Source organism: Hoplias malabaricus, chromosome 3 (genome assembly GCF_029633855.1).
Source record: "Hoplias malabaricus isolate fHopMal1 chromosome 3, fHopMal1.hap1, whole genome shotgun sequence".
NCBI lineage: Eukaryota > Metazoa > Chordata > Actinopteri > Characiformes > Erythrinidae > Hoplias > Hoplias malabaricus.
This window is the reverse complement of record NC_089802.1, coordinates 9,209,522-9,281,610: the sequence shown is the minus strand read 5'-3', so window position 1 is coordinate 9,281,610 and position 72,089 is coordinate 9,209,522. Positions and strand designations below refer to the sequence as shown.

General features: G+C 39.7%; 5 protein-coding genes across 6 annotated transcripts in view; 2 read left to right on the top strand and 3 right to left on the bottom strand.

The window, feature by feature from the left end:
* The window catches only part of socs5a (suppressor of cytokine signaling 5a), an 18,886-nt gene extending 6,219 nt beyond the window's left edge, over positions 1-12,667 (bottom strand). Inside the window, exons 1-2 of the mRNA XM_066663507.1 lie at positions 12,271-12,667; positions 1-608 (exon numbers count right to left, since the gene is read on the bottom strand). The exon at positions 1-608 is cut by the window's left edge and continues 6,219 nt beyond it. Coding sequence (XP_066519604.1) covers positions 1-589 — 589 coding nt within the window. The 5' untranslated portion in view covers positions 590-608; positions 12,271-12,667. The remainder of the gene's footprint in view (positions 609-12,270) is intronic.
* A 17,009-nt stretch (positions 12,668-29,676) lies between these two features.
* gch2 (GTP cyclohydrolase 2) lies at positions 29,677-34,197 on the top strand. The gene is made up of 6 exons (XM_066665935.1): positions 29,677-30,053; positions 30,681-30,790; positions 31,091-31,146; positions 32,172-32,203; positions 32,340-32,424; positions 32,745-34,197. Exons 1-6 carry the CDS (start codon positions 29,747-29,749, stop codon positions 32,869-32,871), a joined length of 717 nt encoding a protein of 238 aa, XP_066522032.1. The 5' UTR covers positions 29,677-29,746; the 3' UTR covers positions 32,872-34,197.
* Positions 34,198-34,302: 105 nt separating this feature from the next.
* cript (cysteine-rich PDZ-binding protein) lies at positions 34,303-38,800 on the bottom strand. The gene is made up of 5 exons (XM_066665684.1): positions 38,680-38,800; positions 37,599-37,664; positions 37,397-37,451; positions 37,189-37,292; positions 34,303-35,144 (listed from the first exon to the last, which is right to left on the bottom strand). The coding sequence occupies exons 1-5, from the start codon at positions 38,693-38,695 to the stop codon at positions 35,080-35,082; spliced, it is 306 nt and encodes a 101-aa protein (XP_066521781.1). The 5' UTR covers positions 38,696-38,800; the 3' UTR covers positions 34,303-35,079.
* A 354-nt stretch (positions 38,801-39,154) lies between these two features.
* Positions 39,155-45,641, top strand: pigf (phosphatidylinositol glycan anchor biosynthesis, class F). Of its 2 annotated transcripts, none has more exons than XM_066662913.1 (6): positions 39,155-39,350; positions 40,145-40,385; positions 40,476-40,567; positions 40,842-40,958; positions 42,292-42,400; positions 45,503-45,641. In XM_066662913.1, the coding sequence occupies exons 2-6, from the start codon at positions 40,158-40,160 to the stop codon at positions 45,614-45,616; spliced, it is 660 nt and encodes a 219-aa protein (XP_066519010.1). In that variant the 5' UTR covers positions 39,155-39,350; positions 40,145-40,157; the 3' UTR covers positions 45,617-45,641. The 2 variants fall into 2 exon arrangements, with proteins under 2 accessions (XP_066519010.1, XP_066519011.1); XM_066662914.1 differs by having other exon boundaries at positions 39,155-39,384.
* Positions 45,642-46,044: 403 nt separating this feature from the next.
* rhoq (ras homolog family member Q) lies at positions 46,045-65,076 on the bottom strand. Its single transcript, XM_066662915.1, has 5 exons — positions 64,650-65,076; positions 64,204-64,262; positions 50,119-50,283; positions 46,836-46,931; positions 46,045-46,530 (listed from the first exon to the last, which is right to left on the bottom strand). Exons 1-5 carry the CDS (start codon positions 64,789-64,791, stop codon positions 46,375-46,377), a joined length of 618 nt encoding a protein of 205 aa, XP_066519012.1. The 5' UTR covers positions 64,792-65,076; the 3' UTR covers positions 46,045-46,374.
* Positions 65,077-72,089: the final 7,013 nt, after the last annotated feature.

The following is a 72,089-nucleotide window of genomic DNA, read 5'->3' as shown; positions in this document are numbered from 1 at the left end:
TTTGGATCTTGCGCTTGGGTGGCCGCGAGTTGGTGCCACGTGAAGAGGAGCGTAAGGGGAGACACAGGCCCACCGTATCATGGAATTGCTGTCGCAGGGAACGTGGTGCCCCTGGCTCCACTTCCTCCCTGCTGCTGCTACCGCCTGCACCATGCCTGCGACGTGAGCGGCCACTATGGCGCTCATTGGTTTCTAAGGAACTCTGAGCTTTTGTGGAGCATGAGTGCCTCTTCTTGCCACTCCAAGGAGCATGGCGAGAATAAGAGTCTCTACGGGAGCCCATAGGGGCACGCCCATCTTCAGTGTCTTGCTCTACTGTTATCTCCAATATTTGGGGCATATCTGCCACACAGTTACGCCCCCGGCGTGCAACACTGCTATTGATCCTCCGGGATACCAGGGGGATGGACTGGCTGCGAGAAGGGCTGGCAGGTTCTGGAGCACTCTCTTGCTGAGCCTGGTCCACACTTTGACAAATTACATCTAGCTGTGTCTGTGATTGAGCTTCCCCACGGGACGCTCCGTCTGGGTGGAGCAGAGACTGACATCCCCTCTTCAGGTTGTTCCACACCTTGCCTACCTTCTCCATGTGGTGGAGGCACCTGAACCTGAAACAGAAACAGAAAAGTGCAGATCATTTTTTGTGTGTTCAGACTACAATCAGAAACAGCTGCATCTGCAATTCAAGCTCCAAGAGGAACCGAGTGTTTTGCATGCATCGGGTATTGTATAAGATCAGGACTGTTAAATGTCTGAGTGATTAAAGTGTTGCCAGGCAGACTCGCACAGACTCAAGGCCAGTGCTAAAAATTAACTCTTGGATATGTTCCCAGTCGACCTGATGCCATGGACTGAGTTACAATGCCAGTCCAGGCCCGACTGACTCAGGCCAGTTGCAGCACAGATCTAAACTAAGCTAATTGTGAGAAATTCTACATAAAAATGTAACTAAAAATGCATTTTATTTTTGCAAATGCACGTACCATAAACAAGCTTTCTCATAATAATGTTAATTTTCAACGAGCACAAACTACAGTAATGAGATGTTCGTTTAAGTCTATTTCAGATCTGTTAGTGGCAATGTGTGTCAGGTAATGTCTCTTACATTCTAAATTCACAAACCATCTGTCGCTCCTCACAAGGAGGATAGTCATTATATGAGTCAGCAAAAAATAAACCTGCCCTCACCACTGAGTGAACTCCCATAAGGTGAAGCCTGAGCTCTCCCCCACCGTTCTAACGACGGTCAGTGCCTTTAATGAGCAACTGTACCCTGGCTGACCTTTCTCTTTCCAAAGGATGAACTTTTATCTAGTTCAGACATTAAGCAACAACGTAAACTCAAATAATGTATTTTCACAAGATAAACAATTATCTTTAATAATAATAATGTAAACAACATAATAACAGTGTTCATTTTGCACCATCTACATCAGTGGAGGTGTGTGTATGTAAGCAGTATAGTGGTCTCTATATTCATTTATAATTGTCGGTGTCAGTAGACACGAGAATTTTCTCCTCTTTGCACATAGGCATGAATGTTTTCAAAAGCTCCTGAGTCAGTGAACTTTGTAGCCTCCTTAAAACTGAAGAAACTCCTCTCACATGCAACCTGAGAGCATGAAAGTCTCAACAGTAATGTATATGCCAGCCCATTTACATGGTAAGTGTGTGTGAGGAGGTTAAACTGTGAGAGAAATACGTGAACACAGTCCGGTTTTCAGCTCCCTGTCCTTTCTCCAGTGCAACATCTGGATGGATGCTTAACTGTTCTCCATTTTGGCATGAACCAGTTAAACTTTTAACTTTTTCTACATTTTATTACTGACTCAGGCTAAAGTCAGAAAAACACCTTGTATTTAATTGGTTCGACAAAAACTATTTGACATTCTGCCTTCTGCAGCTCCAGCGGTATCGTGTGTGTGTTCTGTGAGGAGCACAGCACAGAGAACCAAATCCATGTTCTTGGATTTCATGTACTGAATGTAAGCAGAGGTCAGAGAAAGAAGTAAGCAATTTGTATTTAACTACAAAAATAGCAAAGGAGACCCCAAAATGAGATAAACAAGCCAAGATCAACAATGACCAGCTTATACTTGTGGTCTGCATTTCATCATGTAGAGTGACAAGTCTCTCTCGTCAGTCAGCACACTGCAAGGTTTACACGCCACGTTTCAGTCGCATGGAACCACAAGTGAGCAGGTTCTAAAAGAAAAAGTACCTGGATCCAGACACCCAATTTGCAAAAGCAAAAATGCAGTGTATGGTCGAGAAGAAAAGTGTAGGTACCATGCTATGGAAATGCACTATTAATTATTTCAGTTGTTAAACTGCAATTTAACAGTAAATCAAACAATATTTTATTATACAGGTGCTGGTCATACAATTAGAATATCAGGAAAAATTTATTTCAGTAATTCCATTCAAAAAGTGAAACGTGTATATTATGCTCATTCATTACACACAGACTGATATATTTCAAGTGTTTGTTTCTTTTAATTTGATGATTATAACTGACAACTAATGACAACCCCAAATTCAGTGTCTCAGAAAATTAGAATATTGTGAAAAGGTTCAATATTGAAGACACCTGGTGCCACAATAATCAGCTAATTAACTTAAAACACCTGCAAAGGCGTTAAATGGTCTCTCAGTCTAGTTCTGCAGGCTACACAATCATGGGGAACACTGCTGACTTAACAGTTGTCCTGAAGACGACCAGTGACACCTTTCACAACAAGGGGAGGGCACAAAAGGTCATTTCTAAAGAGGCTGGCTGTTCACAGAGCTCTGTGTCCAAGCACAGTAATAGAGAGGTGAAGGGAAGGGAAAGATGTGGTAGAAAAAAAGTGTACAAGCAATAGGGATAACTGCACCCTGGAGAGGATTGTGAAACAAAACCCATTTAAAAATGTGGTGGAGATTCAAAGACTGGACTGCAGCTGGAGTCAGTACTTCAAGAACCATCACACACAGACGTATATCAATAATATACATAGATAATATTTATCTAAGATATTAAAGCACAATTTAAGGTGGAACGAAACATCAGACTAAGAAGCTGGGGAATAAGGAGCTTATTCAGATTTGTTACCGGCTCGCTGCAGCTTTGTCCTGATGGAGCGGACGTAAAGTGCTGGGAGACTACAGTGTAGCTGTGGAACTAGCTTTTTTACTGCAATTGGTGCTGAATGTTGTCTAAAAGAGCTCTCTATAAAGGGCTTTGTCATTAAAGTCTATGTTTTAAACTGAATATTGTATAACGTGAGTGTTCAGTGATAGTTCTCATTGTCAACAGTGAGGAAGGTCCTCCGCCTTCATTGCTATGCTGTCAGTCATTATACCACGCCCCTCTCCACTGATGTCCTGCCTCCCATGCTAGATCGGGTCCAAAAATCTGAAACTGAAAAACAAGGATCCGAAAGTGGAAAGAGGAGGAAAAAGGATCTGAAAGCGAAAATAAGATGTGTGACCGAAAAAACGATATGAAACTTTAAAAAAAAAAAAAAAAAAAAAAGTCTGAAAAAATCTGAACCTGAAAACATAAAATCTGCAACTGAAAAATATAAGACTTCAAATATCAAAATATACAGTAAAATAAAAAATGGAAAAATTTAAATAGTTGAATCAAAATTCTATTTAAACTGAAAAAAATCATCCTACACGTATTTTAATTTTGAATACATTGTTGTATTTTTGGGCGGCACGGTGGTGCAGCATGTAGTGTCGCAGTCACACAGCTCCAGTGGGTTCGATTGGTTCGATTCCCACTCCGGGTGACTGTCTGTGAGGAGTTGGTGTGTTCTCCCAGTGTCTGCGTGGGTTTCCTCTGGGTGCTCCGGTTTCCTCCCACAGTCCAAAAACACACGTTGGTAGGTGGATTAGCGACTCAAAAGTGTGTGAGTGAATGTGTGTCTGTGTTGCCCTGTGAAGGACTAGCGCCCCCACCAGGGTGTATTCCCGCCTTGCGCCCAATGATTCCAGGTAGGCTCTGGACCCACCGCGACCCAGAACTGGATAAGCAGTTACAGATAATGAATGAATGAATGTTTTATTTTTTACAGTTACAGTTTTTACAGTTCAATCTCAAGATTTTAACTTTCAGTTTCTGATTTATTTTTCAAATGAACAAACCTTTTGACCCCAATATAGCTCCATAAAATCTTATCATAAAGTCCAATTTCTATGTGGACTTTGCATGATTTCAATTTATTTTATTTTCGGATGAATAGTTGAATATGTATCATGATGACACATTTGTCCATTTTGCCCAGGCCTAAGTTACATATCCCAAAACAAACAAATTTTAAAAATAAAGATAATGATCACAGGCAAACAAACCAACTATACCGTTCGTAAGTGTAAGACTTGAGGTTTTGTATTAAATAGAAGGGAAATCAAAGTAAGGGCTGGCTCTTGCTGTTCTGATTGGAACTGTCGATTCTATTGGTCAGCTGAGTAAACTTCCTCACAGTTCATTAACATAAATATGCTGGAATGCCAGGGCAGTTCATGGGAACTGAATATTTTGTACCAATTGTAGTGGGGTAATATTAGAAAAAAAGAAAGAAAGAAAATTATAGGCCACTGCAAGTATCATTTTCATTGAGATTTTCTCCCCTCCAACAACAGGAAAAACAAAGGACTGCTATATATATCAAAGCTCAGATATTGTTGCACAGTTATTATGACAACCTGCTTGAAGGCCAATGAGCTTGAGCTTTCTCCTAACTCAATAATCTTACACCCCTCTGCACTAAACCTGCACAGCTGAACAATGTTGGAGAGAGTGCATGTGCACATAATGGAGACATCTGTCACTGGGTTCAGTCATGTGTGAGCCTCTCGTATATCATACATTGTCAAATTTGAGCACAAACTGGTTTTTGCTTATATTGTATATTTTGCACCACAATCCACAACAAAACCTGTATATTTTAATATATAAAAAATTAAACACCAAGAAATGCTATAAAGGACTATGTATAGACTTTCATGTTTTGCTAAAAATGGTACATTAGCCCAGTGCTCCTCAAACATTCCCTACCTCAGACGAAGGGGAAATTCCACACCCTATCTGTCCCATATCTCCCCCCCAAAAAACTGTAATAAAATACACATGCAAGTTTACAATTTTCCAATTTATTGAAGTAATATCAACTTCTATATCTAAATCAGTAGCTTAATATTATAACAGTCCCCTCCAGGGTGTATTCCCGCCTTGCGCCCGATGATTCCAGGTAGGCTCTGGACCCCCCGCGACCCTAAATTGGATAAGCGGTTACAGATAATGGATGGAATATTATAACACCAGACACAACGTTAACATTAATGTTAAAAAATACAGAAAATTGGCCTAATTAAACTGTGCTTCAGTTTTTCACTTTTTAATCTTTGCAAAAATGAGCAAAGGCAGGTGCAAGGGTGCAGGAGTGAGTTTGATATTGGTGGGGGACATGTTTACTGACTGAAAACCCATCCCATACCCAAAATATAATGTAGCTCTAAGCTGATTCCTATGTAGATAAGGCATTAAAATACTGCATTTATAATGTGGAACCCCAAGACACTATGGAACTTATACCACACTACAGTAAGCACTGCTAAGGGTGGTGTATATATATATACCCGCAATACCTAGCTTTGAAAAACTCTGCATTAGCCTTTTATCCAGAGTTAATGTAAGTTGAACCTTAGAAGTGCAGCATGTGTTTCCACAAGTTTGCCACTCAAGTAATTCAGTTTTCTGCACTGAAATAAATAGTGGACTGCAGGGAAACCATGATAGTAGGCTACTACTATCATGAACTACTATCTACCCTATGAAATCTGTTTTTAATTCAATTCTATATTTAATTATTTTTCCCCCATTCAAATTACTATTATATATTTGTAATAACTAAATTATAGCAACGTGGAACATTTGTGTTTATTCACATTGTTGCTATAATTCAGCAACAGCAAAATAAATGTATATGTATTTAAGGAATAATTTGTCCAGTATGTGCTAGCAAAACAATTCTCCGTGACTGACAAACATTCTTAGACCTCAGTAAAGGCTTAAAGGCTAAGCACCAGCTATATTAAAGTGTCAAACAAATAAATACAGTGGATTTTGAGTGTCTAACTTGTGTTTATTGATAGTCAGAAAACATGTTATTTCTTACTAATTCAAGGAATAAGGTTTAAAAGACCGTTGGTCCCCCCGTAGATGATGGACAACAACTCTAGAAGTTGCACTTAATTTAATGCCAAATGACGAAAAGGTGTGTTGTTTTTGTCTGTAATAATTCAATGTACAGTGGGACATCTGTGCACAAATGACCCAAAGATCCCAGAATATCCAAAAAATGGACAAAATTTGTCAACTTTAAAAGGGCACTTTGGAAAGGACCCTCCGCTCACTCCGTTATCTGTAGCTCATTTCACTGGCGCTTTTCTAACAATATGGGCATGTAAGGACACCAACGAAAGGTGTTCAAGAGCCTCTGTAACATGGAGGTAAACAGGGTAAGGACACTCACTTCGCCTGTTTTAGTTGGTGTTAGTTAACGTTAGCTTGACTTGCTAAACTCGGTGGCTCAGTTTATACTCGGCTACGTAGCTGCATTACGGAGGTTTATAGTGTCGGATGAATTCGAGTTCGACTTCGATCACATTTACAAGAATAACGGTACCTCTAAATTTGAGTTTAGCTTATTGCTAGGCTATTGTCATGAATAATGTTGGTTATTTAGCTAGCTAGATACTGTCCTAACAGTCAGTCATAACGGTGTTTTACCGCGGCTTTGTTCAGCTTTTGTCCACCAGTGACGTCACGGTTGCGTTCAAGAATTTCCATAGCAAGCTCTGGCTTTTCCGTCAATTTAATAAAATTGTCAGTTATAAAGCAAATTAAGCTGCTATTTTCATTTTAATTCATACTTATATATGTCAGTAACTAAAATAATGTGAAATATTCATGGAGGTCCATTAAGTGGTGCTTAGCCTTTAATATCAGCCTACCAACTGCTGACCCAACTCTGGCCATTGTTGGATCCAGAGGCCTACAGCCAACCATGGCCTCCCCATCAGAATGGAAAATCAAAAGATTTGGGTAGGACTTTTGTTTTTTTCAATTTGTGTAGCAAATACCCATATTTTTTCCCCACATATTTGTCTTCTCGATGCCACAAATATGAACAATCACACAAACCTAGGGTTATACAAATTTATTTGGGAAATGGGGAATTTGGAATGGTTTACTGAATCTTGACATTGTTCTTGAATATTAAAACACTATTGTAGACTAACATAGCTCATTTGAAATGATTGTTATACCTTAGAAATCATGTATTATTCATGACATAATTTAAGATCAGGATAGTAATGCTTAAATAAATTAATATATAACTTCAGTAGAAATCTGTGTTTAGTCTGAAAGTGTGTATCATTACACCTACTAAATATATGACATTTTCTCACACCCTACATGTGATACAGAGGAGGCTTTTGATTGGTTGTACAGTAAGCTTCTGTGGCTAGGAAACAGGACCTCGCCTCTAAAGCAAACAAAACAAAACATTTGGCCCAAAAAGTGGTGTAAGACATCACACCGCTGAAGGCTGCCCCTCTGCTCTAAACTCTGAGGAATTTTACATGTTGAAGGGTTCAGTCTGCATGTATGCATTTAGCGGCTCACTCGTGGGTCACTGTTCTAAATACTCATCCGTGCTCTCTCTCTCTCTACAAATTAAAATCTCCTGACCCGAGTTTTGGCATTACTCTTCATTTGTTGCCATCTTGATATTGTAAATAAAACCTTTTGGCGATAGTAAATCATATACTTCAACATACATCGCAAATTCATTAATTCAGACCGAGCATTACATGAAACGGGAATGGGGACCACCAATTAATGAAGAGCTTGGGTTAGACTCTTTTTGTGGCTGAAAGTTTGTCCTGAGCCTTTCATCTCTGTCCCACTTAAGCGATGACATTTGTGTTTCTGCTTCCCCTCAGGGACAGCACAGCCAACCCTGTCCTTCTGATATTCACTGTCTTTCTAACTCTGAAGAGAATTTAGGGCAGTAAAGCATAGCCTACATTCATTAGTAATAACATCCTTGTATCTGAGGTTAGGGGGCAGTACACCTCCCAATGAATGAATGATACAACATGTCATCTGTATACCAAACATTGTGTCTTATGTGATCTTTTTAATGTGAAGATGCTCACCAAAGCAACACTCTTCAGTGCAAGCAAGTAGTTTTTAGTTTCCTCTTCCTAGTTTGGTTGGTTGGACTTCTATATCTAGTGTCAGTGTACAGTCATCAAATATTTCAGTGAAGTGTGTACACTATTGCAGCTTTATCTTTATATTGTGTGAGAGAATTAACAACAAAGAAGTTTTCCTGTATTCCAGCACCAATAATATAGAAGGTCTAGTGATATGACAGCAAGCCCCTTGTCCACCATCGTCTGGACACATTCAGACAGCCTCTGGATGAATCCTGGCTCCTGGCACTAGATCACAAAACACCAGGCCATTAAATACAAGGCTATTCTCTGCTCAGCTTGGGTTTCTGCTCCCGAGAACGTTAACGAGCCTTGTGCAGAGCTGCCACTTCCTGGTAGTCCAGAACCTGGCCCCTCTCTCCCTCCTCTCCACCTGATACTGCAGCCAAACTTTACACCAGACACTATCACAGCGGAGGAAGCACTTCAGCTTACACCACAGTCCATTCTTTCATGTAAAATCATCAATTCATATGGTCCACTATTACCTAGGGGAAAGATTTCTGTGGGTCATGATTCATTTGACATCATACTAAAGCAACATCAAAGCGCATTCTTTGCTTCTTGCAAAATAACCCCAAATACAATGGTGATGTTGAAATCTTGGCTTAGTCACCTAAGGTTCAACACTAGCAACTATATGACAGAATTTGGAACAATTAGTTTTGCCAGACCGCTGTTGGCTGCTATCAAAACAAAGGGAAAAAATTGGTGAATTGAGTGTGGTGTGGAACCATGAAACCAAAGACAAGCTATTAAAACACACTTACTTGCTTCCTTATTCTGCATCAATGATATTAAACCACATTGTGCCTAATCCACAACCTACCATAATGTGATTTAAACTTGCTTACAAGACTCCAGCTAAAAAATGAATTGATAATATGCAGCCCGAGGGCTCACTAACATGCACTTCATACACCAGTTGAGGAGCTAAAACAATGCTTGCCCGATATGCTGCCATTGAGCCACATGGAACTTTGCCTCTAAGCATATTAATTTGGCATCAACATGATAATTCACTGGTAAAAGATTTCACCAAAGGAAATTCTACTACTTTTTCCACTTAATTAAATCGAATCATAATTTTGATGAGCTTCATGCGTGAACACAAACCCTTGTAACTTTATCTCAATCATGCCCTAGTAGACACCTACTAGAAGCTTGGCCTGCCTCTGCGTTTAGGTTGCTTCCATGTGGCAGATAGGGGCAGAATCACAGTACTACAGCTTGATAGTGTTGTTTTAAAGGAACAGTACATGAACACACAGTGGGGACATAAGAGAATAATAAATAATAAAAATATATATATAGACAAGATTATGTAGAAGTACTGAATGTCAGTTTCGATAATTTTTTGAATAATTGACCAGCCCTAGGCCATTTTCACAGACATAGAACAAAATTTGATACAGCACACACACGTCATAAATACCTTCCACGTTTTTAAATACCGGGGTATACGGTATTATCATTACACCGCACAACCCTAATGACACTTATTCCTCTCTAAAATGCCCCATAACAAAAACAAGCAGAACATTTCAAACTGCTCGAATACATTTGGCACAGAAACTCTCCCACTGTGCACTACCTGTTAAAGAACCACTCTGGAACATCCCTGGACCTGATACTCTAGTGTCTCTGGAGTTCATATGTGAAAACACTTGTGAAGAATCCTGCACGTTTGAACATGTGATAATGACATAAAACACATAGGGGATGGTTTCACAGAAAGGGATTTAACCTAGCCCTGAACTAGACAGTATTTCATATGGTGATATTTACATTGAAAAAGCATATAGTCCAGGATTAGACTTAATCTTCACCTAAGAAATAATACATTTTAGCAGTAAGGAGGATGAAAGATGCACCTACACGTCCCGTGAGGTACTCTCTATTAAAGCCTCAAACTGGCTAAAATACCTGTGTAGACCTTAAGTGCAGCAATGGAAACTGGCTTATGAGAACAAGGATATGATACACCATCTCTATTATCCTCCACTAAATGGCAATGGCAATATTTTAATTGCCACAGCAGCAATGTACTTAACTGGATGTTATTTCTAAACCACTCTAAAATGCCAAATGTGATGCAATAGTTCAAAATGTCAAAATTCAAACGTCTAGAGCATTGCCCCACAAAATTTAGAATCTAGAATTGCTCTGAAACAAAAATGTGATATACAAATGTATCAGAGCCTGAAAATAAAATGTAAGAGAATGATCCACAAACATATAGAGGAGTATGAGGCACAATCATGTGGTTATTAAATCCACATGTAACTTTTGAATGCAGAAGACGGTGAACTGCTGCCATTTGAAATATCAACCTTGCACTTAAATTGATCACTTTATGCATTGTGAAACCCCAGCATATTTGCAAGAACCTCCATGAATGCTCTAGGGACACATGCCACTGAACTGAACTTCAGATGTGAAAAATGTGTTTCTTTAAAAATGGGTTCTGAGAAATAGACTCAGTTTTCTAAGTGGGAGGGCTTTTGTAGGTCAAGATTCTGCAGAAATTATTCAGGGAATTTGATAACTTGTACATGAAGTCCTGTCCTTTATACCCTCATGTAATTACTATTGGGTATGTTGATAACGTGTTTCCTTCATTATATCATACACAGCTTATACACGTAAATCAAAGTCTCTTTCAGTTTTATGCATTCATTTAAAGAAATATGGGTCTTCTAATTAAGATGGTTTACATTTATCTTTCCAGATATTTATATAATAGTCTGAGTGTCAGTGGGCAAGAACTAATATCCTAAATCTGGCCTTCGTCTGCACATACACTATAGTCAGCTTCTATTTCTCATTTCTACAATCAGTGCTAAAAACAACCTGCATTCCACCGTTCAATTATAACAGCAAAAAACTGAATTCTTAGTGATGGTCTGCTGGGGCCCTTGACACAAGAATGGAAATCCTGGGAAGTGACAGCCAAGTCAGAGTCCAAGATACAGGCCTTGAATATAGCAGTCCTACCGCAGCCATCACTATGACTCTTCCCAATTCTGCATGCTTTGACTTATTTGGGAGGATATACTCACTCATACTGCTTCTAATTGGGGGTGTATACATCTCTAGGTCAATGCTTAACATATTTTATGAGCAGCAAAATGTGACTATTGGACTACACCTTCAGTTTGGGCAGTATATTCAAAAATGTAGCTCCTACCTAGGACCCTTGATGAATTCTATTAATATAGCTGCACTAAATTCATAGGCAGAGCATTGTTGTTGGGTTCTTTTAGAATAAACATATTGAAGCTTGAATTAACACCTTGACACAATTTACAGGGACTCCAATAAAGAACTTTAGAATAAAACCGATGCCGTTACAATTTTCTAACAACTGACTGAACCTTTAAATTTCACTTGTACATTCAGTGACGTATGTAGGATTTAGAGAAAGTGGAAAAAAAATGTATTCTTAAACAATAAATCAAAAACATTAAATTGTTGATCCCACAGTCAGGTCGTAATTTCCTAAAATGTTTGATCTGACATATTAGGCCTAAAGTTCAGCTCCTGAAGTCTTTACTAAAAGGACAGTTAGTCACTACTGGGATATCTATCTAGATACCACAACAAAAGAAGTCGTAATAGGAGTACGCTGCTAGTTTAATCAACCAAATCAACAAATCAGGTAGTACTAGAATAATTAAACATTTGAATTATTTTAAAAGAACACAAATTACAGACGTGGCTGGTTTGTCTTCACAGACAAAACGGCCTTCCCCAAAGGCTCGGCCCTGAGGGTTTATCAGTCGGGTAAAACGGTTATAACGGTTATAAGGTAAAACAGCAGTAGTTGCCAGGCTGCCTATATCCATGTCTACTTTATGTGAGCCGGCTCCCCACCTGAGTAACAAGGGCCCAGTCTGAACTAACGTTAACCACAAAGGCCTAACGAAAAACCCCGCTGGAATACGATGAGAATAACGGCACAGGAACACCGCCCGAGAAAACCGAACTTACCGAGTCTTCCGTGGCGTTCTTGCACTATTTTCTCGAAGGTTTTCTTTTGTTTGCCACCAAAGCGCGATCGTAAAAAGTGGGATCCATTTTGCAGTGTGGAGAGAACTGAGCGAATAAAAGCTCACACCGAGCAGACACGTCTCAGCGGCGGGGGCTCGAGGAGAACGGGAACCTCCACCGAGCCGCCGATATTTTATCAGTCTTTATTTGTGTTTAAAACGGAGAAAAACTGCTACGGTCCCATTCCCTTCTTCCCGTTGTCGTTCCAGATATGGTTGCCCAGTGTAGCAAAGAAAGGTGGGGGGGAGAAGGCGGAGGGGGAGGGATGGCAGGCGGTTCCTGAGTGACATAGACGGACTCCAATCACACACAGATCCCGAGTCTGTTCTATCGACGGCGGATACGGATGAGGAAAGACCTCGGCACAGGCTGTGACCACGTTATTTACTTTCTTTCCACCCGTTTACCCGCAAATCCCACCCGTATTCAAGCAAGACCCCAGCCTCCTGCACTAGGATTGGCTAATGTCATTTGGCTTGCTAAGGCCAGAAAAAATGATCGCATATTCAAGTAGCAACCTTAAGCACATACATTCAGCAATGCACTAAAAAATAAAACAAATAAAAAATAAACATCACATACACATAAATCACAGAAAATCAATTTATGGCATTTTCTGATGACTGAAAAAGTGTACAGACATGTTTAAACTCAAACAAATGTAAAAGCTAATGTTCTACTTTTGTATTGAAACAAGCTAAATGCACTGTTCTCCTACATTAGGGTGACCAGGCGTCTTCTTTTACCCGGACATGTCCTCTTTTTAGAGGCGGAATTTCAGAAACGTCCGGGATTTTGTTTTTCTAGAGCTTACATAGAATTTCGAGAGGCGTTTCGTTCACAAACTAGTCCCGCCCTCCCCTACTCCGATTGGTTCGCTTGAGTGAGAAGGGGGCGTGGTGAAGTAGCCTAAAATCTTCTGATTGGACGGTCTGGCTGTAGAGCTACCGTTATTGGTCGATAACCTTCTCTGTAAACATTTAATTGGTCAGCCTGCACGTCAGTAGTCGCCCCCGACTGTAGGAGTAAAAGTAGACAGACGAACAGCTCTCATTGCCACTCATAGTCCATACCAATCACACATTCATTACCTCTAACCGCTTATCCAACATACCAACTCCTCACAGACAGTCACCCGGAGCGGAAATCGAACCCACAACCTCCAAGTCCCTGGAGCTGCGTGACATTACCTGCTGCGCCACCGTGCCGCCCCCTCCTTATCACATTCCATTAATAACACTAGTCCACAAGGTGTTAGTATGGCATTGTTTCTCTTTCTTTTATCCATAAACTTAATTGTATTTTTGTTAAAGTGACCATTTTGCCAAGTATCATAAGAAGCCATCTTTATTTTTAATGATTCTAATCTAGTTCGTCTTCATTTTTTTTTTATCAGGGCTATTTTGACAGTGTAGGGGTAACATTTATTTTAAACTTTATTAAACATATTAAATTTTTTTATTAAAATGTGATGTTTTATTAGTTTTTTTATTATTAATGTTGGAAATTAAACAATGGATTTTATTTTTGCAGAAAGTCTGTGATGGTGGGGAAACGCAGTTTTAAGCTCCGCGGTTTTAATGTGGAATAGTTTGTTTGAGGGGAAAAAATGACAGTTGTTTGTTTGAACATGGATGAGAGCAAGGAGACGGCGGACCACTGTTGTTCCACTGAGGGCAAAGTTGGAGGTCCACTAGTGTTTCACACATCGTTTTCTGGGCGAACAGCTGTGAATTAAACAGAATTTTATACAAAATGCCACATTTTAGCACTTTTCCATTCACAGTCCAATTTACATTTTTTTTCCTTCATTAGTTTCTTTTGTTATTGTTTATAAATAAGATTAGTAAACCATTTTAATCCAGCACAGTGTCAACATTTTTAGCATAAATCATTTTATATCAGGCTTATACTCATTATTATATCTCTTATAGTTGTTGGTAATATTTGTATTAGTTTGTTTTCCAGAATAAAAGTCTCTGTGAATGTAAAATCTGTTTGAGGAGATTATAAATGAGTTATATCCTGTACAGGACAGTAATCTGAGTGGTCCGATGGAGGACCAGCAGTGGTCTACAGTCAGTGGTGTGCCAGCATATTTATGCCAGTGGACCGATATATGCTCGCTGTCTGGGAATATGAATTAACATTTAGCTAGCTAGTCTTGCTATGAGAGTTTGCATGTAAATGATAATAAAATGCATTATTGAAGTAATTATCACATCCTTGTTTTAAACTAGCCACTTCCAGTGTGTGTCCCTGCCTTGTGCCCAGTGATTCCGGGTAGGCTCTGGCCCCATCTCGACCCTGAATTGCATAAGTGGTTACAGACAATGAATGAATGTTCTAGGCCAGTGGTTCTCAACCTGTGGTGTGCGTACCACTCGCAGCAAGTGGTGGTACAACATGGTGACCTCGTAAAAATGACTAGTTGATTAAAAAAAAATTAAGAACTGAAAATCTGAAACATGGTTGTGTGTAAAACACAGGTGCTGGTCATAAAATTAGAACATCATGAAAAAGTTGATTTATTTCAGTAATTCCATTCAAAAAGCAAAACGTGTATATAATAGTCATTACACATTCAATACACAAAGACTGATATATTTCAAATTTGAAGATTATAACTGACAACAAATGAAAACCTCAAATTCAGTATCTCACAAAAAAAGGATTTTTATAAATGCTGCACAACTGAAAAGTAGGAACATGAAAAGTATGAGGTGTGGCATGGTGTCAGTTGGTCTGTGGCACTGCTCAGGTGTTATATGAGAGCCCAGGCTGCTCTGATAGTGGCCTTCAGCTCTTCTGCATTGTTGGGTCTGGCGTATTGCATCTTCCTCTCCACAGTACCCCATAGATTTTCTATGGGGTTAAGGTCAGGTGAGTATGCTGGCCAATTAAGAACAGGGATACCATGATCCTTAAACCAGCTACTGGTAGTTTTGGCACAGTGTGCAGGTGCCAAGTCCTGTTGGAAAATGAAATCTGCATCTCCATAAAGTCGGTCAGCAGCAGGAAGCATGAAGTGCTCTAAAACTTGTAGACGGCTACATTGACCTTGGACCTCAGAAAACACAGTGGACCAACACCAGCAGATGACATGGCAACCCAAACCACCACTAACTGTGGAAACTTTACACTGGACCTCAAGCAACGTGGATTCTATGTTGCCGTTCCTCTCTTCCTTCAGATTATGGGACCTTGATTTCCAAAGAAAATACAAAATTCACTTTCATGAGAGAACATAACGCTTCTGGCACTGTCTCTTGTTCAAGAGTGGCTTGACACAAGGAATGCGACAGCTGAAACCCATGTCTTCCATACGTCTGTGCGTGGTGGTTCTTGCAGCAATGACTGCAGTGTTTGTGAATCTCCACCACATTTTTGAATGTGTTTAGTTTCACAATCCTCTCCAGGGTGCGGTTATCCCTATTGCTTGTACACTTTTTTCTACCACATCCTTTCCATCCCTTCGCCTCTCTATTAATGTGCTTGGACACAGAGCTCTGTGAACAGCCAGCCTCTTTAGCAATGACCTTTTGTGTCTTGCCCTGCTTGTGAAAGGTGTCAATGGTTGTCTTCAGGACAACTGTCAAGTCAGCAGTCTTCCCCATGATTGTGTAGCCTACAGAACTAGACTGAGAGACCATTTAAAGGTCTTTGCAGGCCTTGGTGAAGTTGTATAATTAGTGTTTATTGTTAGTGTTATAAGTTGAACCAGAAAATTATGTTGCACTGTAATTTTTTTTACATGTTTACTGTATGATGTTTCGATATGAATATAAATAATATAATAAGTGTGTGTGTGTTCATTTATTTTTTTACTCAGGGTACCAGTCCAGATACGTCTTTCATGAGGAGAAAAAATGAACATTATTGAATTGATGGAGAATGAACAACACCACAGATATACTTAATATTCTTTGCGAGCAAGGCTATTGTCATCGAGGGAGTGGTGGTAATGGACAGTCTTTGAATTCACCACAGCCTTCACGATGCATTTTGGACTGCTGTATGCACTGAACTTGAAATATCCATAGTGGCCATTCATTCATTCATTATCTGTAACCGCTTATCCAGTTCAGGGTGGCAGACGGTCGGAGCCGGGATCATTGGAAGCAAGGCAGGAACACACCCTGGAGGGGTCGGCAGTTCTTCACAGGGCATCTCACACACACTCACACATTCACTCACACACTTACACCTACGGACACTTTTGAGTCACCAATCCACCTACCAACGTGTGTTATTTGGGCCGTGGAAGGGAAGCCAGAGAACCCGGAGGACACAGGGAGAACACACCAAACTCCTCTAGACTTGAACGCACAAGGTCCCTGGAACTGTGTGAGTGTGACACAGTGCAAGACATCTTCAAGAATTTAGTCTCTGTTTTTGTTTTTTTTGTTTTTTTTTTAGAAAACTGTTGTGTTGCAGGTTTGGCAGCTGTACCACATTGGAATTGGATTAAATTAAATACTTTAAAAACCAGTAGTTTAATGTTCTGTTTTTGTTGTTTGTTGGTTGGTGGCACCACTTTAAAGCCATGTATTGGTGGTAAATTCAGGAACAGCTAAGTAATGTTTGTTCATTTTTTTTGTTGTTGGATATCAATGCTACCTTAAAGTTTTTTAACTGTTTGAAATTGATATGGACAAAAGTTTTAATAATTTTATATGAGTTTCTATTCACACATCTAAAAACACATGTCCACTGCAATTTGTTTCCTCTTGATGGTGAAAAATAAACAATTGTAGATAGAAGTTTTGGCAGGGTTTCTGATAGATATATACATTCTTGTTGCAACTGCTGGGGCTGTGAAATTAATAAAACAAAGTATAATTTCTTTGAAGAATAATGCTTCAATTTCTTTACATTTCACATTAGCTTTCTTCTTTAAGTTTAATGACAAAACGTAATATTCCTTAGTACTTATATCAGTGAGTGAGAATGTAATGGTTACATAAATTATGTTTGTTAAATAAAGTCAGTAATAATCAAAAAGCTTTGATCAATGTCCCATCCTAGTGCTCTGAATGTTTCCTGATAGTCCTTAAAATGTCCTAAGAAAGTCGAAAGAGACTTTTAAAGGACTTTCCTCAAACGTTCCATCATAGTCCTTTGAATGTTTCCTGGTGGTTATATAAAGGTCCTATCAGAATGTCCCCTGTAACATTTTGGCGAACCTACAAAATAATGTCCAGGGGACGTTTGCAGTGTTGGTTCTGGGGACCTTTTTTGTTAGCTGGGAAGCTGTCTCCCGATTTTGGAGACATTTCCACCGTAGTTGATCCAAAACAGTATAAATAAGTAAATATTACTCACCTATGGAGCAGGAATAGAGCAATCCTCATTTTGATTTGTACTTTCGATGTTTGGCTTTCTCTATGTTGTCTAAACAATTCCTAGTATACTGGAGCAAAAGACTGGAGAGCTAGCAAATGGTGAGGAAACATCTTCTGAATTTTATAAAATGTATTTATTTATTTATTTTACAGTCGTGAACTACGCCTTTAACTTTTCTCTCTTCTGGTTACAATATTGTTTTTGAAAATACCAATGCTTAAACAACCATTAACTACATCATGTTTTATTAAACAGATCATATCATAGCTATATTACAGCCAATCCGCTGTCCAGCCTGTTTAATAATTGAATTGATTTGTGAAAAATGTATTGTGCTGATTACTGCTTTTTGTGGTTGTGTGTGGAAGAGAATGACATTTTAAATCAATAATATACGAGCAATTACAGCTCTGGAACCTTTAGTTTAAGTTTCTGTATTTTTATTCACATACTCCTGCTTTGTTTTATTGGTGGGTCCTGCACTCGTAAAAATTAATAAGGGTTCAATGCAGAGAAGAACCAAATACTGTGAAGTTGGTAGGAAATTCTCCCCGTCAGTGTGTACGTTTTTAAATAGGTATGCTGCCATCTAGTGAGTTATGAAAACGACACATCGATTTATTTGTTTATTTATTTATTTATTTATTTGTTTACTTACTTAATACACGCATTCACAAAGCCACATTATTTACGTACATTTTTTGAAATACAATGTTATTTTGTCAATTCATGTTAAATAAGCGTATTGTTTGTGGCTACTTCACAGTCCTGTATTTACAATACTTTTTGCAATTTTATTTTATTTTATTTGATTGCAAAGGTCTTGTCAAGGTTATCTTCAGATGGCTATTATTTTGTTCACTTGAAAGATTATCTGCAGATTCACCGTTAGGAATTAGATTTAATAATGGAATTATATTCATTTTAAAGCATTTACTAAATATTTACTTGAATGTTTGATAAAAGCTTAGTGTCTACCACAGATTCTCAAGATACAGTGTTACCCGGTTCACTTACTGATCTAATCTACTTTTGTGAAGGACTGTGATGTGTTTAGTAGTTTTAGTTTTAATCTCAGTTTAATCTAAAGACCCTGGAAACAACACAATACAGATCATTCTGCTGATAAGAAATATTGGGCTAATTCAGCTAATTCACTCTTATAAAAGCATTAAGGAAATCCCTCTAAAACACTCAGTTGTATTAATTATGCCAAACCCATGGTCATTATAGTCAGATGATCATCAAAACACATCCAGCAGCACTCATTAAGGAATAGACATTTTGGATAGAAATTAATAATTCAGCTTGTGGAAATATCCATGATTTGGCATGGTCTGGAAATACATGTGATTCCCAAGAGCTGTAAGAAATCACAAGGTCCTGAGATGGCATGGTCCAGACAACTGAGGAATGGAAGACATGTGGGAGTATAACAAGCAAGCATGCATAAAATGTATGGATATGTTTAACACTGAACACTGCATATGAATATCCTAATCTTTTTTTTGTTAAATAAATTCAGTCAGTTACTTTGCATTAAAAAAATCCACAGTCTGAAGATGACAAATGCAAGGCCTGTCATGAATGAATAAGTTCAAAGACTTGTTAAATCCACAAAAATATAAATGCTTTGACACATTAATGAATATCAGTGCAACTTAGAGTAGAGTTTATTGCATTTATTTCTTCCATAGACATTTCTGACAATCAAAGCAAGCGAACAACATGGACGTATGCAGACATTTACTGAGTTATGGCATGGTATTTGAAAATATCCATGATATGTTTACAATGTTTCTGTTTCCTTGCACCCAGTGATTCCAGGTAGGCTCCGGACCCACCGTGACCCTGAATCGGATAAGTGGTTACAGACAATGAACGAATGAATGTTTACAACGTGTGAAAATGACATTAAATTAATTTATTGTATATTTCTGTATATTACATGAGTTCACATATTTATCTGCAGCTGTTGATTACTATGGACAATAATTCTGATGTGTTTTTTAAATCCTTCACATTAAGCACTTGTCAAGCGATGTGAGCAACCACCTCCTCCTCTGAGTCTCCAAGACCAAGAAGATGGGGGTGGAAGAAGGGGATCACAACCAAATTTTTAATTTAAATTTAATTGGTAAAGCCGTTGACATAAAACTGGACTGGAGCTCCAACACTGAGTCTGTGTACAGGAAGAGGATGAGCAGGCTGTATTTGTTAAGGAGGCTCTGGAACTTTAATGTGTGCAGCAAGGTGCTTGTGCTCTTCTACCCGTCTGATGCTGCAGGCGCGGGTTTGTTTGCTGCAGTCTGATGGGGAAGCAGCATCAGAAACATGGATGCAAACAAGCTCATTGAGCTAATCAGGAAAGCTAGCCCAGTCCTTGAGGTGGTGGTGGAAAGGAAAACTCTGTACAAAGCACTGCTGATAACTCTAAACACTCCCTCCATGATCTTCTAGAGAGACAACAGGATACAATCAGACACAGACCCATGCAGCTCCGCTATAGCAAGGGACAGTATACAAAAGACTCCATTCCACTCTGTCAGGACATTATTGTGCACTGAACCACTATAGACTCATAAGAGTATCAGCTGGACATTTTAATATCTCTATGAATTGCCACATGTTATAGACTACTGTTCATATTGCACATATATTAATATATGACTATGTTACTGTTTACAATGTACACATATTTTATCTAAACTTACTATATTCTAGCTGCTTAGCTCAAAGTGTAATGTTATGTATATATTCTCAGTTAACTTGGCCATTGTTTTTTCAGTGGATATAACATCAAACTGGTCCTGTTTACAGTGCATGATCACTTTATCTGTATTTCAGTCTATTCTTATAGCACTGACATATACACACTGTAAGTTAATTAGTCATTCAAATTTTCAGTAGATATGTCTTTGTTGATTATTCAGTAGTTGCCTCTACACATCTCTACACAGCCAACTGCATAATATTTACACATATTGCACAATATGTTATATATATATGTTCATAATTTTTATTCATCAATCATTCATTCATTATCAGTAACCCTTATCCAGTTCAGGGTCGCGGTGGGTCCAGAGCCTACCTGGAATCATTGGGCGCAAGGCGGGAATAAACCCTGGAGGGGGCGCCAGTCCTTCACAGGGGCGCCAGTCCTTCACAAACCCACCCGGACGCAGGGAGAACACATCAAACTACTCACAGACAGTCACCTGGAGTGAGGCTCAAACCCTCAACCATAGGACCCTGGAGCTGTGTGGCAGCTCTTCTAAACAAGAAGCAGATTCTTGTTCCTTTTTTTTTTTTTTTGTCTTTTCTTCATAAATGAACAAACAAAACTGACATTATTGACAAAACTGCCAGCACATGGTACCCCATCATTTTCAGTGCACCTTGTCATAGAGTCTCTGAAATTGGAAGAAAGAAAGAACATTCTTTCACAGGATATTTATATTTATCATAGTGATAGACGGTAATAACAGTCTATCTTAAACCTCCCATAGATTTTCAACAGATGTTCAAGATGAGCCACTTTTATGCAATGTCCTAAGTGCTAGACAAATGCTATCAACATCAGAGCAACACAGTGGACACCCTCAACACAACGCCCTGGACAGGGCGCCAGTCCACCAGAGTACATCACACACTCACCCAGTTACTCACACACTCGAACTATGAATTAGAATTAGAATCACTTTACTGGCCACTGTGCTTACACACAAAGGAACTTGTTCTCCGCATTTAACCCACAACGCATGAAACACACATGGTCAATTCTGAATACCCAATTCACCTAGAAACATGTATTTTTGAACTGTGGTTGGAAATCTGAGCACCTGGAGGAAACCCATGCAGACATTCTGTGACACAAGGAGGCGTTTGAATCCCAAAACCCAAGGGACCCTGGAGCTGTGTGACGGGGTACACTACTACAGTAAAACAGAAATGGATTAATTATAATTTTTAACCCTATGAATGACAATTTTTAACCCTACTATTGCCTTCAGTCTAAATGCAGCGCTTACATTAATTACTGCTCAACTCCTGCCATCTGATCTTCTTAATCCAATAAATAAAACACAATAAAATTTAGATGATTACAGCTACAATTTTATTATATATATATATATATAAAAAAACAGCTTAATAAAACTAGTAACATAATGCAATTTTGGACTGCAATGACCAGCCATAGATATTTCTGTTATATTCTTTTGTTCTTATTTTTATAATAACAATTACTATTGAAATTATCATTATAATTAAACATACCTTTGAACAAAGATACAACAATAAAACAAAATATATGAATTACTTTATATCCATATTATATTTGACTGTAGACAACTGGGTAAAAGAGTAGAGCAGAGTGAGGTCACTGCTGCATGTTCTGTTCTACAACACGTGGCTCCTCATACGACCTTCTTTTCAAGCGTGAGTGAAAAATCCCGTGCAGAAAGCACATGTTTTACACTGAGCTGCGCATGAAGAAGGAGCTGATCCTTTCATCCTGCTGAGCTTCTAATGGTCACCATGTTGAGTTTTTACACGAGTGAACACTTCTGATTTCTCAGTATACAACAATAATAAGCTTTTTATTAAATACATATACAATAAAATTCCTTCTGTTAAAAAGTGCAGTACGTGTGATCATGCGCTCAGAGAACCCAGGTTTCCAGATTTGCTTTAACTTCAGCAGATGTGCTTTCCAATTGGTTGCTTGGGGCTATAGCAGCCAAATGGCAGTTTTGAGCAAAATGGCGTATTAAATTGTTTGGACTTACACGACTGAATGCACAGTATGCTTAAATCCATTACATTTGCATCTAAGAGAAGCTAATGACTATCTATGAATTGATTACTAAACCAAAACGTATTATTCAGTAGGTCTTTTCAAGATGAACGAGTCAGCAAATGTCTCAGCATGTACAAGTCTTCTTCAGGACTACTGTAGTAGAATCTCTTGGAGCTTGGGAGCAAAGGCAAGGGGAGCTAAAATAACAATGCTACAATTACAAGATTTCTGATATATGAATTAGTAAGTTTGCAGGAGAAGGAGAAATATCCACTGTTTTCCAATGGTGTAAAATTAAAAATGTAAATATGTGTTTTTTATATTAAAACAAGTTGGTTTGTTTTCCCAGTTGTCTTTACAGTTTAACCATTGTCAGGTTCAGCAGCAGAACTTTCTAAAAATGCCAACAAGCTCTCATGGACTCCTGGCCTCAGAGCGGAACCAGGGATTGAGGATGTGATCTTATGGATAACGTTGGCATAACGTATTACTTCACAGAATTGATGGTTTCCGTACTATTTATAAATGTGGAAAGTAGTATTAGTTAGAAAAAACTGTAGATATGTACCCCATTTAAACTGAAACTATACATGTAAGAGAATGGAAAAATATAATGCAGCTTTAACCAAGTGTACTTGGTTGAAACAAACAAACAAAAAAAAAAACATAAAAAAGGTTTTTCCATTTCCTCCAGAATACACAACATGACAAGCTTGACCCTAGAAGATATAAAGAAAAGTTATATCTATTCTTTCATTCATTATCTGTAACCCTTATCCAGTTCAGGGTCGCGGTGGGTCCAGAGCCTACCTGGAATCATTGGGCGCAAGGCGGGAATACACCCTGGAGGGGGCACCAGTCTTTCACAGGGCAACACACACATTCACTCACACACTCTGACACTTTTGTTTCGCCAATCCACCTACCAACGTGTGTTTTTGGACTGTGGGAGGAAACCGGAGCACCCGGAGGAAACCCACGCGGACATGGGGAGAACACACCAACTCCTCACAGACAGTCACCCGGAGCGGTAATTGAACCCACAATCTCCAGGCCCCTGGAGCTGTGTGACTGCAACACTACCTGCTGCACCACCGTGCCGCCCGCATCTATTCTTGTATCTATCTATTATTTTGAAAGAATGAGACTCAGAAAATCATTGGACACTCTCTCCCCTCCCTGGAGGATCTCTACAGTACTCGCTGCCTCAGGAGGGCTTACACTATTATCAAGGACTGTACACACCCAGGACACCAGATGCTTGAACGCCTGCCCTCAAGCAGACGTTGCAGACAACTTAAAACAAGGACAAACGGTTTGAGGGACAGTTTTTACAACAGGGCCATATCTTTGCTAAACAAATACCAAATTGTTCTGGTATAAACAGTTCTGGTTTTGTTTAAACGGGTTCAGTGCGTTAACGGATGCTGCAAAAAAGTTACACTGTGCAATAAGCAATGCTGCAGTTGTGGATTGTGTACATAGGATAACTCATAGTTAATCAACTACGTAGTGCTCTTAAATCTGTTTACTGCTTCCTTAAATAATGTTCTTTTAATTCTTTCTTGTTTTAACTCCTTTTTCTCTTAATTGCACCAAGGGGAGAGGGGGGGGTGTAGCCCAGTTTTGTTGTATAAGTAAAATGTACAATGACAATAAAGGTTTCATCATCATCATCATCATCATCAATGACTATATTCCAGATTGAGAACCTTTTTAAAAGCAGATGAATATAAACAGAGCAGCACGGTGATGCAACAGGTAATGTCACATGTGTTTCCCCTGGATACGCCCCCCCACCACACACACACACACACACACACACCCACCCAGAGTGTATTCCTGCCTTGTGCTCAGTGATTCCAGGTTGGCTTCAGACCCACCTGGACCCTGAACTTAATGAGCGGTTACAAACAATAAATGAATGAATATAAATATTCTTGCTTTAATTAGTACAAATAAATTGTAAAAAATGAAGATGATGATCAGAAAAATATTTATTTACCCAGTGGCACAAGCATTCTTTTCCTGAAAAAACCTGTTTGAAAACTGCATTCCAATCCAAAGTGCCCCATTTGTGTTTTCACCAACACCCTTTCCATTTAACAGACCCACCCTCATTCCTATTTGCTAAGGTTACAAAATATGTTTCTGGGAAATATTATTCCACACTTTCAGATTCTTGCTCTGGGCAACACACAGCGCTTCCAAAAAAAGAAAGAGAAGAAAAGAATGCAATAAAATTAAAGTAATAATTGGAAGCACGTTTACAAGATGGAGAGAAGTGTTACACATGAAAGGGATGAAAATGGACACTGAATTGATGATGTTTCACCTGGACAGCAGTGTACTATCGATGTTGGAAGAGTCTGAATGGTCATCTTTATTTAACAAGTCTCTGTTCTGGCCAACGGTAGCACAGAGGAAAATTGTATTGCTTATCGGTTGCTCTATAATCGCTCAGGATGATGCATGATGAAAGGTGATTCTCCTAAAATTCCTTAGGAGAAAAAGAATGAGACAAAAAGGAGACATGAGAAACAAATGGTATACAAAGGAGATAATGGAGATATAATGGAGAGAGAAGGGTTTAGTTAATTTGGCAAATCTAAGCACATTTTGTGACCTTACTGAAATTTCCACTAAAACTTGTGAGATCACTGAGGTCTTTATCTCATGAGACACATTTGAGAAGCAGGAGACTAATGCTGAAGTCCGATCTCATTGTTATCTAGAAGAATCTACTGGGATATTAAGCAGATCTCCTTTCTTATTTTTGTTTGTTGAGGAGTTGGTGTGTTCTCTCTGTGTCTGCGTGGGTTTCCCCCGGGTGCTCCGGTTTCCTCCCACAGTCCAAAAACACATGTTGGTAGGTGGAGTGGTGACTCAAAAGTGTCCGTGAGTAAATTTGTGTGTGTGTGTGTTGCCCTGTGAAGCACTGGCGCCCCCTCCAGGGTGTATTCTTGCCTTGTGCCCAATGATTCCAGGTAGGCTCTGGACACACCGTGACCCTGAACTGGATAAGCGCTTACAGATAATGAATGAATGAATAGGGAAGTATTTTTTTATTCAGATTCTTCATTCTCTGTATTAAACACTTGAAATACATTTGCATTGTGTTAATTTGAAAGAGGTTCCAATGGTTATTTTGTAGTTCCTGCTTTATCACAGAAGTCCCATTTCTTGAAGCTTGATGAGGCAATTTTAAAAGAAGTAATCTTAGAGAAGTTTTTTGAGTCAATTTCAAATATTACACCAAACATGCCACTGAGCATTAAGTTTTCATACACCACTCACAAAGCCAGAGTTTGTGAACAAGTCACCTGGTGCCCATGACAACATGGCTGCTCCAGGGCTGCTGTGATTCATGCCATGTTCTAATAGCATGACCCTGTTATGCCCTGATGGCGTCAGACCTGGTGGAAAGCAGAACTCTCCAGTCACATCACAGCATCACTACAGCACACCAGCCCCACACAGATCACACACTGCCTTCTTATCTGATCTCATCATACACCACGTTTACCATTCACAGTCCTGAGTAAGCCCCCACAGAGAGAAAAGATGGAAGTGGTATATAAGCCATAAGCCTGACTAAGTGTGCCCAGAAGCCTATAAGGTTCTGCGTTCACTCCCTCACTTCCCCAGTTTTCCAACACTGACTGGTGCCCTGGGTGAAAGTGATGCAACATGCTAATGCAATATAGCTGCTATTTTAGTACAATGAGATCCTTTAACAGGTTGCGTAAAGAATAATCACAACATTTTGTGCTCTGGAGGCTTATATTAGGTCATTAGCACCCCGTCATAATGCAAAACAGAACTGCTTATGATGGGGTTAGTCAGGGATTTCCTCTGACTTTTCAATTTTTTTTTTATTAAATTATTTAGATTAAACTATTTGAATATCGTAGTAGCTTTAAAAATGTTTTTTCTTTTTTTGCAAATGATAAAATTAAGTTGAAAATGATCATAAATTGTGCACGTTTTTGTACGTCAACCACATTATTAGGGAAACTGTGGAAATAAAAAGTCAAGTAAAAAGGTAGAATATGCCTCCTTTCAAGAGTGAATGGGATCACTAAAAATTCTGTGAAAAATTGTGTTCTCCTTGTGTGCGCGTGGGTTTCCTCCGGGTGCTACGGTTTCCTCCCACAGTCCAAAAACACACGTTGGTAGGTGGATTGGCGACTCAAAAGTGTCCGTAGGTGCGAGTGAGTGAGTGAGTGTGTGTGTTGCCCTGTGAAGGACTGGCGCCCCCTCCAGGGTGTATTCCCGCCTTGCGCCCAATGATTCCAGGTAGTCTCTGGACCCACCGCGACCCTGAACTGGATAAGGGTTACAGATAATGAACTTGTCAAATGACATAGTAAAAAAGAATTTAACGTTTAAGGTCAGAGGTCATTTTTACATCCAACAAAACCCCTTCACAATTATATATCAAACCATAGAAGCCGAATACTACTACATGACTGAACAGTCTACTACTGTATACTACATTATGCCTCACTCAGCCACAGCTTACACTCCAGTGGCATTTTCCACACAGTCACTCCATGGAGACATGGGGAAACTACACCGACTCCCAAGGCAGGACTGGAACCCACAACCCCATCATCCTGGATCTGTGTGACAACCTGTTGTGCCATATCTGTAAAACATGTAACATAATTGGATTCACAGCTATGGTGAATAAAGTTTTAAAGGGTTTGAACAGTAACGTATATTTGAAAGCAGGAAATTTATGTAAGAAGACATAAGTGCACGTGAATCCTAGGCTTGTTATTCAGACACTTCCTTCTTAAGAGTCTATTATGATACTAATATGATTCGCTTTCTTGCTTCCTTCGCAAATGAACTCTAGAGAATTTGTAGATTTACATGTACAGTACGTGCAGGAGAAACCCTGGAACATTTCCTGCACTGTTCTCACATGCTGTGACTCACCCAGATTTTTTAATAGGGCGAGAGTAATATTTTGTCCTGGTAAGGAAGTTTGACATTTGTCATCTTCTGACTCTCACCTTTAGAAAACTTAATTGACTTTCATTTGCATAAAGGAGCTTTGTCCCATAAATTAGACTTGGACATACTCCAGAATGCAGTTAATTGATTCTGAGCATTGTGAATCGTATGATCTCCCGCCCTCAACGACCAGGCACATGCCTCATCATTGCATATAAATATCTCAGGCATCAGTCTTGAATGGTAGGGATTTTTTTCTGCTACTACTTTACTACTATTATGTTTTACCGACCAGCTGATCATATGATGACCATTGATAAAGGCTTTCAAAAAATTTGTGGCTATATTAATTTCACAGTTGGATTTTTTTTGCACACACATGCACACCAGTGGAGCTTATGTAGCACCATTGTATAAGTCAGAGCACGTGAGATCATATGCCTACCAAGGAAAAAGTAAGTGTAACATTAGAATCTTTAATGGCACAAATTGGTTTTTTTTCTATTTTTTAATAGTATCACATTCCTGAATTGGAAATGTCATGTTTGCATAACCAAGATGTGTCCACCCGTCTTCCACCAAACCGTTCACTCCCACAGACAACTGATCACATCACAAGAAGTTTTCGTTTCTGTGTATATGTGTGTGTGTGTGTGTGTGTGTTTGTGTTGTAGATTACTCTACACTTATACTCCAGTAAAATTACGCTGAAAAAATAAGGCATGCCTTGATTCTCATAGCCACCTACCAACATTTTTTTGGACCGTGGGAGGAAACCAGAGCATCTGGAGGAAACCCACGCAGAAACGGAGAACATACCAAGGTCCCTGGAGCTGTGTGACTGCGACACTACCTGCTGCGTCACTGTGCCGCCCCTCTATGACTACCATTGTCAACAATTTTACTTGAGAAGTTTCTATAGAATAGAGTAGAGCACCAGATTATTTTTGAAGGACTATACTTACAACCGAACTGTGCCATTCCCATTTAGATGCTGAGTAACATATATGACTGTAGTGCATCTTATTACATGTAGCATCTATTAATAAAATAATCTAAGAGCATTGTTTACATTAGAATCATTGGCTTGGCCTGTTTAAAACTGTCCTGGGAGCAGACCCAACTCTGGGACAAATGTGAAAACGCTCATGCTTAAGGTTTTGGGCATTTTTACATTGTCCTGAACAGAACCAACATTCTGGACGGAGTCTGGGTGAGGGGCCGTGTTCATTTTGGTTAGTTTGCTTTCATACCAAAGAAATAGATTCAAAACTTGCATTGATTGTGACGTTCCAATTGTCACTTGCTTATTGTTAGGCAATAGGTCCAATGTGTGAAAGTGTATATGACATGATATGTTTACGCAGTGATGCTACAAAATGTGCCACATCCCAGAAGGATGTGATGATGATTATTGTGGTAAATCACATGTCCTGAACCTAATGAGTACAAAGCACCATGAAACTCTACTAGTGCCTGTAATGGAAGTAGCTGGCCATGTCCTTCTCTGTATGTGCACTGTAAATAACTTTAAAGGATCTATAATTACATTCAGAACTACAGTGAATTCAAAATAATAGCTGAATAGCTTATTTATAAAAAAAATGGCAGTAATAGTCACTTGTTAAACTGTTATACTTTTAATCTATAATTATGCTTTGAAGAACAGTGAAGTAATAGCCACCTATTTATAATATTGTGCCCTTTATGTACTCAGCACTTATTTTATCTTACAGTTTACTTAAAAGGTACTTACCCAGTAATTAGCAGGCTGTAATTTAAAGTGCTACTGTGTCTAATACAGTGGCCTGTGAGTAGGCACAGTGTTTAAAAACAGCAGGATTTCTATGTCTTATACCAGCACAACACACTGGTACCAAGTCATTGTCACTGCACCTTTGAGAATGAACCACCTTTCAGATCATGCCTGTCCTGTTGTGGTACTTTGGGGGTCCTGACCCTTGAACTTTGACCGGAATGATGTATTACCTGTAAGGACTGCGAAGGTGCCTCGTGCTCCATCGTGTGGTTGAGACTGTTTTGAGGTTCATGCTCCGGGGAAGGTTGTTAAGTAGCTCATTAGTCGCACCAGGACGGTTCTGTATGTAAATATGAACCAATCGTAGCGCAGTGGGCGGGGCTTCCTGAATACGGGGAGGAATAAAATAGCGGTACATAAATACAGCTGCGAGCAGGGGACAACACACAAAGCACAGCAGCAGGTAACAGGTGGCCACTGACCTCCAACGCCGAGAACTCCCTCCAGCGCCGAGACCTTCACCAAACCACACCCAGCTGAGCAGAATGGAGTTCCAAAAAAGCGCAGAAATGAACGGCATGTGCAGCAGCAAGCTGGTGACTGAGTACCTGTGCCACAACGGCTTCGGGGAGCTGAGCATCGAGTCCAAGAAACTGCCCGTCCAGGACCAGAGCGAGACGTCGCGGAAGAAGGCAGAGGACGAGTGCCGGCTGCCTGAGCTGGAAGCGGCATACACCACCATCCTGCGCGGCTTGGGTGAGAACACGGAGCGGCAGGGTCTGCTGAAAACGCCGCTGCGAGCGGCCAAAGCCATGCAGTTCTTGACGAAGGGCTACCACGAGACAATATACGGTACGTACAGTCAGTTTTCGTTCAGTTCAGAAACACCGAGACCCTTCCAATGTCTTCTTGCTCACAATAGACGCGCGTCTTTACGCACAGAGTGGCACAGTTAGTGGCTTCGGACCACTCTGACCAGTCAAACGCAAATCATGTTTAGGTGCTGCCACACTATTGGTCTTTCAGTTGACTAACTTTGGACAATGATATTGTTCTTTAAATGTATTTTATACAGAACTTTGGAACCAAGGGAATTGAGTGCAACATTTTTACTGTGATTTTCCCACTTTTTTAGGAAGGGTCAGGGGTTATACGGTAGTAAATCAATGAAGTGAGAAAAAAATGTATACATTTTACATTCAAAACATTTTCCGTTACTTTAATTTGACTAGGGCCCAATGCTGGAGCTCTGTTCACGTGTGCACGTACTGCTCCATATGCACAGCATCATATAAGACAGCAAGTACTTATTTTCCTGCCTCCGAATCTTCCTGTCGGTGTAAAATTACCTTATGCTCATTTCCACTGCCTCTTAAATCTACGCGGATTACATTGTACTTTATTTCTGAGATATTTCAAATTATACAGTATTGATTACAACTGTTGGCACTTAAAATAACGCTCCATTTCTCACCACAGATATTCTTAATGATGCCATCTTCGATGAAGATCATGATGAGATGGTAATAGTGAAGGACATTGATATGTTCTCCCTCTGTGAACACCATCTAGTACCTTTCTTTGGTAAGGTAAGCATGAGCAAATATATTTGATCCTCCTGGACTTTCATTTAAGAGTTAGAGAGAGAGAGAGAGAGAGAGAGAGAGAGTGAGAGAGAAGGGGGGAGAGGTAGAGAGAGAGAGAGGGAGAGAGAGAGAAAGAGAGAGAGAGCGAGAGGGGAGGAGAGAGAGAGGGAATGAGAGAGAACGAGAGAGAGAAGAGGGCTCACTGGTGAGAGAAAGGGGTGAATAGGTTCTTGCTAAGCAGGACAGAGGCTAGACCAAACACATTTGATTGAACTATATACTCTCATGTTCTTTGACCCTTAGGTTCACATAGGATATCTGCCAAGTAAAAAAGTGGTTGGCCTTAGTAAACTTGCTAGGTGAGTATATAACACACACATGCACATACACATGCACATGCACACACACACAGAGAGAGAGAGAGAGAGAGAGAGAGAGAGAACAGTGTTGTCTCTATGGGTTCAGGCACATCACAAAGGATCCTTATTCTGTTATGGGACGTGTAATTGTCCACATAGATAAGACAAGTCACTGAAAATGTGGAAATATTATATATATATATATATATAAAACGTACCATGGCAGTTTGTATTCAGTATAAAGGCACTTGTTACTACATCAGAATGGAAGAGAATAAGGGGACACATTAGTCACAAGTCACTGAGTTCTTCTGTTATCTTAGCCCATTGACTTGAGGCTTAGACTCAAAGCCTGGCACTGCATCCTTTTCCATCTGGAAACAGCCAACCAAGCTCGCTTCTGGCAATGAGGAAATCCCCCTCAGCCTTCCACCAGGCCGTGGGAACCACACTGAGACTATGCCACTCTCACTACATTTTCACTACATTTAGCAAGAAGCCCTTTGGTGCTGACTCTGCATTAGTAAAATACAACTGAATTACATTATGCACCATTCATCTCCAGACCTGGTCCTGTAGTTCTTCAGTGTTCTGCATAACAAACACTACTCTGTTACATTAAGACTGGTCCATATACAGTAATAAGTATAATAATAAACCCCTCTGGTGAAATTAATATTTTTATAATATAGATATAAAATTCAAAATTCAATGGTCATAAGGATCACCTAGATGTTTGTAAGTATGACTAGAGAAAAAAAAATGATTGATTCTGATCCAGGCCCATATAAGGACATCACAGGACTTCAGTTCTTGGACTAAGTGGTGTCAGTCCAAAAAAACAAAAATCGATTGGAGGATTAATGATTACTGCACACAGTACATTGTACAGAAATGACCCATGCACTACATACAAAGTGTTTTTAGGGCAAACCCTAACTTCTAGGCATTGATTTTAATATGCTTATATATATTTATATATATTGACATATTTAACATGGTGTTATTCAAATATCACTCTACAGGATTGTGGAAATCTACAGCCGCAGACTTCAAGGTAATCACAGTCACTGTCGATGCAGTGAATGTTTCCGCATGTTTAGTCAATGACTCATAGACAGACAGATAATATACGCTCCTGAGTCGATGCACAGTGTTCTCCTAATGGTTTTTTGAAATTACATCTCTTGTAGTACAAGAACGTCTGACGAAGCAAATTGCCCAGGCGATTTCTGAGGCTTTGCAGCCTACAGGAGTAGCAGTGGTCATTGAAGCTGCGTGAGTATCTGTCAAAATATGTAAGCAGAAATACACTACTGGCTACATGACAACGTCATACGTCTTTCACAACCACAACCTGAAATACCACTACATTTATTAAAGCATATTCCTTTTATATTACTTGTGATAAAAGCAGCTTTACACATGGCTTTCTGTCATTTATCATGTAAATGTTTTATGTAGTTAGTTGTTCTGTAGCTTGGCAATCTACAACAGAGTGTCACAAGTCTGCTTACACTATTATGGAACTGAGAAAACCTAATGTTCAGGTCAAAAGTCAGAATGTTAAAATTAGTGCTCTTTCTGTTTTGTTGCAGTCACATGTGCATGGTCATGCGTGGAGTCCAGAAGATGAACAGCCGCACTGTGACTAGTGCCATGCTGGGAGTGTTCAGGGAGGATCCAAAAACCCGGGAGGAGTTTCTGGCCCTGACCAAAAATTAACGGCTCCTTCTAGCAATTCTCTTCAAACCTGAGCAGCACTTCAGCCAAGCAACACTGGCAATGCACAGATTTGTTTTACAGAGCCATGCACCTGTGATCTCCATTCTTCCCTTAATGACCCCCCAAAACCAATATCAGTGCTCGCATTTAGGGCAAGGTTTGTAGGTTTCTGAAAAATCATTACATATAAAACTTGCTATGGTGCTATTGCCTTATTTGTCCTTACTGAGCCAGAATTTTAGAATTGGCCACCAGCCACCTCGTTACATTTTTTTTTCTGCGTACTGTACTACAGCACAAACTCAGGGGTCTTCACTGATTGTTACTGATGCCAATACCACTTGAGCCAATCTGAGGGGAGAAAAAGCTGTACTGATCATATATCACCTCAATCCAAAGCACTGCATACCAGTATCAGTTAAACCAACCGATGAAACACTTTTTGATTTAGCTTTATTTTCTTTTACTTGCATAAATTTGTTTACTTTGTAACTGCTGCCATTCGAATATAATCCTAATAACTGCCTTAGGCACTGTCAAGTTAACGATTTCTGCCTTTTAACGTAAAAGTTGTTTAACTAATCTTTTTTTCTGACCTCAAACTTTCTGCAAGTGTTTCATCAAGGTTACTTCTTGCTTCCAGTGCTGAGCATTGTCTTGCAGGCTGATATATTCTGGTCATATTAAAGCATTTGAAATATTCGAAAAAGCACACAAAACGACAATTGTATTTTGAGAAATCTGACAGAAATAGACCACGAACTTGCATATTCCTGAAGATTTACTGGATGGATGTCATTTATTGTTGTTAGTCTGTTCAAATGTTTTGCTGAAGCCCATGACGTTTGAAACCAGCATCTGAATGAAAAGCTTTGTGCCTTGAGACACATGCGTGGAGTCCACCTTCATATCAAGTGTTTTACATCAAATCGACATGACACTGGACTGGTACGTGTTGCGTATTAGATTTCAGTGTGAATCTGTCCTCTGCTCTGTGATTTTATTTTATCAGTGGTTCTCAGTCCTGGTCCTGCTCGGCCTGAGCCCTGCACATTTTCAAGATCTCGCTGCTCCTACAGTGCCTGATGCAACTAATGAGCTTATTAACTTTTGATCAGTTAATCAGGTTAAAGGATTGAGGTGAAAAATACAACACACAGGGCAGAGGCCCCTTTAGGATGAGGGCTGAGAATCACCAAATTAGATGACAGAATCACAGCATGTTTAGATCTGAACAATGTAAACATGTACAATGTAACTGTATCTAATATTTACATATGCTGTCACCTTTATATGTTCATATATGTTACACTGCCAAATACCATGTCCAACTATATTACTAGGTTATAGAATAGTAAGATTATATTTATAAAAGTAAAGCTCTGTAATATATTCTGAAAGTAATTAAAGTGATTACAATTATTTTGTGTTTCTCTATGTGAAAGATCATTTATTTCACATTTTATTTTTGGGAAAAAACATTTACAGAGGAAAAAAAACATGAAAAACACAGGAGATACATGCTCACAGAGTACTGTCAATAATGAAATACATGTTTTAACAGTATTATTAGCATTACACAATCATAAAACAGTGTTTGAGTTTGCATTAATCCATATACTCCTTACATAATCTCACAACGTAAGAAGAGTCAAGAGTCATGAAAGAAAAAAGTGAAAATGGCCTCAGGAAATGAATGACATTTAAATGTCAAAACTGGGACCTCAGAGTCCACTTGGCCTTGTCAGCAGAAATCAAGATGTCAGCCACGAAGAACCACTAATAAATGGTAGTACTTCTTGAACAATGTAAAATTCAGAGAGAAAATAAGTGTACTCGTCAATAAAATAAACGTAAACGTATGCAAAAGAGCAATTGTTTTCTTTAAAATATTTATTAATCTGTTTCAAAAAAGTGGAAAACAAAATAAGTATTCCACCATTTCATCTGGGATAGGAATCTAAATTTATCCCAACAGTGCAAGCCCATATATTGCTATAAGTTACCTATTGAGAGAGGAATATCCACACGGACACAGCTATTGACCACTGCACCACTGTGTTGGACGATCACACAACGCCATCTCCATTAATTTAACAAACTGAATACATACAGGAATTCAGGGGGTAGAAGGCAGACAATTACTTTTATGCATCAGTCCCTCGGTTAACATTTCTCAAACGAAATAAAATAAACAAAACAAATCAATCACACAGAGGTTTGCTTGTAGTTCTTGGTGTCAAGCACCTTCTTTCCACACATAGCACAGATTCCTGCCAAAATACAAAAAAAAAAAAATCATGAGAGAAATACAATAAAAGTAGTCAACCTCCCAATTAAAAAAAAAAAATTCAAAATGGATATTAGATTTCATATGTCTGCATTGGTGTTCTCCCTGTGTCTGCATGGGTTTCCTCCGGGTGCTCCGGTTTCCTCCTCCTTGTTTTTCCTCCTTCCTCCAGTCCAAAAACACACATTGGTAGGTGGATTGGCGACTCAAAAGTGTTCGTAGGTGCGAGTGTGTGAGTGAATGTGTGTGTGTGTGTTGCCCTGTGAAGGACTGGCGCCCCCTCCAGGGTGGAGAGAAAAAAAAAAGACGCCTCAAATATAATCTACCAAAAGTGTAATGAATGTGTGTGACCAATGAGTAGCTCAAAGATCTGGAGCCAGTGTGGGGAATGAAACCAGCGCTAATTTTACTCAGTTTGAGCCTTGTGTTACTCAGGGCAAGTCTTGTGTGAGGCTCAGAATAGGTTGTTTGCAGATGATGTCATGTAACAGCGTGAACTGCACTGGTATCTGTATGAGACACTAATAAAACCCTGCTTTATGTTGTTTACGGTCACTCAAAATCATTTCAAATGATAAATCACAACACGCATCAGGTACCAATGGCTATTGATCAAGAAGAGACTGAGGCAGCTACCTATTCCAAAGGGTCTTGTACAAATTTAAAGGTTTTTTGTAGTTGTAGTTTTAAAATCTATCACCAGCACAGCCACAGTGCCTACAGATCTGTGTAAAACACAACACTGACTTCTCAAAGCTTCATGAGGCTGAAGTCAGCTTGTAACAACCAGTGTCCCATTTTACCTTAAAGAGTGTAGCAGACGCCATGTAATTTCTCCATGATTTAAGGTAGAATTGAAGGTGGACTCGATTATGTGGTCTATGAGGGGTGTATAATGTATTTTGTGTCATTATTATGTCTACAGGTGCTGGACTTAAAACCCAACAGGAATCTGCAATACAGACACCAAGCATTTAAACTTGGTACTAAAATTCAGTTTCAAAACAGTGAAGAGAGTTGTCTGCCTCCACCCCCCCCTCCTCCCCAGATGTGAAGCTCGACCAGGTTGCCAGTTTGAGGAAAACTAAACAAGCAAGAGACGAGTTTAAAAACTTTGGACTGTAATGACTAAGAAGAATGTGCCATAATCAACATATTTACACAGATTGCGGCTGCAATTTCCCTGCATTAACAAGCCTTTACTGTCGAAAAAACCCTCCTTAAATATTTCAACTACAAAAGCCTGGTGTTACTTATCGACTTTCCCTTTCAGCATAAATGTTGTTTAGGAGGCAGATGTTTGTTTCTTATTCACAATTTTCGTAGTCAAACATTTCGTTCCATCTCATGTGTCAGTTTATGAGTCTTATTGGCATTATACTCCAGCTTAATGAATCCTCTGTTCCACCTGAAGCTAGTTCTATAGCTTTTGAAACTGTTACTCCAATTTCCATTTATATCCATTTAAAATGCTCAAACTGTCGTTAACGCCGAGAGGTGTTGTGGTGCTGAAGGTATTTGTGGCTCGGTTAATCCACAGGACAATAAATATGAGCCATACAACAGTCATTGTGGATGATCTTGATACAGATATCATAAGCTTTACCCATTTTAGGACTGCCAATTCATCACTGGGATCCTAACACAAGATTGTAAACAACTTCATTTTACATATTTATATATTATACATATTTACTTTAATTACAGTTTGCCACAATTAACAATTTACCACAAATAACATTCACATGGCTCAAATTATTTACAGACAATGTTGTATCTGAGGCATTTCAGGTCATATTTAATCAAGAACCTCACTGAACAGGAACCGGGTTTCACCCGAGCACTGTATTTGACAGATTAGTCAGTGTCTTTAGTGAACAATATTGGTGCCTTGTCTGGACAGAAGTAGTAAAAACTATAAACCATAGTGTGCTTCTCACATTATTTCCCGCCCAATCGTGTTTCATTGACATACATCAATTTAAGGAAAATAAACACACTGAAAAATGTGTTTGCCTTTTACTCACCCTTCTTGTAAGCACATCCTTGGCAGTAGTGTGAACCTGGCTGGTGGACAGAACTTTTGCATATTCTGCATATGGCAAAACCAGACTTTCCATAGGGATCAAACCTAACAGAAACAAGACATAAGATTGCTGGAATTATTACAGTATTATTCTCAATGAAACAATACAATCCATCGAAGTGTAGTCTAATCCCACATCAGAAACCTACCTGCCCTTTTTTGATGTCAGCATTTTGTTTTCATTAAGTTTCCGTCCACCGCTCTCTGGAAAACATAACAGTTATGCTATGACATTTCTTAGTGATTACCAGTAAACAGCATGTCTGAGACCCAAATATACATAGCTTAGTCACAATCTAAGTCACTTAACTTCTCAAGACAGCATTTTTAATGGCAGATAACTGGTATTACCTGTTGTGTTTCTTGCCCCATCTTTCCAGGTGTCTGGAGTAATAACCCGTCCAAGTTTCTTCTCACCTGATGGAAACAATATTCAAATGCATAACTAAGAAGTAAAAAACTGCATGGAAAAAAGCAGTAGGAGACAAACATCTACAGCAGAACACTCAGACAACAATTATATGCTCAAAACACCAAAGAATATTTTATATTATCCATTATTCCCACTGCAACTCACACTTACTCTATTTTATTTTTACTGACGGACCACATTTGGTATATATTCATTACCAACACGTACTTTTTACTCTCCACTCCCATAAACCCCACACACCATCAAGAAAACTTAAATAAATAAACAAATGAGACTGACACTGAAAACTTTCATTAAGGCCTTTAAGAGAAAGCTAAATATTATATTATAAAAGGCAACATTTTTACGTGCGAGCTCCCTCTATTTTAGCAAACTTTTATTGTCTATATGTCATTTATTTCAACAGTGTTATACCAGTGTTATACTGTGTGTATATGTACAGTGTACTTTACCCCTGTAAATGTAAGTTCTGCTGTGTATATAGCTACTGTACTCTAATTTGTTTATTTTGAACTGCTTATTTTTACTACTGTGGGACTATGCACCCAAGTGTTTTCTCACCTTCCACTTGTGTTATGTGATGTGACAACAAACCTGATTTGATTTAATTAAGGTCAAAAACCAATCTCATCATTTTGCTGAACGATTTGTTTGTCTTTGAATAAGGCATAGGCCTACAACACAGGCATCAGAACCCTAAAGTGTCATGTAAACACTAACTGGCCCGAGGCCTGTCTGACTGGATTCACTAGCTTCTTATCTGATCTTTCCGCTCCATCTTAAACGTATATAATTACTTCGCTACAGAACCAAAGGCCAACCTCAACTATGTCGAGCTACTTTTCAGAAATATTCTTCATACCTAAAAAGCTCACACGGCCTGAATTGCTTAAAAAACACTTGAACCAAGGTCTAACAAGACAGAACCTTGCTCGTATTCCTAAGTAAAAGAAATAGACTATAAATATTTTATACTCTAACCACAATAAAACTACTCACATTTATCACAAACCATTGTTTCCGCTGTAAACAGAGAGGCCCGAACACCAGAGACACAGCGGCGGGGATCCACTGACACCAAGCAAAAATACAGTGAGCACACCTTCAAAATAAAAGCCCTTTGACCGTCCACTCTGGTGTGAATAACCACAATCCATTCTTCATAATATCACTCCAAAACTTGTTTGTAACATTCATTGAACGATGTTATATTTTAAAAGCAATACACATTTTAAATGCGATTTTCATGCATATTTATCACTATGGACCAGTCCTAATATAAATAGCGCCTTCTATAGCGGTCAAGCTTGGAATTTCATTATTAAATGCCTTATATTTTCACTTAAACAGCAACATTTTATGCTAGAATATTTACTGCATTTTCACATGTGTTTTATATATATATAAAAACTAATTACGAGAAAACAGTGAAGGTCTTTTATTTTGCATTAGAGGAGCTTTACCCTTCGGAGAGCGCTTCTTGTTGTGGGAAGTGGTTTGTTGATCGTGAATAAATCGTCAATGCAGCCTTTTTGTGGTTGTTTATTTATTTAATTAAATATTTTGATGTTTCATAATTTGTGTTGAACGTAATCGGTTAAACAAATGCTATAGTTTAAGCGCTGCACTGCATCCAAAGGAAACAGAGCAGGAGAGAACCCCTTAGCTGAGTGAGTTTTGACCGCTGAGAAACACCTTCATCAGGTGCTACAAATACTGGATGAATTCTTAACTTTTTCAAATTTATATTTATTAGTTTGTTTCATATATTTGTATTCTTGACATACAGCCCATTTCCATATCAGTGTTTTAAAAGAATTTGGCATTTATCTCAGGTATTATCACTGAACCGCCATAACATTAAAATAACCTCATTTGTTTCTGCACTCCATGTCTATTTGATCACTTCCACTTATCATATATCTAATTGTAATTTTGTAGGCCTACTATTACAGTATGTAACTGCAGAAACGAGCTATGGAGGTCAAGAATGTAGATGTATCTAATACAGTGGCAAGTGAGTGGGGACAGTGTTTTAAAACTTTAGCAGCGCTGCTGTGTCTGATCCACTCTGATAAAATTGAATGGCAGAAACAAAAATTATTAAATTCTCTTCTAAGCCTTAGGTCATCACCTAGATTTAATTATTAAAGTTTGAATTAGCCAAGCCATCTATTAACTATAATAAACATACAAGTACATAATCACTTGTTGTATTTTTTATTCTGTTGTTGTGTTTTCTATAAATACTGTTAAAATGTACCGAGCCGTAATTTTTTATGTATTATAGTTATGCATTTTTGTATTAGTTTAATATATTATAATTAATTAACAAATAAACTTAATTTTACACTTCAAACATGTTTATCAAGATCACCAGTTATATATAACATTGAGTATGTGTTAAAATATTTGTTAAGCAGAATATGAAGCTGAGGCATTTATTCAATATCTTTTTTATAAGGATATCCAGAATCATGTGGGATGTAGAGATCAGAGGCATGGCTTCAGCCCATGCCATCATTGCTGCCTCTCTCTTCATGGCCACGGTGATGCCTGCTGTTCTCTTGGAGAAGTTTTCAGTTTATGGGACTCATTTGCTGTGGCTGTACTCTGTTGCGGGTTCCGTGGCTGTGGTGAACATAGCTGTATTTTGGCTTCTTGGCATTAGTCCGCCAACAAAGAAGAACACACTGAGTTATAAGGTACCGGTGTCCATGGTCGATGAAAAATAAAACAAAAACTCATTGGAAGCTTACTTATTTATAATTAATTATTTTTCTCTTGTGTTTCAGTTGTCTAAGCTGATCCGATCCTGTGTGTACTTTCTGTTATCATGTTTTTTCTTCCACGCTGTAGTTGTTCTGTATGGAGCACCGTTGCTAGAGTAAGTAATATGTGTATAGGCTCCAGACCCAGTACAACTCTAAACCGAATGAATCAGTTACATATAATGAATGACCAAATGAAGGAATAGCAATTAATGTGTCTTCAACATTTTAAAACTTAGTACAACACACTGAAAAGCTGCACTCATGTCCCTCTACTGAGGTTTGTTGTCTTGGGTACCTACATTGTTAAACATGGTTAAGCAGGACTCAGGCTGTCAGTATGAAGAAAATTTAAGTGGATGCCATTTCAACTGTTGTGTTGTTGTGCAGATCAGCACTGGAGACGTTTTCCCTGGCTGTGCTGCTCTCCACTTTCACCACACTGAGGTGTCTGTGTATCTTGGGCCCAAACGTACAGGCGTGGATTCGTGTGTTCAGTAGGGACGGGTGAGAACTGTTCATTCAAAACTGTCTTGTCTAATTTGGCTTGCAAGATTAATATTTAGACTCTCAAATCACTCTTAAATCTGCTGACTGATGATATGCTCAGTGTCAGCTTTAAACGTTCTATGTTTTCTATAAAACAGTATTACAGTCAAGACAAGGTGATTCTTGTTTTTACATGTGTTTGCCACTAGGGGGCGAAACAGACCTGCGCACAGAGTTAGGAGACGCACATGCAGGCTTAAATACCACAGCAGTAAAATCTGTATTAATTTGCATTTTTTTTAATTATTCCAATAAAACGTTATGCTCAGCGCTTGTGACTGTTGTTATTACTTGACTATAGTCTTGATGTGCAAGTTTACAGTATAGTCCATTGTGTGTTTAAACAACTAGCTTTACTTTCTCAGTTAATGCAGTTTGTAATTTTAAGAGGATTTGGACTAACTTTTAAAGAAGTTGTTTGATCACACTTATAGTTTAGTGAAAATAACACATGGTTTGTAGAAACATGGGATCAAAATGGTAGCACACCTTCATTTTGAATGGCTTTTTAACGTTCTCAGTAGAATACCTTCTGTTCAGGTGGTCTAAGCTGGTTAGGAATGCCTAGTGTTTATACAGCTGTGTTATCTGTACCTAAGCACTGCAGGAATTTTTCCTCCTGCAGAGACAAACAATTGAAAATATACTTGCTTGCTTTTAAATGCAGGGTTTGTTACAGAATTCCTGTTGGTTTGAAAGTAAATGTGTTTCCCTTGTCTTTGATTGAAGCCCTAATAAACTCACCTCTGTTCATACAAATGATGTATACGTTTTTTCCAGGAAAAAACTATTCAAATGCCTTAAAAGTTGCTTATATCTAACTTATCACCCTTAATTTAGTACACACAGATGTATGAATATGCAGTTAGTCCCTGCCTCCACTCCTCCACTTCCACTAACACATTCACTGCTTGACTGCAGCTCGAAAGCCCTGCCTTGGAAATTGATGGGATTGGTTAAAAAAACTCTTGATGTCTGAATTTGCCTCACATCTATAGAATGATGCTCAGCCATGATTTTGACTGCTTATTTCACATGTTAAAATACACCACATGGAGATTTTAACACTATATTTTTCCCTGTAGATATTAATTTGCTCAGGCATTTGTTGTGGTTATTCAACTGTCTGTAATTCTACCCCAGAATTATTCATATAATTTCTCAGATAAACAGTATATTTCTTTTTGTAAATATGTAATTTACTCCTAACCATATTGCCGTGATATATTGAATCCATATTTTGAATGTTTATTGAAGCAAGAATTGAGCAACAAATGCATGTCTGTTGCAGAGCTATGTCAGTATGGGACACGTCTCTTCAGATCACTACCGGCTGCAGTGTAGTGGGGGCCTGGCTAGGAGCTTTCCCTATTCCCCTTGACTGGGACAGACCCTGGCAGGTCAGTACTGAAGGACACAACATACCCACACCACATACATAAATAGACTGTGTCCCTCTCAACATATGTTCTTGCAACAGACAACAAGTGTCTATATACTGCATTATTAATACTGAACTCTCTATAGAATAAAACATGTAGTACTCTAACAGAGGAGAACAACCACTGTCAGGGCATTCTTTCCAGGATAAATCTCTGTATGTGTACAGAAAACAGGACAGTGTGGGCTAGAATCTGTCCGTGTATGTCAGACTCATGCCAAGCTGTAGTGGTGCTTTTCAGCTTAACAAAACACTGACCAGATGGTGTTTAGCCATTTTAATTGTGCTAAATTCTTCTGGAAAATCAAAGGCACAAGATTGTTCACAATAATAAAGAGCCCACATTACACACCTTTTTGTTTGCTTTAATTTTTTACTGAAGTACATTTAAAGGCTAAGCACCACTTAATGGACCTCCATGAATATATCACGTTATTGTAGTTACTGACATATATAAGTATGAATTAAAATGAAAATAGCAGCTTAATTTGCTTTAAAACTGACAATTTTATTAAATTGACGGAAAAACCCGAGCTTTAATTTAATAGAATTTAAGATATTTGTGTAGTTTTATTTAAAAAAATCATTAATTTTCTAACTTATTTAACCCTTCAAGGATCAGATTAAACAACTTATGTAGAACTGGTGCCCTGTGTTGTGAATTATTCAGAAAGGAAAATATTGAAACATGAATAGACAGATCTAAACTGCTGCATTATGATTTATTTTTCCAGTGTATGGTCTCACAAGAGATCAGTAGGTTTTTATACTTGAATAATACTTGAAAAATACATACTACATGAAAGTCTTTTTCTCTACCTTAAACAAAGTAGAGAATTAAATTAAAATATTTTTTCCCACTTGGTTTTCTGCTGTTAATACATACAGAAATAGAAACAGAGGTTTAGAAAACAACACTGTCTTGCAAAAGGGTGATAGTCTTGAATCAGGAAAATGTTTCTGTATTCTAGGTTTATAGATTAGTACCTTTTTATAAATAACATTTCAGTTGTATGTGGGTGTGTAGTGCATTTCTCTTTATACTGACACCTACTGTATAGGTGTGTTGAGTCAGTATGTTGGGTTATTTTATGTATTCAAGCTATATGTTCAAAGCTTCTATTTTTATCCTGCTTACCAGTTGTATCAGCTCAGCCCAAGAATTCCTTCAGCAAGCATGTCTTTAGATCTTTGTTTTAATCCCTGCAAAATGACCTGATTTAAGAATTCAATCTTAAGAAACTCACTGAACTACAACGTTTCATGTTTAACTGTTTGTTTCCTTTAGAGATCATTTTTTACAAAAAACCGTAATTTCCTTATCCAATATTTAATACATCACCTTCTTTAATATATATTTAAATGTCAGAACACTTCAGCCATAGCATACAATGTACCACCATAGTCATAATGTGACTGGTTGAAATGTTCAACACCACTGCACTTAAGTGACCAACAAATTTTGTATGACTACCGTAGTGAGGATTTTGTAAGGGATTAACCCAATGTTCATGAAAAATTAAAAGTTCTCAAAGCATGGAAGAACTGCACTGTAGCTTGAATTATTCATGCATGGTACGACGACTTCGATCAGAGAAGGGGGCTGGTGTTTGCCCTCACGATGCCCTCAAAATGTCACACTGAAATCTCCCATGTGTGCTGTCTCACATGCAGCGAGCGTCTAGACTAAAGCACAGAGACAGGACTGACATAAACAGGCAATGAAGGAACGGCTGTGTGCCGTTAGTGTGGAATAAAGCAATAAAGCAGTGTCTATTCAGAGCAAGCATTTTGTAGAGGTTTAACCACTGAGAAGACGGCAGAGTGGAGAAAGTGTAGTGTGTCCCACTATTCTCAGCACTGTGACACCCAACTGTAATGAAGCCCATATCACACTACCACTGCTCGCACATAATTGAAAAATCAATCTTGCAGACAGTTTTAATTTTGGCCTTGAAACAGGCTGAAAATGTTCTGTTTCAGAACTTAGAAAGTGCTTTTTCAACTATAAAGCTCTAGAAGTATTTATAGGGCATAAAGACTCAGCCTGTGTTTCTAGAATGTGACAGCTGCCGGCAGGGTACTCAACTGAAGACGCCAAACGTATGAAAGTACAAATATCTTAATTTTGTTCTCAATTGAAAGATATGAAAAAGACAATTTAGAGCTCCCCAAAGACAAAGCCACAACAGAGAACTACAAAAAAACATTCTTCTCCTCCTGAAAGGTCACCACTGTGGAGATATGTTGTTGTCAGACCATAATGGATTTATTAAAGATCACATAAATGCCATGTACTGTCATGATCAGAAGCAGTGATTAGATCAAATGCCCAATTTCACCACCAGAAGCTTAATAAAAAAAAAGTTTTCATCTGTAAATCACTCTAACAAATAAGGCCCAGTAAGTGTGCTTTCACTTATGTTCTGAGAGGATGAGAGCAGACACGACTCCAAGTAGACGACTATTACAAAAAAACAAATTTTATATTCAGCAATCATCATTTTGAAGCAAGTCATCAAACAAAATGTACATAAAGTATTAATCACTGTTCACTGAGCTTAAAAAGTCATTGCAACTTTTTTTTTTGTTTATTTTTAAGAAAATAATTTGCACCATTTGCTAAACTTCATGTAGTTTTTCCACTTGCAACAGACTAGTTTACTATTTACTCCATGAAAACCATAAAGTTCTCTTATAATAATAAAAAAATTCATTAGATGCTGAAAGCTGCAAAAACACTTAAATCACTGTGTGCATGAACTGTGCAACGAAATGATTTAAAACAGCAACTAATATTTTAAGTCACTGGCTCTTTCATCTTAATAAAATTTCACTATTCTGATAATTCAGAGCAGAGCTGAGAGGCAAGGCCTCACGAATGCACACAAATATTGGACTCTAAAGTAAAAAAAACAAATGCAGTTTAAAGCTTTAAGTACAAAAGTTGACCATTAAAACACCACAGTGATCTTGTTCATTGCAGCCAGATAGTTGTGCTCCTGCCGTATGGGGACAGGGCTGATTGGTTGTTGCTGATTCCTGTGGTTCCTCCCTCTAGGTGTGGCCTATTTCCTGTTCTCTGGGGGCAACTGTAGGTTTTCTGACTGGGCTTTTGGCAGCCCCACTTTGGATCCGCTGGCATCGCAAGCAGCTCACCTACAAGCTCAAGTGAAGGCCAGGAACTTGCAAGCAAACGCCAAGTTGTGACTAGACATTGATGGGCTACGATAGTCATAAAATGGTATCCCACCGTAGAACAAGTTCCACATGCCCCGAATCCTTTAAAACACATCTTTTAAGGTCAAACACAACAATGTCTGTTTACCTCAGGTGTTATTTATACCTTTGCATTGATCATTCCTTTTATTTTCTGGTAAAAATGGGACATTTTTTGAAGGGTAAGCATTCTACAAACCCATGTTGCAAGAAGCCGTTTCCCTTTTTCAGAGCCAAATAAAGTCTTACTTCTGTAAATGTGAGTTTGGTTGTGCTCTTTAAGCGGTCTGGGTTTTTTGTATTCTCTGATTCACACATGCGTACAGAAGCAGACAAGAAATACACTTGAATTGGTTCTATTTTCAAGAGGGTTCCAGTGTGCCATTCATCCTCTCTCCCTGGAAAATTCTTCTTTTCTGTGCTTCTGTCTTTTGAAAGTCAGAGTCATTTGTTGTCATGCTGTCTCATTCAGGTTTAGTGTTTTTATAGGTCACTTGTTGCTGTTTCACACTTGCTCACTTGCTGTCAGAATGAGTCTCATTTTCTGAGCAGTGAAAGATTGGTATCTGTGTATCTTCTCCCATTATTTGTCAACTGTTTATCAGCTGCTATAGTTTGTTTTGTCAGTTCTTGTAATTCCTCCTCCGTCCTCAGTGGGGTATGTGCTCTATCTCTCATGCCCCTGATTGCCCCAGAGGTGGTGTGGCAGACTGCTCACGTGATCAGACAGCAGTTAATGCAGCGTGGGCCAAGCCGTCGCTTTAATGCACCTTTCTTTGGAGCCAGAATTGCAATGATAGCCTCATCAAAAACCGTCTTCAGGCCTTTCTGCGTCAGGGCTGAGCACTCCACATAACAGCAAGCACCAATCTACACAGGCACAGAGAGGGTTTAATATACAAAACTGTTAGAGATTCAACACATTTTCATATTTGCCTCAGGTTCCTCATCTGTAACTGACGCGGTAACCACACCATAGCTATTTTACATATAGATCGGTTTATTTGAACTTAGTCTTTTCCAATTAATTCAACTATACTACAGTGCTATACACATACTATACACTGAATTCTTTTCTACAGGTAGTGGGCTATTCTGAAATGCAATTTTGTCTAACAGTATTTAGTTTTTTTTAAGCAGGCTTAATCTGAACATTGTGTAGGGCACAGTCTCACCTCCTTTGCCAGCTTTTGCCCCTGTTCGGTCACAATTGGCTTCTCCTTCACATCCTTTAACTTTGTGATGGTCTTGGGGTCATCTCTTAGGTCAATCTGCAGCATAAACAAAAGAGCAAAAGAATTTCAACAAGAACTAGGGATGTCCTGATCACATTATTTTGCCCCAATCTGGATCCGAGTCTTTTAATATTGTGTATTTGCCGATACCAAGTCCCCATCCAATACTGTTACACAGTGCATCTGCTTGACACTAAATATATCTCGCATTAAGAAAAAAATTGCTTGCATCCAAGCTACTGCTTAATTGTTTTTTATAACAAGGTTACTTAAACAGCTCATCTAAATTATTTAATATATTTTAATCTTATTAGACATTATCTAATGTGATCTTTAGAAATAAATATTTTGATTCTAAAAGTAACTCAGCTTTATTGTCATTACATATGTTTTGAGGGAGAAATCAAATGTAGTTTCTTCAAGACACGGTGCTAAAAATAAGTTATTATATTTTTAAGCACTGCCGTTTCTCTCAGCACAGCTGTAAAAAAAAAATCCCTGTAGGCGGGACTGTGACTCCATTGGCTGCAGCACTAAGTGATGGACAGCCAAGCCTGGCTGCTGATTGGCTAAATAAAAGTGACGACATTTGAGAAGGCCATTCTTTGTTTAGGAGCCATGGAGTGTCTCAAAACAAATCACGGTCTTAACAGTCGTCCCGTAAGAGTCCTAAACACAACATGGCATTTAGTGTCTAAATACTGGACGGATGGCAATTCCATTCACGTCCCCTCACGGAACAGTCAGGAAGAAGTGCGTCCGCAATGATGGCCAGCAGAGTCAGATCACAACAACATTTACAAAGCATGCTACAGGAGGAGGAGGGAGTGTGAGCTTGTCGCTTAGAGAAAGGCAGGAATACACCCTGGAGGGGGCGCCAGTCCTTCACAGGGTAACACAGACACACACACACACATTCACTCACACACTCACACCTACGGAAACTTTTGACTCACCAATCCACCTACTAACGCGTGTTTTTGGACTGTTGGAGGAAACCAGAGCACCCGGAAGAAACCCATGCGGACACAGGGAGAACACACCTTTGTGTTCTCAGTCACCCGGAGCGGGAATTGAACCCACAACCTCCAGGCCCCTGGAGCTGTGTGACTGCGATACTACCTGCTGCACCACCGTGCTGCCCCTAAAGCCTATACAGATCAGTTAAATAATGCTGTGATCAGCCACGTTAACGATCTTTGAGACCAGATCGGGACATCCCTAACAAAAACCTATGACTTCAAATTTTCAACAACAAGCTAAAAATGATTGTCGAGCCAGTGAGAGGAGTGGTGGGCTCTATCTGCACATGTGCTGCTTGCGTCTTTATTCTGAAGTTGGTGGAAGGGATTCCATATGTTGGGGTTTGTTTTTGGAACATAAGGTTCCAGGAAATCTGACCCAAGGCCAGATGCTGGCATTCGTCTGCACACACTCCCCTTTCACCTAAAAAGCTCCATTACAGTTGGCTGGGAGGGTCTCCGTCTCTTCATATATCCCTGTTTCCAATTAAAATTCCCCCAATGCTTGGTCGACTGATTTCCAGCCAAAAACTGCTGTGATGTACTTAATTCTGTCACACAATATGGCATCAGCTGCATGTAATGAAACTATGGCAATAACCTAAAGTTCTTGAAAAATAGCTATATCTAAAACCTCTGACATTTGTATTTATTAATACACTAGTACATGTTATCTTAACCCCTAACAGACATGGTTAATGGCAGCTGAAACAAAATCAGGGTTTAAAAATGGCAACAACTGTTGTCTCCCAAGTGAAGAAATTCTGTTGGATGCAATGATTCTACAGTCTTTAATTAATACCACACTTGTGTTTGTAAATCAAAGAGACCTTATGACATGAATTTGATGAAAAATTGTTATGCAGTATTGTTTTGCAGAAAGTTCACACGCTTCCCATGTTCCAAATATTGAACAAAATCAGACTTATAGGCTCAAAGCTGTTAAAATGATTTAAATTATGATACCAATACAATTCAATACAAAATTATGTAAATAACTATAATTTATTTTATTAGGAAAGGCTGACTTTGTACACACGCATCCCTCAAGGTGATGTGATTGTGCTTAAAGTGTTGTACATGCTTCTCAAGTTGCTCGATTTACCTCTGTGTTTAGGTTCTCCTCAAGGTTGCTACCATGTAGCAGATTGGTTGGGGCAGAGTCATGTGACTACGTGTGTTAGTGCGGTTTTAAGGGGACAGTTTATGAACACACAATGAAGGACATGTTAACCGAATTAACAATAAATAAATTAAGTGATATTAGCAAGATTACATCAGATAGAATTACTGAATTTCATTTTGATTAATTGCCCAGCCCTAGATCGAGGTTTTTAAGCTCAGAGATTTTTCTGGCTCTGACTCACATCACCCTAATTTTGTACTCATTAATGGTATATCTGGCAAAAGCCTTACAAAGGTTGGAGCCATAGACACAAACAAGCACTGACAGCACCAGGGTTAATGACAAGAATAGTCAATATTCACTATTCATTTCACAAGGATATTTCACAAAATCTGACCATTGTTGTGTTTCCCTATCAGGTAAAGAGAGGTAACAGCATTCAAAATGACGTTTTATAACAAGTTATAAATATTATAATAATTAATATGTACTTTGGCAACTACTAGTGAAAATTTGCACATGCTCTACACTTAGACACAGCTTTAGTTACAAACACCTGCTATAACGATTCTCCAAAAACAGGTGACAAGAGGCCTCAAGCTGTGACGATTGTTCAATGCTAATTTAATGTCCTGCTTATGAAGGACAATCAATTAACTGTGAACAGCTCCCTAACTAAACAGATTATAAATGAGGGTCATTTGCTGCATCATCATGTTTGTCCATTAGCAAGACGAACGGAAATCCTAACCCACTATGGCAGAATCGACAATCTAGAGTTACTTCATACAAGCAAACTGGCAAGAGCTCTGTGTGAAACATACAATCCATACGAAGCCATATATTTGGTTTCACATTGGTTTGATGGGGCCATTATCATAGTGTGCAAAGAGATCTGAAGTGATTGCAGTTACCAGGATCATATTGCTACTTATTGCTGATATGCTTTATACACTCAGGATGTTTACCACACACATTAAACATTTAAAGACCAATAAAGAGTAGCTTGTGTGATCAGTGCTCTTAGATATGATGCCCACGACCCCAGGATATGACTTAAAGACAAAATGGATACCTGGGTGCCGATGAGCAGGTAGGGGACATTAGGAGCGTACTCCTGCAGTTCAGGAACCCACTCCTCTCTCACGTTCTGAAAGCTAGCTGGGTTCACCACCGAGAAGCAGATGAGGAAGACATCAGTCATGGGGTAGGACAGGGGTCGGAGACGATCATAGTCCTCCTGTAGGACAGAGAATGGACACAGGATGAAACAGGCAATTCATGATAGACACGAGGGTTGTATCATGAGAACTGTATGTTTAGTGGAACCCACAAGAGTCCATGGTGACTTACAGACATCATGATGTCTGTAAGTGACATTTACTGAACATCCTGGATGCAGTCTTGTTTACACGTGATCTCACTTACAGGATGACTGTGTCCTTGGGGAGTACAGACCATAGAAATGCGCATTTTAAAATCATATTTTGGTTTCTAAAAATGTGTGTCCCAACCTTTTTAACAATGCAAATGTTTAGTAACTATTTATTTCAATGGTTTTTGTTCTTGAAATCTCACAAAATGGCTGGTGTGGTGAGGTTAATGTTCTCACAGCTGGAACAAATCATCCTACCAAAAATGTTTACATTCATTCATTCATTGTCTGTAATCGCTTATCCAGTTCAGGGTCGCGGTGGGGCCGGAGCCAACCCGGAATCACTGGGTGCAAGGCGGGAACAAACCGTGGAGGGGCCACCAATCAAAAAATGTTTCAAGGTTTTGCTAAATAATAATAATAAAAAATGTACTCTACCTGAGTAACACCAAACCACATATCTCTGTTATAAATGAGAATATAAACTTTGTTTCTAGCCCCTACAGTTTATGATTAACTGAAATAAGTGCAATGGGAAAGTATTAAAATCACTTCCATATTTAACAGTTAATCATAGGTTGATTTAACAGTTTCCCCATTCCTTTATTTAACCAGGTACCTCTTCATCATCCCTTAAGCGTATCGCTAATATTACATAGCTGGTCAAATAAAGGCAATATCTACCTTTCCCCTCAAATTGGTAAAAACCACAAAACCTCAGAGACAGCAGCCCACCCAGGTGTAAATCTTTCAGTCCAAGTTCTTAGCAGTGATTCATTAAGAACTTGCCTAAGCAGAGGCCTGAATGCACAATGGCCCTGATGATTCAGGAAAGATTAATTCGATTTAGATTAGGATTTATGACCCAGAGAGGCGTGTTTTTATCTCTTGCATTTCTCATCTGCCCCGTGCCCTCCAACAGGCTGCAGAAAGTGTGTGAGCACCGTGTCCTCTGGAAACCGGAGAGTACACACACGCACACATTACAACAGATAAGCCTGGATTTGCAGAGGACATGTGACTGATATTTTTGGGAGCCCAGATTTTAATGTGTGTGTTTGTGCATGCGAGAGACAGAGAAGGAAAGAGAGAAAGAGACACACGAAAAAGTCAGTCATTCATGGTTCTTATTTCAAATGAAAGAGTCTAAATTGTTGCAGTGTGTGCCTCTGGCCGTATAAACGTTTCATTAGTGACAGCCGCTTGTCAGAACTGGCCCTGAGCAGCTAGAAACGAAGCCTCAGAGACAAGCAGAAGCTGAGAGCGCTTCAAACAGAGCTTCATTTATGAGAAATGAGGCTTCTGCCCCTCTTATGTGTTTGTGTGTGCGATCACAGAGCATGCACCACCTCATCATCTGCACACAATAGTGGGTGACTCAGTCTCCAGCTCTAAACAAGTTACAGTCTCCCTATTATAACCGTCATGTTTCCTTTTTTGAGCAGTGCTGCCCTTCTCTGTCCCTCGTGTGAAGCAGCATGACCTCACTCGTGTCGTGTGGGCCACAGCACTGTGCCACAGTGAATACAAACCCAGTGGCTGCTGACACTAGCTCACTGACTCACATCAACAAAGGTCAGAGTCAGATAGCCTTATCATTTTTTACTGAATACTGTTTTCTCACAGCTATGATAACCCCCGGAATAATTATAAAAAGAAGAAGTAAATATACATAGTTTCAACATGGCCAGGGACCCCTGTTTGAGAGGAAGACGCTGTTTGACTTTAACTACAAGTCTAAGCAGTTGATGACTAGTACAATTTCCTCATTTGTGGGTATTTAAGTAAGAATAAGTCCCTGTCCAAAGAAAAACATCTCGGAAATAGTTTACCGAAGAAGAACTTTCAATGGAAGTCTATATATAATACGTTTTGTAAGCAATGATATGCAAGAAAAAAAGAACACTTTATTTTCAAAACAGTGCTACAACAAAATTACACCCATATAAAACATCCCAGCCCTTACATGGTTCACCAAGACTTAATGTTGTTACTCTTTGCAGGCCAGGCAATTGCCTGATATCAGTGATAAGTAGCCTTTAGCTTGACAAACAAACGTTTGTTTATGAATTGCACCATGTGGAGAGGAGTATGTGCTGTTAAAAACTGGCTTCATCGCAGCATGAGACAACCCAATGTTTACTGGAACCAGACCTTGGCTAAACAACACCACTGGTGTGTCTGTGGAGTGACCATGCATGCGTGTGTGTGATGGGCCAGTAGTGTTATAAATACACCCCTCAGCCCTTCCTCTGGCCTGTTGAAACATTCTGCAGGGAGGGAGGGAGCGTATTATTTACAGCTGGCCTCAGCCCAGCTGAAAAGTGGAATAAGCCAACACATCATCCACCCACCCAGTATCTCTCTAGATCTCCCCTCGCCAGAAAGCATACAATTTGCATGTTTGCACTGCAGTACCGCATCTGCACAGCAGTTAACTGAGGGAGGGGTTCTTCTGATTGTTGATTTGATTTCACTGATTATACATTTGTATGCTTTCTCTGACCCTGTACATGTGTATATTCGCATAAACACTTATTATTGTTAAACCTATTAATTATATACATTTTATACCGTTTATATTTCTCTTATGTCATTTACGTCTGTTTGAATGCTATGTAACCATCTTGGGTGCTTGTCTGTTTTGAACACTTGACATAATAAATACAAATTCCCCATGTGTGAAACATACCTGGTGAAACAAACTGACTGTGATTCTGATTTTGACATGTGGATGTAAACGCCACTCTATTTAACTGTCTATTAAATCAACATATCACTCCCTGGAATACGCCCTGTAACGGATTACCAGGGTCGACAATCTAGATCTCTTTAATAATGAAGTATAAGGCATTTCTGAGAAGGCTGCTTGCGTATGTTTGCTTCTATATGTTTTTTGAGTGTGTGTGTGTGTGTGTGTGTATGTTCACCCACCTCTTTTAAAAGTCTGGGGGAAATGGATTGGAACAAACAGAGACAGCAGTCTAATGCAGTGAACCTGGAAACACCCTTCCCTCTGTGCCTTCAGCATTACCATAAAACTCTCTCTCTATCGTTCTCTCTCTAGCTTCTGCTACTAGCCCCACATCTCTACCAGCAAGCAGCCCTCATTCTCATCAGCACACACACATACACACACACACCCACACCCTCAATGCCTGCATTCTCCACTAGAGTATGCACAAAGAGACAGTACAGTCAATTGTACAAACACATGTGCCCATGTTCCTGTACCATGTACAGTCTTCCAGCACTGTCACAGCTGAAAGCTAAAAATTTGAACTTTTACACAGCACTCACAAAAAAAAAAAAAACTGACCAAAGACTGAGTGCTGCTGACTCATCCAAAGGTTCCCTTTTGAGAACCTACTGCAAATATATCACTGGTGTCAATAAATAAACATTAGTAAGATGTATGTATGATAACCTCTTTGAAATTCTCTCTGATTTTCGCTGTCCAGTAAAAGGTTTAGTTTACTGCATCATTTGAATATAGCAGCTGTCCTTCACACTGGGTAAAAAAACCATGATGAATGGACCAGTGAAAATGCTGCAAAATTAATTGGAATTAAATCTTTTTACATTCACTTCCACTGAAAATTAAGGTCTTTTTCTTCTGTACAGTTACTATCTGGAGAGATACATGTTGTTAAATTGAGAGCTGTGGCATGGTGGTGCAGCAGGTAGTGTCGCAGTCACACAGCTCTGGGGACCTGGAGGTTGTGGGTTCAATTCCTGCTCCTGGTGACTGTCTGTGTGGAGTTCTGTGTTTTCTCCCTGTGTCTGTTTGGGTTTCCTCCCACAGTCCAAAAACACACGTTGGTAGGAGGATTGACGACTCAAAAGTGACCGTGAGTGTGTGTTGCCCTGTGAAGGACTGGCGCCCCCTCCAGGGGCCTTGCGCACAATGATTCCAGGTAGGCTCTGGACCCAGCACGACCCTGAACTGGATAAGGGTTACAGATAATGAATGAATGAATTGAGAGCGATGATCTTCTGTGTTGTCCACCCTCAAAATTACCTTTTGCATTTCACATTAGTAATGACATTATGACTTAATTTGTATGACATTATTCCTGTTAATAATACTGTTGTGTTAGTTTTATTAAATTTGCACAGATGTTGTATAGATGGATACTAGATGTACAGCAATATTATATGCATAATGTACATTTAATTGCAGCCACAATGTGTGTGATCTGTTCCTGAATATGGCACAAAAGCTTTAATACAGCCGGCCCTCTGCCTCTTAAAGACACTCCCCTTAAACTAATACACACACACACGTGTGCCCACTGAGATGTCTGATATGGGCTAGGAATGGAATGTGTATTTGGGATTAGGAGCGGCGTATTATCTGAAGATCCTTTACTCTTTCTGCTCGTCCTCCGAGATCCACATCGGTTTCTCTCTTTCTCACACACACTCAAAGCAGCCACTCCCATTCTCTCCCATCTCTACTCTTGTCTTTTAGATCAGATTGCCATATTTTGTGCATGGTTTCTGTCTGATTCCTCCTGAAGCAGACTCGGGAGACCACAAAGAAAATGTGTGTGTGTGTGTTTTCACACAGCTGAGCCTATGAAACATTCACCCCAAAAAGTCTCCACACTCCCTTTAATTTATGTCTGTATGACAGTGATTTTAAGACCCAAACATTTCAATCAGGTTATACATATATACAATAACATGCCAAAAGTCTAGAGGTATCGGTGTGTAAATTGATTATGAAATGGCATCTCCTCAGGGGATGGCCTGGAGAAGCCCACACCTGCATAACTTGTGAGTTGTTATATTGTGAGTGAGGTAGAACACTGGCCAAGCATGAATTATCTGAGTTTGAACAAGGTATAATAGCGGGTGACAGACTGATAGAAAATTTCATTTCTGTATTTGTGGTAGCATTTCTCAGTCCATGGTGACACATGTTCTCATGGCTCATGGCTCTGGTCTGCCAAAACACATGATTGACCGGTGCTCGCAATATTTCAATAGCTTGGTGACCAATTCAGTCCTTCATGGCCTTCATGTACACCACAAAAATGGGACAGTCCAGCTGAGTAATGGACAATGCCAATGGGCCCCAAGTAGCCCAGAATTAGTTACAGGAGCATTCTGAAGAAATCTAACAAATGGTGCAGCCTGCAACTTTACCCAGCATGAGTCCTATCAAGCATTTATGGGAAGTGCTTGAGAGGTCCATTCACGACAGAGATCCTGCACCTACAAATACCATGCAGCTGTGAGTGGCTATCCAGACAGCAGGGCTCAACACGACAAGCTGCTACACTTTGCTGGGATAGAGTGGGCCCTAAATGGACCTAGTTCCTGTTCCATTATTTTGACCAGTGTGGGTGGTAATGCCATTTATGACGTATTCCGGTACATAAGAAGGTACACACTTGACTTTCTGGATCAAGGAATGATAAATGTTCACACTCTGATAATTCACGTAGCCTTCTTTGATGTTGTAGATAGTCTTTTGCTTACTGAGGTAATGTTGAATTTTATTACATTACCGTGCTGCTTAAGTTAATTTTGTTACATTTCCTACACAATCCAGAGACACATTAAACAACACGGTTAACGATAATGCAGTTAAACTCTTAAGTATGATCCCTGTTTTAGAGCGTGGGTCATCATTGGCACAAATGATTATCTCCTTCTTAGAGAAAGGAACAGCGCAGAAGGGGAAGGATAATTCATTGCTTTTCTGTCCATTGCTTTTTAAGATTTGATTACTGTACAGTGTCGAGAATGGAACTGTGTTCCTGGTTTTTTTTAAGAGAATAAAAACAAAAAATAAGGAAGCTACACTCAGTGAAGTTACATTAACACAAAATGTCATGACTGACTCTAAAAGGATTCCTTATAACACATTCTTGATTGTTATTTTTAACCATCGTTTCAGAGTTCATCTGAAACTTAATTTGTCATCAGTTCTGATTCAGAAGTATTTATACTGATGGACTTCAACATGTGCTCCACGAGGTGTACGTTACGTTATCAGAAGGATCACCACTAGTGAAGGATGCAAGCATTGCATTAGTCTTGGACTCATTTGTGTCACAGAATTCAATGTGAAGTTATGTGATAACAAATTCTGGGAGTAGGATCATGCCTGATCTCATCCCCTTAGTCCCCCTCCCCCAATACCCAGCAAAATCAAACTCGCTCCCACCACCATCCCGTCTCCACCTTTTCTACTGTATTTGCCTATCCACAAATGGGGGGGGAGTGGCTTTACACACCTTTCAAAGCCGTCCTGAACTCATTTCAGCCTCATGGGCATGGTCCGTACTAGCAAATTAACTAATCTTTTTACATTGACCTTTAAGAAGGTTTTGTCCTTTTACTATAAAGCTACCATTTTGGACATACATTGGACGATATAAGTGCTAACAACAACAGTTATGCTAACGTGTCTGGCTGTCTGTGTGCTGAAGCTTTCTGCTTTTCCTTTCTGGTCCTTTAATTCCCTTTGGAGAAAGTTGGGTATTCAATTGTTAGTTTGTTTGTTTGTTTATCTGTCTGCCTGCACACTTTAGACTTGCCATTTGCTGTTTAGAAGTAAATGGGTCAATCTGCAGTTCAGTGTTTCATTATCGACTGCGCCTGGTTCCTTATATAAGACAGCACAGGATCGAGTGAATGTAAGGCAGCTATATTTACATCGTAGCTAATGCAAAGAGAATAGTGGAGGCAGGCGATGAAGTGCTACGGAGACAGATAGCAGAGGAAGAAAGGTGGTGCTGGAGAGAGGGGGGGTGTAGGGATTCAGTGCTGCTATCAAAAGAGAATAATTCATGCCTGTATTTACTCATCCGATGCAGATTAATTGAAGCTTGCTGTGCAATTCAGCACATGCACACACACACACACACAGAAAATCATATGCCCAGTCTAAAGTTCTACCTCCTTAGGCTTTTTCTTTTGCCTCCTCTCGAGGCTGAATGAGGCACAGGGCAGATGCCTCAGCATGATCCTCCTGGCCTCCTGCACCTGGGATTACACGCGCTCTGCATGTACTAACATCTCCACACACTGCTCAAATTCAGCCCAAATGCATACACACAGAGTAGAATTAATGATCTGTGATCAGTTGGCTTCATCATTGCTGTCTACACCGATTGAACATTATTGACAGGAAACATTGTGTGTGGGTGTTTTTCACAATTTCTGTTATAATGTGATAATATATAATAATCAGTGTGTGTGGTCTAGACCCTGTCATAATCAATATTTGTCCGCCCTTCCTCCTTCCAGAAACTCAAAACTCAAAGAATGCCTCCCTTGAACCCTTTAAGGAATTCAAGACTCTAAATCAGGGATGCAAATCTTCCACCGCACAAAGAGTCACTATAACTCTTTAGGAAATTATTCTATTCATTTCAGTATCTCTCGCTTCAAGCTTTGATTAAATTAAATCTGAATCAAGATTCAATGCAATTTAATTTAAATATATGTTGAAACCCCCTGTGGGCAGCTGAGGTGTACTACTGTTAGTATCACTGCCACACAGCTCTGCTATCCTTGGGTTGTGGTTTCAATCACACATGTTGGTAGGTTGATTGTCGTTGTACATTTGTCCACAGGTGTGAGTGCCTGATGTTCTGTGATGGACTGGTGATCTGTACAGGTTGTGGCCCTGCCTTGTTTCCTATGATTCTGAGTAGGCTTTGGACCCAGCCCTGATACTGAACAGGATGAAGCAGTTACAGAAATGAACAAACAAACAAATGAATTAATGAATTCACACATACGACCAAAAGAGGGTTTCTGGATATTTTTTTGTTTCCCACTAGAACAGCTTCATGGTTCACTGGAATATATTCTAAATGTCTATATTTCTACTGTCTATAAATACTAAAAGAAAGAAAACATATGGGAACGAAGAGATAGGAATTCATAAATCCTCTGGATTTACTGCTATTGAAATCCAAAGGCATGACTTTGAACCTGCGCTGTCTCATTAAGAAGAGGTCACAGAACCAGTCGCCATTCAGCTCCTTCAAGGTGAGAGTTTTCCTGGAGAGAAAAGAGTATGCAGTCACCACAGCTGTTATACACATCTGGCACTGAGACATATTTGTACCTCAGTGGCAGTGGAACCTGCTCGAAACCCAGTGTAATGAGAGGGACAGAGGGAGTGAGGGAGAGGCAGAGAAAGACTGAATTTTATATAAAAAAAAAAAGAATTGAGAAGGGAACAGGGTGAGCTTTTGCAAAGATTCAGTGAAGTCTTGCCTCCTGCTGTGTTTCTGAAAACGGGGAGATGTGGAGTGAAACAAAGACAGAAAAAGAAAGAGTTCATCTGCCTTCTTTCTCAGCTCTCTGCCAGATTGCTTCTAGAGCTCTCCCCATGTCAGAACCAATCAGACAAAGTGTATGAAGTCATTCAACTGACGCACATCTGCCAATGAGCTGAAAGACGCACTGCTCAGAGCCGCTGAGGAAACTGCAGACGAGAGATGACATTTCTAACAAGATATCTCAGCCAGCTGGAATATTATTGGTACCTGCCTGTGGCGGCCAGAGCTAACTATCTCCCCCCCCCCCCCCCCCCGCACTGTATTCCCCATGCAGCACTGCAGAGTGGTGTCAGATAAAGTCAGCTGTGTGTGATGTGTCTGTAGGGAATATGGAGTGCAGTGGGCAGCAAAGTCCATCCATCCATCACCACCTAAACCCAGACACCATGCCCAAGAGCTAGCTCTAGCTCTCTCTCTCTCTCTCTCACTCTCTCACACACACACACACACACACACGATGCTGGGCAGATTTGAATCTTATTGATCTATTCAGTACTTCTTGTTTTTTACATTTAAAATTAGCGTATATTACTGCATTTATAATAATATGATTTTTAATATGTTTAATTGAGCAAAATTCAGTGAGATTTTTAGGACAGCATGAAATAACTTACTGATTGTGTCACTCTATGCTACAATAAGGCCTTACCATCCTGACATGTTTTAACAGCTTTTTTTTTAAATTCACAAAAGGACAACTTACATTAGTACTGCAAACAATCTATTATTTTTCTAGAAGAGAAACATAGTGTTTTTTTTATGTTTATATGTTGTATTTCAACTTGTTCAATCGAAGCTTCTTAATAACACATGCTGGATATAAGTGAATTTCTGGCATTTTTAAACACCCTTTAAAAACATCATCAATAGCACTGTGCAATATTAATACAGCATTATATATTATACTGTGCAGTACGGTGGCACAGCAAGTAGTGTTGCAGTCACACAGCTCCAGGGACCTGGAGGTTGTTGGTTCCATTCCCGCTCTGGGTGACTGTCTGTGAGGAGTTGGTGTGTTCTCCCTGTGTCCGCGTGGGTTTCCTCCGGGTGCTCCGGTTTCCTCCCACAGTCCAAAAACACACATTGGTAGGTGGATTGGCGACTCAATAGTATCCGTAGGTGTGAGTGTGTGTGTGTGAGTGAATGTGTGTTGCCCTGTGAAGGACTGGCGCCACCTCCAGGGTGTATTCCCGCCTTGCGCCCAGTGATTCCAGGTAGGCTCTGGACGCACCGTGACCCTGAACTGGATAAGCGCTTACAGATAATGAATGAATGAATCGACGCTTCTTTAATAACACATGCTGGATATAAGTACATTTCTGGCATTTTTCAACACCCTTCAAAAATATCATCAATAGCACTGTGCAATATTAATACAGCTTTATATATTATACTGTTCAGCAGCATGCACAAATATCTGCTACAGTATCTACAGGTGTAGCAGTGTGTTGTAAAACGTCTATACAATTTAATCTGATGCAATTATTTCACAGCCAACACATTTATTGACATTCAACACACATCAGATCACAGCGTTTTTCTACCAGGTCTGTGTGGTTCAATATCAAATTTTCCTTTTTTATTTTCACAAGTAAGGTGCACAAAACTCTTTCTGCGCCACAATTGATGACCATTCTTTTCAGGGTACAAAATGTACCAAGTTGAGACACTTGGAGCTAGAAATAGTGCATATTTTGGGGTTGGTTAAATCAGAACCATGACTTAGTCTACGAGACATCACATGATTCTGATTGCTTAAATGAGAGTCTGGTGTCATCCCCCGAGTCAGATGACTGCCCGTTTCTGTGACTCTCTCTAATAAAACCGAAATTCAGAGTAAAACTTTTAGAACATAAAATTACAGCATTCTTGCTACTGTTGTGAAATCATGTGAGCAGCAGACAACAGAAGATCCTGGCTTCTAAGACAAATATAAGAGAAAAATGTTTTTACGACTCATAAATGCTGCAGTTTGCACCTCTTTTATGTGTTAGCAGTCCACTGATGTTTCATTCCACAGAAGAGGTCTTCAAACCACACAGTGTTGCAACTTTATAAACAGGGCTGGAGCTTTAATGTAGAAAATAATCAAAAAGTGGAATTAAAGCGTGAGCTCTGTACAAAAGATTAGATGATATGCTGTGTTAGCCTTAAGGGAATTAAGCAAATTTAAGGTCTTTTCAAACATCACACCAGACACCATACCTTCTCTCTATGCTGCTTTTGATCCTCAAAGAAATATAAAAAGGAGTTGGCAACCAAAACATAAACTTGGATGCTCTGGGCTAAACGAGTCAAAGCGCCATTGTGTGAGATGTTTGTCCAGAGCCCTGATGTGTGCAATGTGATGCAGTAGAGAGAGAGGAGTAGTTCAAAGTGGGCCAGCAGGGGAGTTGGTGTGTGGGAGAAGCCTCCTCGAGCTGATAGCACGCTGTACACTCCCAAAGCCAAATGCTGCAGCTGCTTTGATCTCAACTCAAGTAGTGAGTGTGTGTATCAGGTTCCCTCACTACACACTTAACCTACATCTCCGAGCATGACTGGAAAAGGAGCCGATGGTAATTAGCAGCAAGGCAAACTCACATGAAAACTTTCCTTTGTTCTCTTTATATCAGCTTTACTTTATTCAGGGCTGCAGACCCACCCCCTCGCTCGTAATCTAAACGAAGTCTCTGATCATCTGATCAATCATAGTCCCTGTAAAGTCTTAACCGAACCCAGCTGTGCACAGGACGCTAGAGCGGGGAGCAGCTTTTGGGTTTCAAACTGCTTTGAAATGAAATCCCAGCATTTGGCCCTTCCTGACCCCTCTCCACATCTGGCCCACTCCCCACAATTTCAGTCCTTCATCTCAAGCACTCTTTAAAATGCTCTCTGAATGAAAAACAGCAGCCATGTCAGATCCGGCTCCCGCCTTTGCCCGAGAGAGTAGATTTGGTATCTGGCCTCCACTTATACGCTCATAGCACAACAGAGCAGATCTGCTTCCATTCCAACAGCTCATGACTCCTCGGCCTCCTCGTTAGAGTGTCAGACCCACAGAGATTCATTTCTCCGAAGCAGACCACCTTCCAAGAACGGAAAGAAAGAAAACTTCCTCTCAAACCCAGAGAGCAGAAACATTGCATACTGCTGATTAATGCACCAAGTCACCAAGCTCCTTCAGATCCTCATTTTCGATCATATGCTTGCACTTTGTTGCTAATCCAGAAAGAAACACTAAGGATACTTCCCTGATTTACACACTGTGGCCATAGAGCAGTACACATAATAGGACTATGGTTTTGTGGTGAAAATTATAGAAAACTAACCAAATACTAATCCGGGAAGAAAAAAAAAAAGATTCCACAGCAGTAAGTTCCAGACTTCACAGTGAGCTCATGGGTACATATTTAGCCAAGTCAACATGTCGACATAATACAGATTAAATATGGAGAATATATTGCTGCATTTAAAAGTTCAGGCATCTTTTGTAAAATACTAAGAACATCAGTGAACTTGATGTGGGGTCCATAAATCAGCATTTGTATGTAAAAAAAATATTTTGGCAGTTTGATAAACACTGTTTCAGTTTCAAAACCTTAATATTTACTCCCCAATTCATATAAAGAAAGGGAGCTGCAGTTTATTTTAGATTCAATGCTATATATTTACATACATACATCTATTCAGCTCCACTCATTGTTGCCGTTGTCCACAGGAGGGTTAAAGCCTGAACTGCATCTTGCTCCTTTACATGGCTCAGTATCAAAACAGTGATAAGAGCAGCTGGCTTAAATTTTATAAAAATAAATAGAGTTTTTAAAAAAACAGAAATCATTCATTCATTCATTATCTGTAAGCGCTTATCCAGTTCAGGGTCGCGGGGGGTCCAGAGCCTACCTGGAATCATTGGGCGCAAGGCGGGAATACACCCTGGAGGGGGCGCCAGTCCTTCACAGGGCAACACACACACACACATTCACTCACACCTACGGACACTTTTGAGTCGCCAATCCACCTACCAACGTGTGTTTTTGGACTGTGGGAGGAAACCGGAGCACCCGGAGGAAACCCACGCAGACACGGGGAGAACACACCAACTCCTCACAGACAGTCACCCGGAGCGGTAATCAAACCCACAACCTACAGGCCCCTGGAGCTGTGTGACTGCGACACTACCTGCTGCACCACCGTGCCGCACAGGAAACAGAATAAAATTACAGAAAATAAACACCTAATGTGTAGTACAAGAGGAGTTTGGTGTGTTCTCCCTGTGTCCGCGTGGGTTTCCTCCGGGTGCTCCGGTTTCCTCACGCAGTCCAAAAACACACGTTGGTAGGTGGATTGGCGACTCAAAAGTGTGCGTAGGTGTGAGTGTGTGAGTGAATGTGTTTGTCTGTGTTGCCCTGTGAAGGACTGGCGCCCCCTCCAGGGTGTATTGCATTGCGCCTTGCGCCCAATGATTCCAGGTAGGTTCTGGACCCACCGCGACCCTGAACTGGATAAGCGCTTACAGATAATGAATGAATGAATGAATGAATGTGTAGTACAAGGCTGCTTTGAGGACATGCCTTATGACTGGCTTTATTTTGATCCTATTTATTATTACTATTTTTATACATCTTATACCAGCTAAAATGAACAGACACTTATTCACCAAGCAGACACACAAACTCCTCCAGGCAATTCTGGCTTGGTGAAGATTCTCACTGTCAGGGTTAAACTATGTAATAATGAAAAAATGTAATTGTGATTTTTCTCAAGAGCAATGAGAATGTGATTTACAGTATTTAATTTCAGTACAGATCCGAGCTTGTCTTTTGGCCTTTAATGTTGAATACAGTGCGTCTAGCTGCTAGTCAGATGGTGGAAACGTAATATGCAGATTACACAGGTGTATGGCTGCTGCTGATTGGTCTGACATGTTTTCAACCCTGATTCTGAACTACATCAAGTTTTAAATATTTCATATTTTCCTGACAAAAAAAACACCCACTTTAAGTCATGAAGTACATGTTAACATGCAGAATCATTAGACCAGGTGTGTTAGGAGGAACAACAACACCAAAATATGGATTTTGGACTGACAATACACTCAGACCAGAACCACTGGTCTAACTCATCTATCATCTGTCAATGATTAGACAATGTTAAGACAATATTGATAATAATGGCAGGTCATGAGAGCTACTCGAGGTACACAGCAAAGAAAATCTGATCTGTCCGAGTTCTATTGTAGAGTCCAAGCATTATTAATATCAGCATAAAAAAAACCTGTTTTGCAACAACGACAGGCATTGTACAGGGTTTAAATGAAGCCTTGTTACTGTGGACGCCAATCACCTGTTGAGTGACTTAGAGACTGAGCCATTTTGCCCACTGATCAACAAAGTAACACGGTTTGGCTTGGATCTCTAACATAGCTATTGTCACTTCCAATACAACACTCATCACGAAGAGAGAAGGAGAGTAAGCAGGATTTGGTCCATACCTGACCTGCAGTGTCGTACAGCCCAAGGAGGTACTGCTTCCCCCCCACAGTCACGCTCACTGCAAAATCAAAGTGGGGAAAAGATTGTTTTACTTACAGCAGCTTACACAGTAATGAGATGAAACCACTTCGTTACATAAGGCAGAATGAGGTGAAAACTGGCAGAGTCTGTAGTTTCTGTGTTTAAAAAAAGTATTTTCTGTTAGTGGAATATGGCATAACCCCCACCACCCACACACACACACACACACACACACACACCAAATGCTGTCCTTCCTTCCTTGAAGCCCACAGGTGGTTTTGATCAGTGGCAGCAGCACAAAAGACACAGTGACACCTCAGACCTTTTCCTTCAGTAATTTTAACCGCAGACTGGCTCCATGATGATGAATCAGACCTGACTCTAACACTTCAGTGTGAAAGCTGAAGGAGATGTGTCTATTTACCTGCGTAATGGTCGAATACCGTGGGCACATATTCCTCGGGGAAGGCGTCGTTGGCGTAGCTCATCAACAGGCAAGTTTTACCCACGGCCCCGTCGCCGACCACCACACACTTCAACATGATCGTGCCGGTCCCACTTGCCATGACACACACACCATCATCATCATCATCATCATCTTCATCCTCCTCCTCTTCCTCTTCAGGCGTCACCAGCGCCCCTCTATGTCTGCTACTCGCAGAGAGAAAAGAAAGACCGAAGCACCATTTCTCCTCCCAGCTTCCCAAATTTGGTGTTGGTGTTGTGTAGGGTCTCTCTCTCTCTCTCTGTCTCTCTCTCTCTCTTTCTCCCTCGCTCGCTCTCTCTCTCCACGCACCACACACTGTCCCCCCACCCTAAGCGAACCCGGCGAACTCTTAACGGCCCCTCAACTGCCAACCCAGCTCCTCCTGCCCCGCACACCTCAGCCCTGCCCTGTAGAAGCTGCCCCTCGGCGCCTGTCTCTCCTCTGCCCCACTTTCCCCCACTTTCTGAACACTGCTCACCTCCTGTGACTCTCCACAGGGGCGGGGTCACAGCGCTCCAGCGAGGGATCGAGGCAAAAGTTCAGCAGGAAATCAAAAGCGTTTAAATCATGTTCAAATCCCCTTTTATAAGTCTATAGTTTAGGCACTTACATGTACGTCGTTTTAGAGGAGTCGTTGTAAATAAACGATACTACACACTATTGTACTAAACAGAGCGTGCATCTCTAGAGCAGTGACTCAGATTCTATCACAGTGAAGCTGATAGATACTGCAGTGTTTACAGAGCAAATACACTTGTTTAATGTTATCTTAAATGATTAATGAACCATGTTGATAATAAAATAGAGCTGCAAAATCACAAAGGAACTGTAGTATGTGTTATGACATGATGCAGATCTATTAATGCTCTAAGGCACGGCGTTCCCTACTGCACACCAGGCCCAGCTCACAAGTACAGTTACTGAGGGGAGTCGGATGTGTACAGTGAGTCAGGGCCTGACGTTGTGTATAGTTTGCGGTTTGTAATTGTTAAGTAATGGGAACCTCTACTCGGAGAGGGCGGGGATGGAGGGTCAGAATTTCGATGCTACGCAGTTTGTAGATGAGCCCTAACAACTGACGGCAGTCCAATCAGCTGGAGGCGGGCGGGCTGCTCGGGGATGCGCTGCTGTATCACTTTTGACAGCTACTGCAGGAGTCACGTGACCAAACAATTACCTCATACCTTCTGCGTGTGCGTGTGTGTGCGCGCGCGTGCGTGCGAGAGAGAGAGCGAGAGAGAGAGAGAGAGAGAGAGAGAGAGAGAGAGAGAGAGAGACAGAGAGAGAGAGAGAGAGTATGTATGTGTGTGTGTGTGTGTGTGTTTGTGCATGCACGCACGCGCAGGCGTAGAAATCTCTGCTGCAGGCGCGCCCATACGTTTCCTTTGGACATGAACGTCAATGACATTGAAGCAGGCTCAACATCGTTTGCGGCCTCACCTACAGATCTTTAAATAGGAGAATATTTAGAGAAATTTGCAGAACCAAAATTCATGGTTTAGAGCTGGGGTTTCAACTTCACCGAGGGCTACTGGAAAGATACGTGTTGCATCATAGTTCACTTACAGCTAATGTTACTGGGTCCCTACATTAAGAATTTCCCACAAACTAAAATAAATAAATTAAACAATCGGACAGTGGTCATGGACAGTGTATCTATGGCAGTGTTTTGAGACTGACAAAAAAAAAAGAATGAGTGTACACATGACAAAGACTGTGAGCTCTTTAATAAGTAAAACCTTTCACACAAACAGAGAGAGAGAGAGAGAGAGAGAGTTCCCTTATAATTAGTGAATTCTGCTATCTTGAGGCACACCCAATGCCACAACATACAGCCTGTGAAATCATCAGGGACATCCAAGAAATAAAACAAGATGAAGCACATGTACATGAGGCCTATCATCCCAAAGTGCAATGACGAGTATGGGGTAGAAGGGTATACATGTTCCAGGCAGGAGGCAGAGAACCAGTGGATCTTACCCAGTTTTTCTAAGATGATCTGAGAAGCATCTGTGATTCAAAACTCATCATCACACATAAGTACCTGAAAACGCTGTCTTGGCAAATCTCTCCAGCAATTACTGCATCGAACCCGTGAAGGGTTTTATGACTGTTCTTCAGATGAACATGGCTAAATGTGTGCAGGGATGTTCCTGCCAGCTGAGCTCCACACACAGTGGCTCCACAGTATTACTGAGGATGCTGTGCCCTCTCGACCGGATTTGATGAGAATTTGAATGATGACCGAGTCCAGATTGAGGATATTGTGTTGTAGCTTAGCAGTCGTGGTAGTGTCAGACTTATCTGATTTCAATAAGCTGCTGTTCCAGGATTAAGGAAGGAACTTTGGACCCACAGAGGGAGGAAGTATCAGATGACCTTTATTATATTTGTGAATCAGTAAATAACACCCTATTCAGCTGCTGTACTGCCAGGGCCTGAAATACATTGACTCATAAGGGTGAATTTACTGTATAAAGGCCATTTATATCCTCATTGCTTTATCCCTTTCAGAAAAGTGCCCTTTTCTGCATGAATTCAATATGAATATCTTACTTCTGTGAAATAAAAAAACAGTCTTCTTATGACTATTTACAAAGATTCCACCTGAATATCTGTTTAGTTGAGGTCTCTAAAGTAAAACATACTTTTTGGAAAATGCTTAGATTACAATACATCTCCCTCTAGTGGCATTCAGGGGTAATTCAGTTTAACTGATCTTAATCTCTGATCACTCTTTAATTTAGTTTTTACTGTTTATTCGATGTCTTATTTTGCTTGAAATTATAAACATATTATCTGATGCACAGAATTAATTAAAGGATGCACAAAATAGGGAGGTGTTAATGTTGCCAGGAAAAGGTGCACTGATTTCTTTTTTAATATAGTGAAACAAATATGAGACTGAAAGAAATCACATTAATCTTAGCGAAGACAAGGTTAGATAATCATTTATTAAATTTGTTTCTTCATCCAAACCCCACACCAGCAGATGTTTACATATTTCAGTTGAATGTCAGCTGACACATAAAACAAGAAGCAAACACACCCAGGCAGAATTGAAATGTTTAAGAAAAATAAGTTAAAAAAAATGCTACTTGAATCTGTTACAAGCTACATTTATCTTTAAGGTTAGTAACTAAACTGACACCTCTGTTTATATAACATGGCAAATCCCGCAGGGAAAATTAGCATTTTCAATTAGCAATTAGCATAGCAAGTGCTAACAAATGTTACCTGTCAAGACAATTAAAAAGCCTCTGCAATGCTAACTATAAAGGCTAGCATAAAAGGCAAATAGGTTTAGACTTTCATGATTTTAAATTTAAACTGAAATAAATTTTAAGAAAAATTAATAAATAATTTTTAAAAAGGCTGTCTTTTAGAATTTAAGATGGGGAAGGTTTCATCACACATTTTATAATCTAAAGTGTATCCAGAGAAATCTCTAAATGCAAGGGACAAGGCCTAAAACCATTACTATTAGCTGGGTGTAATCTTTAGTTCCTCATGGACATGTCTCTTCAGTGGAAATCACTGCATGGGCTCAGATACACTTCCTGAAACCATTGTCTGTGAACACAGTTCCCCTCTACATCCATAAATGCAAGTTAAAACTCATGTATAGAAGAAACAATATGGAAACTAGATTGACTGAGGTGAAGTGGAAAAGTTCGGTGGTCCAATAAACCAAATTTGATTTTTTTTTTTTCTCTCTCTCTCTTTTTTTTATTTATTTAATTTTTTGGGGGAATCATGGATGCTATTTCCTCTGGGGGGAAGCCATTCAACTTGTTAAAAGCACACAGTTCAAAAGCCAGCATCTGAGACAGTAAAAGGGTGCATTAGTGCCCATGGCGTGATTGACTTGCACATCAGTAAAAGCATAGATTTTTATTTTTTTTGGGAACTTATTGCTAGCATCAAATTCAAGATGGCTAAATTAATTGCTTGAATTAAATATACATTTTAAGTGATATTTACATCATTGCATTTTTTTATTTACATTTTGCAGTGTTCCAACTTTTTTTGGAAATGGGGTTGGTAAATATTTGTGTTGGTAAATGTCCGCCTTGATATGTGGCACTCATCAGTAGTACTCATCTACATCAGTAGAAGCTAGATTTTAATGACTGACATTTAACTGTATTACAGTAAACACTGAGTATAAATATAAATATAAATTTTTAAAATAAATATGAACATTTATATTATTGCATTTACATATTATTGTTGTTGTTTGGAAGTCTTTTCTATCTCCATCCTACTTTTCTTTGTTTAAGACCAGTTTATGATTCTGCCTTGAATCTTCTGGTATTGAACAGTCACATACTCTTACCTGTATCCTATGCCATAGCGGGATATATCTACATGTTGTGGTGACACAGACTGCATTAGCTCTGATTGTTCCACTGATGAATGAACATAGAAATCTGGAAAAATTACCTCCTTTTTGCCACATTAAAAAGACCAGCAGATGACATCAAATATAGTAGACAGGCCTGTAAGACATCCAGTCATACTGGGGTTGTTTTTACAGTCCTGTGGCCTATACAGAAAAAAATGATGATTGATTTAGGAACATGCCTCATCTGTGATCCATGCCTTCTCCTGAATATATGCTGTACTTTCAAACAACTTCTCTGAATCAAAACAATGCAATGATTATAAACCTCAAGAAACTTTAAAACATAGTACTTTAATCCGTGTGAAGTTGTGAGGTGCTCACCTCTTTTAGCCTGCTCAGTTTGCACTTGCTTGATCATATGCTTTTAACTGTGGATGATTCAAATAAGGCTCAGAAGGTGGTGCTGTTGACCAACGGTGCAATGTTGTGAGAACTAGAAACTAAATCTGCAAGATTTTGCAGATCTTGCATCATTACAAAAATGATCTTTTAGCATTTCTTCAATCTACATAAAGGAAAGTTTAAACCTTTAGCCATATATGTACCTTTCTTAAAATGAGCTTGAATATGGCCAAGAACCGTGTTAACAGACAGCTTTGCAACATCATGTCTGATCCTTTGGGAAGGTTCTGTTTCTGTTCCAGAGATGTGAGAGACTCTGTAACACATTTAGAGAGCTGAGAGGTATTTGGAGATGCATGCAGGCTGAGAGGTGTGTGTAGTGAGTATAAGGACTGATCAATAATGCATGCATCACTGAAACATGGCCTTTCCTCTTCTGTGGGATAGTAATTGGTCGCCTGAGGCCCACGAGTCCACTGTCAGTTCAAACTCATCTCACATTGACAATCTTTTCTTTCTACACTCTTTAAAATAAAGGTTTCTAAACGGTTATTGTCTTGGATGCACAGGACTGGAAAATAACCTTTTTCTGTTATAGAACTTTTGTGTCAGGTAGAGGCCTTTAAAAAGGGTTTAACTCCCACATCCCATTTACAAAAAGGGTTCGTCGAAGTACCATCGGTTAAAGGGTTATATTCAAATCCAAAAGGGGCTGTTCTGTGCTTTATTGGCACCTTTATTTTAGAGAGTGTAGACATCTCTGCTCGTTTCTTCGTTCCTTTCTGTCTGTGCTATCCTCCCTGCTCTTCTGTAATTGAGTTCCTTTTGTTTCCCTCTGCTCCATTTTTACATGTCATCTCTTTTCTGGCACTTGTGGAGAACAAAGCGAAAGAGACAGAGAAATGAGGTAAAAAGGGACACACAAGGGTGCTTACTAGACTTCACTGAGTGCCACTTGCCCTTTAAACAACAGATGAATGAGCTCTGTGTGTTTTTTTTTTTTTATTATTTTTACTGCATATCTCCCTGGACAGTGGTCAAGTGTAGACCGAAGGCTTTGTTTCTCATTCTCATGGATATTGATGAGGACAAGATGGAGAGCAGTAGGGACAGGGCCATTTGTCAACATTTTGTATCCCTAAGTGACATTCGGGCCATCTGTTAACCCACACAAATCCTTTAGGCCTTTTAGGCTTATATTGTTGTAGTTTTATAATCATATCATATAATGAATTACATTAATCTCATGATGTGTAACATATGTCACAGTTTAGAGCAGCACTAATATAGTGTACAGCAGCAATGTTAGCCTCTTTCTGTTGGAACTGACTGTTCCAAATATTTCTTTACAGCACCTATACTATAAAAACAGGGTGCACATACAGTAAAATGAATGGAACTGTCCTTAGAAGTGCTAGTAATAAGCACTAGTAATATAGAAACATAGCATCAAGTGTGCTGTTTACATTTAAACTGGATTGGTCCGTCTCCAGGGCGGCACGGTGGCGCAGCAGGTAGTCACACAGCTCCAGGGGCCTGGAGGGGCCTCCGGGTGACTGTCTGTGAGGAGTTTGGTGTGTTCCCCCCATGTCTGCGTGGGTTTCCTCCTACAGTCCAAAAACACACGTTGGTAGGTGGTGTGTGTGTTGCCCTGTGAAGGACTGGCGCCCCCTCCAGGGTGTAGTCCTGCCTTGCGCCCAATGATTCCAGGTAGGCTCTGGACCCACCGTGACCCTAAACTGGATAAGCGCTTACAGATAATGAATGAATGGTCCATCTCCCTTAGAAAGAGAGATGGCTGGTTGATGAATTATTGTTAACTTTTCATTCCATATGTTTCCATTGTTGGATGCATGTGTTGTTTGTGACCCTGCATTCATCTGTTGAATCAGTTTGCTGTACACAAATTGCCCGTACTCTAGCAGAACTGAGATGGTTTCCACTCAGGGGCTGATGGTCTGTAATAACACATCTTCCAAGAATGAATTTGTTGGAAATCAAACACAGAAGGAAAGGAACAATAGTGAGGCTTAAAATGACAATACTATCCAAGCTTTCACTAAGCAATTTACTCCATATAACATTTCTTTTCCCAGTAATGCTACCATGAACACAAAGCATGACTGCAGGACAGCGCTCCTAAATGCAGTCTAGCTCTTAGATATCCATTCACACCCACACCCTACAGTACATTTCATGATTACCCACTACAACTGGAGTCATGAGTGCACATTGTTAATGGATGTAGCTGGGTTTTTTTTTTTCAAAGACTTAAATATTACAAACCTACTGTTAATTTAACATCCATAGATGTTACACATATTAAAAACTGAGACACGATGCTTTAAAGGCTACTGTGGTAATATATGATTTAAAAAGCATTTACAGTACTGTGCAAAGGTCAGAGACAATAATTTAAAATAACCATTAACTATGTTCTTCATTTTTCTGAATATAATCCAATTAGAGTTGGTGTGTTCTTCCTGTGTCCGTGTGGGTTTCCTCCGGGTGCTCCGGTTTCCTCCCACAGTCCAAAAACACACGTTGGTAGGTGGATTGACGACTCAAAAAAGTGTCCGTAGGTGTGAGTGTGTGAGTGAATGTGTGTGTGTGTTTTGCCCTGTGAA

What these genes read in the sequence shown, in the direction of transcription:
- gch2 (XM_066665935.1), top strand. Translation starts at nt 29,747, where the DNA reads ATGGAGTTCCAAAAAAGCGCAGAAATGAACGGCATGTGCAGCAGCAAG. An exon ending in CTACCACGAGACAATATACG is followed by an intron (nt 30,054 to 30,680) that starts GTACGTACAGTC and finishes TTCTCACCACAG; the next exon opens with ATATTCTTAATGATGCCATC. An exon ending in GGCCTTAGTAAACTTGCTAG is followed by an intron (nt 31,147 to 32,171) that starts GTGAGTATATAA and finishes ATCACTCTACAG; the next exon opens with GATTGTGGAAATCTACAGCC.
- cript (XM_066665684.1), bottom strand. An exon ending in TGGGGCAAGAAACACAACAG is followed by an intron (nt 37,452 to 37,598) that starts GTAATACCAGTT and finishes TATGTTTTCCAG; the next exon opens with AGAGCGGTGGACGGAAACTT. An exon ending in CTGACATCAAAAAAGGGCAG is followed by an intron (nt 37,293 to 37,396) that starts GTAGGTTTCTGA and finishes TGTTTCTGTTAG; the next exon opens with GTTTGATCCCTATGGAAAGT.
- pigf (XM_066662913.1), top strand. Translation starts at nt 40,158, where the DNA reads ATGTGGGATGTAGAGATCAGAGGCATGGCTTCAGCCCATGCCATCATT. An exon ending in CGTGTGTTCAGTAGGGACGG is followed by an intron (nt 40,959 to 42,291) that starts GTGAGAACTGTT and finishes TGTCTGTTGCAG; the next exon opens with AGCTATGTCAGTATGGGACA. An exon ending in ACTGGGACAGACCCTGGCAG is followed by an intron (nt 42,401 to 45,502) that starts GTCAGTACTGAA and finishes TCCTCCCTCTAG; the next exon opens with GTGTGGCCTATTTCCTGTTC.
- rhoq (XM_066662915.1), bottom strand. Translation starts at nt 64,791, where the DNA reads ATGGCAAGTGGGACCGGCACGATCATGTTGAAGTGTGTGGTGGTCGGC. An exon ending in TGTACGACACTGCAGGTCAG is followed by an intron (nt 50,284 to 64,203) that starts GTATGGACCAAA and finishes TCTGTCCTACAG; the next exon opens with GAGGACTATGATCGTCTCCG. An exon ending in ACCTGCTCATCGGCACCCAG is followed by an intron (nt 46,932 to 50,118) that starts GTATCCATTTTG and finishes TTTATGCTGCAG; the next exon opens with ATTGACCTAAGAGATGACCC.